The sequence below is a fragment of the Lolium rigidum genome, chromosome 5, assembly GCF_022539505.1.
Source record: "Lolium rigidum isolate FL_2022 chromosome 5, APGP_CSIRO_Lrig_0.1, whole genome shotgun sequence".
Lineage (NCBI taxonomy): Eukaryota > Viridiplantae > Streptophyta > Magnoliopsida > Poales > Poaceae > Lolium > Lolium rigidum.
In genome coordinates, this window is record NC_061512.1 from 125,786,623 (window position 1) to 125,851,784 (window position 65,162).

The 65,162-nt window shown below is 46.2% G+C and overlaps 4 protein-coding genes and 1 long non-coding RNA gene across 6 annotated transcripts; 3 read left to right on the plus strand and 2 right to left on the minus strand.

Annotated features, from left to right (window-relative positions):
- The first annotated feature begins 10,711 nt into the window (after positions 1-10,711).
- On the plus strand, positions 10,712-13,578 carry LOC124655391 (pentatricopeptide repeat-containing protein At1g52620-like). 2 transcript variants are annotated; one of them, XM_047194295.1, is made up of 3 exons: positions 10,712-12,342; positions 12,494-12,616; positions 12,874-13,578. In XM_047194295.1, the coding sequence occupies exons 1-2, from the start codon at positions 10,763-10,765 to the stop codon at positions 12,507-12,509; spliced, it is 1,596 nt and encodes a 531-aa protein (XP_047050251.1). In that variant the 5' UTR covers positions 10,712-10,762; the 3' UTR covers positions 12,510-12,616; positions 12,874-13,578. The 2 variants fall into 2 exon arrangements, with proteins under 2 accessions (XP_047050251.1, XP_047050250.1); XM_047194294.1 differs by having other exon boundaries at positions 10,712-12,616.
- Positions 13,579-13,818: 240 nt separating this feature from the next.
- LOC124651286 (cytochrome P450 94A2-like) lies at positions 13,819-15,330 on the minus strand. The gene has a single exon (XM_047190390.1). The coding sequence runs from the start codon at positions 15,154-15,156 to the stop codon at positions 13,819-13,821; it is 1,338 nt and encodes a 445-aa protein (XP_047046346.1). The 5' UTR covers positions 15,157-15,330.
- Positions 15,331-20,847: 5,517 nt separating this feature from the next.
- Positions 20,848-22,203, plus strand: LOC124654670 (tryptamine benzoyltransferase 1-like). The gene has a single exon (XM_047193665.1). The coding sequence runs from the start codon at positions 20,848-20,850 to the stop codon at positions 22,201-22,203; it is 1,356 nt and encodes a 451-aa protein (XP_047049621.1).
- A 4,710-nt stretch (positions 22,204-26,913) lies between these two features.
- Positions 26,914-28,360, minus strand: LOC124658192 (phosphoglycerate mutase-like protein 4). Its single transcript, XM_047196602.1, has 5 exons — positions 28,152-28,360; positions 27,956-28,066; positions 27,724-27,846; positions 27,368-27,443; positions 26,914-27,279 (listed from the first exon to the last, which is right to left on the minus strand). The coding sequence occupies exons 1-5, from the start codon at positions 28,314-28,316 to the stop codon at positions 27,059-27,061; spliced, it is 696 nt and encodes a 231-aa protein (XP_047052558.1). The 5' UTR covers positions 28,317-28,360; the 3' UTR covers positions 26,914-27,058.
- A 15,978-nt stretch (positions 28,361-44,338) lies between these two features.
- On the plus strand, positions 44,339-47,186 carry LOC124651391. The gene is made up of 3 exons (XR_006987390.1): positions 44,339-44,574; positions 45,337-45,435; positions 46,930-47,186. It is a non-coding gene; the product is annotated as an uncharacterized LOC124651391 (long non-coding RNA).
- The last annotated feature ends 17,976 nt before the right edge of the window (positions 47,187-65,162 follow it).

The window sequence follows — 65,162 nt, forward strand, 5'->3', positions numbered from 1 at the left end:
GGCGACGAGTGCCAATGGGTGCGGGTCGACTCGAGTCGATTCAGGTCTAGACCGTTTTAAAGAAGAGGCTAGAGGATAGTTTGTGATATTTATTTGAATTCTTCTACTTCCTCCGATTCATATTAGTGGACTTAATTTTATTTAAATTCTTATGTATCTAGTTTAAAAACTTAATTAGATACATATAAAAAAATCTAGATAAAGTTAAATTTGTTAATATGAACCGAAGGGAGTAGCGGTGTTTCAGTTTTGCATCTGCGAGTACAAAATTTTGACGACACATAGCAGAACTACTCTTATTTCTGCACGATTGGGAAACCTGAAAACTAAACAAGTCAATGAGCAAGAGTCCTCTATTTGAAAATTAAATGAACAAATGAACAAATGACAAGGAAATGTGAATCATATTGAACAACATCATAATCTTGATTTCTATGGCTTGAATAAGAAAAATAAAAAAATGAAGTAAAGAATGACAATTCTCATCATTGTTGAAAGTTCGGCCGGAAATGACATCTAGAAATATTGTCGTCATTGACCTTTTCACTTAACGTCGGTCGGCTGGGGGCTGCTGGGTGCTGTGTGTTGGACTCGTGCGGTCGCCGCTGGTGTGGCGCTTGCCTTCCGGCGCAAGAAGAAGGGGACGACGAGTGCCAATGGGTGTGGTCGAGTCGATTCAGGTGTGCCTGTCTGGGTCTGCACCGTTTTAAAGGTGAGGCGAGAGGATTGTTTCTAGTGATATTTATTTGAATTTTTCTAGCGATGTTTTTCTTATTTGAAAAACGCAGTACAAACATAGAGTCTCACGTACACGCGTATACACTCACTCCTATAAACGCACACACGTAAGTTCTACCCCTATGAGCACCTCCGAAAGACTGAGCTGGTGGATTGAATCTTGAAAATCATCACAGGCGTCTCGCTGTCGACGGAAACGTCGCCTCCCACTGAATGAATATTTCGCCTTTATGAGACACACAGATGTTAAACTGGGGTTTGAACTCTGGTGAGCTGGAGGTACAACCACCCTCCTAACCACCCAACCACAAGTTGGTTCTCTTTCTAGCGATGTTTTCGTTTTGTACTGTACTAGTTAGTGTGCACGTGCAACGCACGTCTCTACAATACAACACTGATCTTTTGAATCTCATCTTTTTTATATGATTTGTCTTCACTATAGTTATTTCATCTCTATCTTATTTTGAGAACAAAATGATAAATTTAGGCTTCCTAAGCATGCCCAAATTTTCTCAATAAATTAAATCTTCATTCCATGAATCGGCGTAACTCCAATACTCAAAATATATTAACAACCCTGAAAGAAACATGCACGTGCGCATATCTCTAACGGATAAAAGATGAGTCAAATCAATCACTATATACAATCTCATTCTAACATAGAAAATGTTTGGCATATTCAGAGCGAATAAGATTATTTTAAGATGAAAAAAGATCCCTTGAAAAGTTTCATATGAACAGCTCAAGGATTAAATCGCCTTCATGATAAAGGACTACCATAAGATCCATTATCCACGTTAGCACCAATACTTCATCAAACCGGGTCTCCAGTTCCTCAAAATAAATAAGGACATCACCATGTTAAAAAAAACTATTATACTACACAGTTCTATCTCCTCTAGTAATTATAAAAATTTAACTTCTTGCATTTTAAGAGCAGTAGATATTATATGATAATTCCATATTAAAGATCTCTCACCTTTGTACCATGATTGTAACCTTGCATGCGCCAGAAAAATCAAGAAGAACAATATCGGGACCATCACCTCTGTACTTCAGGTCTGCAGCTCTTCTTTTCACTTGAGATTGTTTTCATTGAAGAAGCAAGAAGACTACCAGAAGTGTCTAGTGAAAAACTGCTCCATATGTTCAGCCAATTGAAATACTACAATTATTCATGTCAATCCCAATCACTTGGGCTGAAAAGAAGATGTAGGGAATTCCCCAAATTCAAAACGGAGACACGAAAGTAAGATCAAAGAGAACAAGATATCAGTGTTCAGTGCTCACCCACGTCATAAGTACAGTGACACATGTGGTCCATAAATTGCATAACTAAGATCACTACTAAGTTAGCATCCCAATCTGATATCACAATAGAGCTTCAACGCTCTCCACAACCAAATGTTAGTTACCATATCATATACTACTATGAGCTTGGCTGAAGAAACTTATATATATATATATATATATATATATATATATATATATATATATATATATATATATATATATATATATATATATATATATATAGGAAGCTCAAATGGGGCACCTAGGAGCCTGGGCACCATGCATTGTGACCACACGATGGGTATCTAGATCTTAGAACCAGAACGGGTTGGTATTATCGGGTTTGACCCATTATGGTAGGTATATTTGGAAATGTTTGCATGCACGCTGCATGAGATTTGTTTAAAATCACTAAATATTGTGTTACCTTGTTAGGAGAGTTGTTGATAATTGCACGCATGAATTTCCTTGTATGCACCGTCCAAGATTACTGGGCTTTTATTAGTCAAAAAAGGTATGTACAATTTTCTGGGTGAGATTTAAGGTATATGGCGGGCCAGCCCCTATTTTATTTGAAAGATTGCATTGTCCTTTATTAGTTGGCTGTTAATTTGAGGAAAGTGCAGCCGGGGATCCTGGAATTTGGTGGCCCAGTGTTTCTACATTTGGAAGGGAGCCTTCGACCAAGATTAGTGGGCTTATATTTCTATGAAATAGGATAGTGCATATTTGGCAGGAAACTATTTAGAGTATATGACGGCCCAACATTTCTATAATTTGAAAATGTAATTAGGAAAAGTTGCACAAAGTATGTTTGTCACCATCAATAAAATCTTTTTTTTTTGGAATGTTTGATACTGGTCTATAATATTGAATGTCGTTTATTATCTATCTTTTATTGACTCGGCTTTATTATGAGACGTTATTCACTAATACAATTAGTGGTGCAGATTTTATTGAGTATTCAGACAACCAGGTATATTACCGGCTGATTCCATATGCATTTGTGTTACACATAAAAAGTGGCGACCAATGTGGACAATTGATTTGATTCGTAAGCTAAATAATTAATTTATATATATTAATGCATCGAGGTATCTAGGTATGTGTATAGATTACTGTACCAAGGTATCTAGGTATTGTACGAGGAGTATGACAGTTCTTGTAGGTATCTAGGCACCAATGTATTTTACGAGGATTATGAAAGTTCTTGTTAGCATCCAGTGATCGAGTGGTTTTTCAAGGAGTATGATAGCTCATGATGATATCGCGGGATATAGGGTCATGTTGGAAATACCGATACCTAGATTTTGAGCATTGCGAGTAACTCAGTTTGCATCATACCTCAGGCACTGGTATGTAGGTATCAAGTTAGTGTCCGAGGAGTATGCTAGTTCACACAGGTATCTAGGTATTGTACTAGGCATATTATTTATTTTTGCAGGTATCTAGGTATCGAGGTATTGTACAAGGAGTACGAAATTCTTGTAGGTATCGAGGTATTGTACTAGGAATACCAATATCGGTATCGAGGTATCTAGGTATTGTAGTAGAATATAAACGTTATTGTAGGTATCGAGGTTTCATACGAGGAGTATGAAAGTTCTTGTAGGTATCGAGTGACATCGCTATTCTCCAAGGAGTATAAGATCTCATGATTATGCAGCGTTGTATGGAGGGTATGTTGGAATACCGATACCTACATTTTGAGCATTGCGAGTCACTCAGGTGGTATCAAACCTAAGGTAGTAGTATCGACTATCGAAGTATTGTCCGAGTAGTACGATAGTTCATACTAGTATCAAGGCATATATGTATTGTACGAGAAGTGTGAAAATTCTTGAAGGCATCAATGTATGTACAATGGGTATGAGAGTTAGGTATCGAGTGATCAAGCTGTTGTTCGAGGAGTATGAGAGCTCACTATGATACCGCGGGGTATAAATGTATGTTGGTAATACCTATACCTACATTTTGAGCATTGCGAGTAATTCAGGTCGTATCATACCAGAGGCACCGGTTATCAAGGTATCGAGTTAGTGCCTGAGGCGTACGATAGTTCTTACCGGTATCTAGGTATCTAGGTATTGTACGAGGAATAAGAAAGTTCTTGTAGGTATCTAGGTATTGAGTTATTGTACGAGGATTATGAATGTTCTTGTAGGTATCTAGGTATTGAGGTACCTAGGTATCTAGGTATTTTACTAGGAATATGAAAATTCTTGTAGGTATCTAGGTATTGAGGTATTGTACGAGGATTATGAAAGTCCCTGTAGGTATCTAGGTATCAAGGTATTGTACGAGGAGTATCAAAGTCCGTGTAGGTATCTAGGTATTGTACTAGGAATATGAAAGTTCTTGTAGGTATCGAGGTATTATACGAGGAGTACAGAATTTCTTGTATGTATCGAGTGATCTTGGTGTTGTCCGAGAAGTATGAGAGCTCATGATGATGCACTAGTGTACGGAGGGTATGTTGGAAATTCCGATACCTACATTTTTAGCATTGCGAGTAACTCATGTCGTATCATACCCGAGGCATTGGTATCGGGTATTGAGGTATTGTCCGAGGAGTGCGATGGTTAATAACGGTATCGAGGTATATGTATTGTACAAGTAGTAATTGTAGGTATCGAGGCATTGTACGACGGGTATGAGAGTTCTTGTAGGTATCGAGTGATTGAGATGTTGTCCGAGGAGTATGAGAGCTCGCTATGATACGGCGGGGTATGAGGATACGTTGGAAATACTGATACCTACATTTTGAGCATTGCGAGTAACTCATGTACAATTATCGAGGTATATCCAAAGGAGTACGATGGTTTATGAGGATACCTTGGGGTACCATGGTACGTTAGAAACACCGATGGGTAATACAACCTCCGGCTCTAGAATACCAATACCAAGTACATACATCAATACCGGCAATAAAAGATATTGGGGGGAATCCCTTTCACTCCTGCAGTTTCTGTGTCGCTTACATATTGATGACCATGAAAAATGATTACAGGCACGAAGTATCGATCTTTTGTCCGAGGAGTATGAGAGCTTGTGATGATCCTATCTGGTTTGTGGGTATGTGTGATGTACCGATACCTACATTTTGAGTATCGTGAGTAACTCAGGTAATATCATATCCGAGGTGCCGGTATCGAGGTATTATCGAGGAGTACGATAGTTCATGAGGATAGCTTGGGGCACCATGGTATGTTGAGAAAAATGATACATGTATTAAATTATTAGGAGATTGATGGCATGGAACCTCTTATTATGAGCGTCGTGAGGAACTCAGGTCATATCGATATCGAGACATCGAGGTATTGTCCGACAAATATGAGATTTCTTGTACTTATTAAACTATTGTACTTATTAGAAGAAATCAAACTATTGTACTTATTACATAGACTTCTGCTTCTCGTAAATGACAACAGACACGTTGAATTTTTTTTATCTATTGTCTCATCAGTTATTTCATAAACTCGATCTAGTAGTGAAGCAGTATTCTCTTTGAAGCTAAGAATGTCCATCAGAATATATGTTCCAACCTCGTCATGGAAACCTGTTTGTTGAGAACGATAAATAAGTCAGAAAGAAGAGTATGTGTTTGTTTGAAAGGCTATATTTTGACAGTTTCAACATTCCATCGAAACTTATTTAACCGACTAGTTTTTTCTTGTTATTGCTGAATCCTTTCTCAATGCTTGAAACTGACATTGAAATAAGCATGCCACCTAGATACTAGGTGTGAATATTATGGACAAATGATTAACCTGGGAGGATGACCCATGTTCTCATCATCGCCATGGTATCCATGTTGAGCCATATTGATGCGAACACTCAAGCATGGAAATACCTAGCTTGTGTATAGTACGTAGGGTATGGAAAGCTCATCATAGACCCTGGAAGTTAAAACGAGCATACCTGCAAAAATACGTTAATATGTCCGCGAAAATTTCTTAGGTATATCATGGATATATAACTGGCACTGTAATCTAATATACTCGCTAGAAACCATTGCTCTCCATCAATCACCGTATCAGTAAACTACTTCAGTGGAAACTTAGAAAAAAATCCTTCACCGTGTAGATCTATCACGACAGAACAATACGAAAATCAACTTGAGAAAAAAAAAATAATGAACAGAGAGGTAAGTTGCTGAAAAAGAAGCTTTAAACACATGGGCAAAGAGAAGGGTATAAAATCATTCACGGTCTTATGTCTTCAAAGAAATTAAGAAAACTAGATATATATACCTTGCTGACTCGACTCGAATCAATCCAAATTGACAAGCATATGTCAAGATTTGTACATCCAAATAAAAAGGTTGATGGATCGATCAAAACACAAATAGCAAGTTTCAGTTTTCAGGTTTTTTCTTCTACAATGCATACCTCGCTCAGCTTGTATGGAGGAAAAATGTCTAGAACCGGACGTTCAGGTCAATTGCCAACTGCCAACAATGTAGAGCTACATCAGAGGTGGAAGCAATGTCAGTCGACCGTGCCGGCCGCGACGTCCGCAAGGCCGGCGGCGTACGTCTTCATCTGGACCTTTCTGAAAGCATGCAAAAGTGGAATCGTGAGAGACCAAATGAAAAGAGGCAGCCTGCTGGCTTGATTAGGAAACAATTGTACGTGTTGCCATATAGGTAAATTAGGAAACAGATCAAAAATTGTGCTATTTCTTCAAATAGAACATCTAACGGGTTTGACCCGAATTCTGTACTTGAAAACCCGAGTTTCTGTGTGCGTTTTCTGATACGATCAAACGGCTATTGAGCCTGGAGTCCATGCACCATGGTGCCCCTACTATTTTACCTATATATATATATATATATATATATTATTTTATACAAATCAAAGTATTAAATAGCTTATCCAAGAAAAGATTACCGAACTGACAATATGAACCTGACATTTCAACCAAAAGGTTGTGCAACTGATGAATCTTAAGTGCCCATTAATATGAGTGAGAAAGAGAATGATACTTATAAGCTAACGTGCCTCTGAACCTCATGGAATTATACAAGTGAACCAAGATAACTAATCATTTTAATTTGTATGTGGCCAAGTTAGTACAATATTTTTCTTGTGAAGAAACTAAATCAAAAGTCAGTAAATTGGTTTATTTTCTTTTCAAAACGAAAACTGCTAGCTCCTATTTATGACCATGATTTTTTTTTAGCCTATCTCGAGTTCAGTTCAAGGGATGTACAGACTATAGAGGATAAGTATGAATATGCAATAACCTGTGTGAAGAAAAATAAAATACATACATGATACATAAGCCAACAATGCAGACTGAAGTGGATGAATATTCGCCCAGTGCCAGAAAATGAGGAAAGTAGATCGATGTAGCATGTCAAGCAATTACCAATATCTCTGCATTCACTGAAATTTTAAGCACAGCCATAATTATGAATCGTGCTACCATCCATCCACAGCTAGAAACGAACAGCAAATACATAGGAAAAAAATATGAAGAGAGGCGGGCTAACATTGCTCCTCCAGGCTCGCGCTTTGCTTTGGGAGGCAACGGCTCCAGGGGCGGATGGAGCAAGCTCGGCGAGTGGTGCAGCGGCGGCATCCAGGCTGACACCTCCGCGCGAGGAAGTGGCGCCTGTGGCGGATCATGGCGGCATCTGGATTGAACTTTATGTGGTTAGTGCGGCGTTCCAATAAGGACTACTGCCAGACGACCTGGGGTGGAGAAGGAGAGCACGGCGGGGCGACGGGCCAGGCATTGTGGTCGGCGGCAAGCGAGGAGGAGGAGATTACGGGGGGAGTAGAAGAGGAAACCGTCCGCAGTAATTTTCCTTGGATCGATCGATATGTGCGTGAGATGCGGGCGTGATGGAAGATCACCTGATTTCGGGTGGGGAGAATAAAGAAGCGTGGACCGTGTGATGCACGCACATAGACGGCCTGGATTCAATTTTCCTACGACACTTCGTGTCTTTATAAGTAGTAGAGATGCGAGTACAAAATTTTGACGATACATAGCAGAACTACTCTTTTTTGAAAGGTAGCAAAACTACTCTTATTTCTGCACGATTGGAAACCTGAAAGCTAAAAGAGTCAATGAGCAAGAGTCCTCTACTTGAAAATTAAATGAAGAAACGAACAAATGACAAGGTAATGTGAATCGTATTTTTTTTAAAAGTTTCACCGCCTGACTTTTATTCAAATGACGACAAAATATCTGATTAAACATGCTCAATCAGAAATTCAGGGATAAGTTCAAAACTAATAACAGAAGACTCTAGCAAGAGAGCGGAGCAAGCACAAACATGTGTGCTTTATTAGCATCTCTCCGCACAAACTCGAACATAAGGCACTGAAAAGTGGAGATAGTAGCCTTCATCTCTCGCAGGATCGCTGCTGGGTTCGATCGCTGCCACTTCCCATCCTTCCAAGCATTGACAATCAGCTAAGAGTCTGTCTCAAGGATGACATGAGACCACCCCTTCGTCCAAGCCAGGAACACTGCATCACGACACGCCAACAACTCCACCATCCCAGGATCAACAATATACTCATACCGTCGACATTCTACAAGCACAAAAATTCCAGAGTGATCTCTCGCAATCACCCATGTACCCGCCATGTTGTCTACAACACTAGGAGCTCCATCAGAGTTCAGTTTGATCCACCCTTCTATCGGCCACTTCCACTTCGGTATCTCACCACCAACCTTAGCCCTCGGCGACGACAGAGGTACCTCAATGGATTTCACCAGTTCATCTACTTTCAGTTGATCTCATTGGCTTGTACTTTGTCTCCCCATGATTATAGTTGAACAACACCATAATCTTGATTTCTATGGCTTGAATAAGAAAAATAAAAAAATGAAGTAAAGAATGACAATTCTCGCCATTGTTGAAAGTTCGGCCGGAAATGACGTCTACAAATATTTTCGAGTTTAACCTTTTTGCTTAATGCCCTACGTCGGGTATTGCAATTGCACCGCTCCTGTGTCATAGAGGTTCCAAGATGATCTAGTTGGCGCTACGAACCGGTGACCCGCTAGCATGGACTAGTACAACGCCCTTGGTTGAGGTGTTGAGGTCATCGAAGTCGCGGATGTGCTTCCCATCCACCCACCCCTAGCCTTCCTCTTCTTCCACCAACCCTATTGCCCCCTTTTATTCGTTTCTCTCTTAAGTTTCCCCTAATGTCATTTTTTCGTGGTTTCTTACTCATCTCCAATCCTCCGGGTAATATCAGATCTGGCTCTTCTTCGGTTATGGTATTACCCATCTCAAGGTCAGGCGCCGGCGTCTTGTTTGCCAAACATGTGCCGGCATTTTAGATTAAGAGAATCGATACTCCTTGTAAGTAAGTACCTTGCTAGAAGCTACTACCTCCGATGCAAATAACCGAAATTTTATAACGTCAAACTATTTTAAGTTTGACTGAGTTTTTACAAATAAAAAAAAATCAAATCTAGACCAACAATTTAGATTTATTACCTTCATTATAAAAAATATTTTCGTAGAACCATATATATTTGATAATGTTAGATACCTAGATATTAGCATACTATAAACTCGATCAAACTTAGTACAAAAAATGATTTAGGTCAAACATAAAATATCAAGTATATCGAAAAAACTTCACTAATTTGAGACGAAAGAGTGGTACTGCCTCTCATCCAAATTAGTTATCCCAGGTATAATTTACCTAGATAGATTTAGGCAATATTTTTATTTTTTTACCTAAATTTGTGACAATGAAAATTAATTTGGATCGGATGTTTTCTTTCAAGAGCCATCACCGTGAAACTCAGCGGACGGCTGGATGCAGTCTGGAGGACATAGAACCGCGCCGTTCAACGGCCAGGATGCAGAACAAAGTAGCCGCTGGTCTCTGCTGTTCAAGGGTGGCCTCCTCGTCCATGCCGCGCCGCGCCGCCGCTTTGCTTGCCTCCTCCCTCCACCCTCCCACCGCACCGGCGGCCGCCGCGTCGGCGTTTCATGTCCAGGCTCCTGCCCCGCATCACCGCCCTTCCCAGCCGCCGCCGCAGCCACAGCCCGGTCTCCCCCGCCCTCGCGGCGTCGCTCGCGCAGCTCCTCGCCACCCGCTCCACCAATCCGGCCTGGGCCCGCTCCCTCGCCGCGCTCCTCCCGTCCCCGCTCTCCGACGGCCGTCTCGCCGACGCCGTCGAGTCCCTGCCCGACCCCGACCTCGCCCTCGCGCTCCTCTCGTGGTCGCGCTCCCACTCCCGCCACCGCCACAATGACGCCATCCCCGCCGCCACGCCCATCGCGCACTCCGCCCTCCTGCGCCTCCTCGCCCGGTCCGCACGCTTCGACGCCGTGGAAGCCACGCTCCAGGACATGTCCCACGCGGGCGTCGCGCCCACGCGCGCCTGCCTCGGCGCGCTCATGGCCGCCTACGCCGACGCCGGGATGGAAGCGAAGGCCGCCGAGACGTGCGAGCGCGTCAGAGCACAACACGGAACGCTCCCTGCGGCGGCCCACGTCAACCGCCTCCTCAGGCTCCTTGTGGAGAGGCGGCGGTGGAAGGACGCCCGCAAGCTGTATGACGAAATGCTTGCCGAGGAAGGCGGCGCGGATGATTACAGCACGTGCGTCATGGTCAGGGGCCTGTGCTTGGAAGGGCAGGTCGAGAAGGGGTTGAAGTTGATCGAGGCGAGGTGGGGGGCCGGGTGCGTGCCGCATACCGTGTTCTACAATGTCTTGATCGATGGGTATTGTCGGCGCGGGGACATGGGCAGGGCGCTGTTGCTCTTGGGTGAGATGGAGACCAAGGCGTTACTGCCAACCCTGGTAACGTATGGGACTCTTATGAGCTGGCTCGGGAGGAAGGGTGATCTGGAGAAGATTACTTGTTTGCTTTCGGAGATGCGAGAAAGAAGGTTGTCGCCCAATGTCCAGATTTATAACAGTGTCATCGATGCTTTATGCAAATGCCGGTCTGCGGCTCAGGCAATGGCGGTCTTGAAGCAGATGTTTGCGAGCGGCTGCGACCCAGATGTCGTCACTTTTAATACTTTGATATCTGGATTGTGCCGGGAGGGCCGTGTTCTAGAAGCTGAGCGTCTTCTGAGGGAGGCCATTAGGAGGGATGTAAACCCAAATCTAATTAGCTATACTTCACTGATTCATGGCTTCTGCACTAGAGGAGAAGTGATGGCTGCATCTAATTTGCTTGTGGAAATGATGGAAAGAGGGTATACTCCTGACGTGGTTACATTTGGTGCCCTGATTCATGGTCTTGTTGTTGCTGGGCAAGTCAGCGAGGCCTTGCTTGTTCGTGAGAAGATGACAGCGAGACAGCTTATTCCTGATGTTAACATATACAATGTATTGATTAGTGGCCTATGCAAGAAAAAGATGCTTCCTGCAGCTAGGAACCTTCTCGCGGAGATGCTCGAGCAAAATGTCCACCCTGATAAATTTGTCTACACCACATTGATCGATGGGTTCATTAGGAGTGAGAATCTTGGTGAGGCAAGGAAAATCTTCGAATTCATGGAACAAAAGGGTGTACACCCTGACGTTGTTGGCTATAATGCTATGATAAAAGGATACTGCCAGTTTGGAATGATGAATGAGGCTATTCTATGCATGAACAGCATGAGAAAGGTTGGGTGTATCCCAGATGAGTTTACATATACTACACTTATCACTGGCTATGGTAAACAAGGTAATATCATTGGAGCTCTAAGGTTATTGTGTGATATGATGAAACGAAGATGCCGACCAAATGTTGTTACCTACTCGTCACTAATAAATGGATACTGCAAGCTAGGTGATACATATGCTGCAGAAGGTCTGTTCGCAAGCATGCAATCTGATGGCCTGTTTCCAAATGTGATAACTTATACCATTCTAATTGGCAGCCTGTTTAAAAAGGATGAAGTGATCAAAGCTGATGTGTATTTCGAACACATGTTGCTTAATCGGTGTTCTCCTAGCGATATCACACTGCATTGCTTAGTTACTGGTCTCACTAACAGTATGGCTTGTATCATCAGTCCAAACTGCAGTAGTACAGTTAAGATGCATGACAAACATGCTCTTTTGGACATATTCAAGGGTTTGGTTAATGACAAATGGGGTCCAAGAAATTCAGCTTACAATTCTATTATCTTTAGCATGTGCAGACATAATATGCTTGGAAAGGCATTGGACATAATAGATAAGATGGCAAACAAAGGGTACTCACCAGACTCTGTCACTTTCATTTCACTTCTGTATGGCTTTTGTTCTGTTGGCAAATCAAAGGATTGGAGGAGCATCCTTCCGAATGAATTTCGGCGAGATCAACTTGAGATAGCCTCGAGGTACACAATACTATTTAACCAATATGTAGCAAAATCAGTTAGTTGTGAAGTCTCTAGTGCCCTGCAGTTATATCTCGAAGAATGTAGATCCTCATAACAATTGGAGCATAAGTTTGACTAAGGAAAACATTTCCTCGATTCTCAACCTCAGCAAATCGAGACAGTAAGATCAGGATGGTGTGTAATATATACCTACAGGACATTCCCACCAGCACTCAAAGTTGGTAATGCTATTAGCATAACTAGATCTTCCATGGAATTGGTCTCACTGAAGGTAATAATCTTGATATCATATTATTAATATATGAGTTTAGACATTGATTGAATCTCTTGTGAAAAGTTCTTTATGATTTGCTTATATTCCATGACTTTCTAAGAACAATATCAATTTGCTAAAAATGGATATGCATACTTTCTACTGCACTAATTATGTGCTTTACATGTTAGGAGAAGCATTTGTTCTGTTGCACTATACTTGTATAGCTATGCCTTCAGATTATGATCTTGGGATTGCCTTTTCGTTTTTGTCAGCTCGAGAAGATGCCGTTTTCACATTTGCGTCCAAAAGGGAAGTGGTCTTCAGTTAAGCAGGTGAATGAGCTGTGCATCCAGCTGTAGAGCTACGCTCAGGGTTATCAGAGCATAGTGTTCCTGATACTTACCAACATTGGGAGGAGCTTTATAGAACTGCTTTGGCTGTTGGAATTTGGTGTACACAAACACTCAACAGCGGTAAGAGTGTCCTGATTCCAGAAGTTGGCTGATCTTCCATGAGCCTACAGATTTGCGAGGAGGAATTCGGGATTTCTTGTGAGCAAAAGAAGGTTGACGGAAGCAATATCCGTCATTAGACCTGTACTAGCAAGGGACAGAAAACTAGGGCATCTACTTCAACTGAAAGTTGCATCCGCACTCTGGTTTGGTGAGGCCTGGTGCTCTTTCTCAGGACCGAGGACCAAAAAATTCCGAGTTTGATTCTAGTGGTAACTGAAAAAACTATGGAGTGATGAAATTCTGGGTCATGTAGGTACATCACTTCTAGGGTGTATATCACTTCAGCATACTGATGGCTGGAACAACAAAAGGTAACACAAGTTAATACAAACTGTTGGAATGTTGTATCATCACTAGCGAGTAGGGAGGAGCCCAGTATCTGAAAAGTATACTATAGAGCGATATCATCACTGCTGTACAGTATTCATCTGAAATTAATGAGAAAGAAAAAACCCTGCAGAATGTTAAACCCCTATTTCATTTCTGACAGAAGTCCTCTTTTCAGGTACGGTTAAACCCCAATTAAAAAGCGTTTCATCTTTGCTTTGCAAGTAGTACGGTTCAGTTGTATTTAATTGACCAGCTAGTATCAACAGAGCCAAACTGAATCACTTTTTATTCCAGATGCAAAAGGAACAACAGAATCAAATTTGAATTACAGACATTATTGTTAACCCACACTTCTGAACATTCAGCACACAACTACGCTTCCATCCTTCTCCTTATTTGCACAGGCAAACCACCCTTCATCTTCAGCGTCACGGAGAGCACGTGCTCCGGCACGCCGCCGGCAGGGTTCTTCTGGACGACGTCGACAGCGAATTCTTCAAGCACGCTGGCAACGATCGACTTCATCTGCACGTACGCCATCTCCTTGCCAAGACAAGTCCTTGGCCCGGCGTGGAACACCGTGTACCGGAACGGGCTCTCCGGCCGGAACGCGCCGTCGTCGCCCAGCCACCGCTCCGGCCTGAACTCCGCGCAGTCCTCGCCCCATATCGCCTCCAGCCGTCCCATTGCGTAGGCGCTGTACGTCACGGACCACCCCGCCCCGACGTGCGTGCCGTCCGGGAGCATGTCGTCTGCCGCACACGACTGCGAGTCTATCGGCACCAGCGGGTACAGCCGCATCGACTCCGTCAGCGCCGCGTGCAGGTAGTGCATCTCCCGGAGCGCGTCGAACCCGAACGGCTCGCCCGGGGCGGTGCCCACCGACGCCCGGACCGAGTGGACCTCCTCGGCGACGCGCGCCGCCACGTCCGGCCGGGAGGACACGAGCCAGAAGAACCACGTCAGCGCTGAGGATGTCGTCTCGCGCCCGGCGATCAGGAAGCTCAGCACCATGTCCCGGAGCGTCTCGTCGTCGCCGTGCTCCTCACTCGCCACGAACCTCGACAGCACGTCGTCTCTGTTTCTGTTTTCCTTCGCAGATGTCATTGCCTGGGAGCGGCGCGCGCGGACGATCTCCATGGCGAACCCGTGGACGTCCGCGATGGCCTTCTTCAGCCGGCGCTCCGTGCCGATGTTGAGCCACTTCTTGATCTTCCAGGAGGCCCCAACGGGGTCCAGGAACCTGCCAACGGCGAGCTCCTGCGCCTCGCCGAACGCGCGCATGAAGTCTGACTTCCCCTCCGCCGAGGCCCCACCGTCGGCGAGGCAGCACGGGTCATGACCGAACGAGACCATGCAGATGGTGTCGAACGCGAACCGCTCCAGCACGTCCTCCATGTCCAGCACCACGCCGCTGCCCGCCGCGCGTCGAAGCAGCGGGAGCAGCCTGTCCCGGACCTCGGACTGCACCGCGTCGACCACGAAGCCGCGCAGCGACCGCGTGCTGAACTCCGTGCTGGCATTCTTGCGCTGCCACAGCCACTGCTCGCCGTCGGAGTTGAAGAGGCCGTGGCCCAGGAAGTCCACCAGCATGGAGATGGACCGCTCGCCTTTGGGGTAGTTGGCGAAGTTGGCGCGGAGAATGTGCTCCACGTCGGCGGGGTTGCCGGTGATGATGCCGGTGTTCATCCCGGGGATCCAAAACCCCATCCTCAGCTCCGGGCTGCCGACGATGAGCTCGGTAGACCAGTCGAGGAAGCGGTCGCGGTTCTTGAGGAACGCCGGGAGGTAGCCGACCAGCGGGTGGGCTTTCACGCCATGGGTGGCCGGCTTCTTCTTTGCCAGATTTCTTGCAACGTGGTAGGAGATGCACAGTACGGGAGGAAGCAGGAGGAGGAAGGGGAGGAGCTGCGAACAAGAACAACAGTGGAGGTCCATTGATTTTTGACTTTGTATGCTCTCTTCTTACTGTATCGAACTGTGGATGTATGGATTGACTGTGCCTCCTGATTTATATACAAGCTGCATCCTAGAGGGAGCAAAGTCGCACTGTCCAACTCCAACCCAATCTAATCTGAAGTTGGATGATTAAATTATTTTGATGATGTTTCTGGCCATGTCCCCCACCATTACATGGCAAATTGGCGACTTGTGGTGTGCTTGTTGCCCAAGATAGAAGCTTTGCATTGCAGGTCAAGCAACTGGACAATGAAGATTCATGTACGGCAGTTGTACTTGTTTAATCTAGGTGGAATGTGAGAGGAAACGCGGCTTAGAAAACTTTTAGTCTTATAATCAGGCTAAGACAAATATCGTAAGACCAGAAGGTCTAGATAGATCAAGTTGAGTTCAAAACTTAGGTAATGAGGAAGATGTTTTTTTTTTTTTGGATGTGTCCCTTTTGAATAACATCTTCTTCGGTCCGAGTGTTCTTTTGCGGTCCGAATGTTTTTATTCGAGATGGTTTGGGTCCAGCTGGGAGAACATCGATTCTTACATGCACAGGATGTCCCGTGCATGGCCTATCTTCCACTTCTCCACACTTTATTAGATATACAAGGAAATATGCCCGTGCGTTGCTACTATGAACTTTAAGCTCAGGATTTCCATGTACCTCTTGTACAAACATCGCAAACTGTACCACAGGTCAGATTGATGAACAACGAAACCTAGCAAGAAAAGAAGCAGCTAGAAGGATCAATTGCACACACTTCATGGCGATGTCGACGGAGGCGTTGCTCCTATATGTTATGGTCATTTGCTCCAGCGCAGATATATAGAGAAATGTAAAGTAAATACACATGAAAAGTAAATAAAATATATTATCTAGTGAAATTATCAGTCGTAATAAGTTCAATAAATAATCCACAAAATCACATGATGGAGGAACTCAAATGGCATGCAAACATAGTAGAAAGTATGTTTCTCAGTATAATAAATATTAAAGTTTCCAAGTATCCGTGAGTTATTGAGACCATGGAGATACAAATATTATTACGAGTATAATTGTACTAAAATTATGAGTTTAGACATCAAATTTTTTTGCCGTGATTGATCATATTTGTCTGACTACTTTTAGTTGATACAGGGTAATACAATACAACGATGGAAAAAGATAACAGATATGCCAGTGGCCAACCCAGGAATGAACTGGAGGATGGGCACAGTGTAAAAGAAAAATTCCACTTGCTCATTAGTTAAAATTTACAAACTATAAATGTAAGTAGCTGATGAAATATTATGACATTATAGTCGAACAAATATTTTTTTAAATGGCAAGATATTTTATACAAAACTTTTATACTTGTATTAAACTATCCTAATCATATTATAGCAAAATTGAGTATAATTTTAGATTACTAGATTGCTTAACTAACAACATTGCACTATTTTCGGATATTAGTTCTCTTTTGTACAACTGTAATGAATACAATACATAGTTTTTTCTTCAAATTTAAATTTATTTTGCAATAAAGTTTTACTTAAAATATTTTTCACCTGTTACTAAAATTATTAAATTATATATATATACATATATATATGTTAATATCCACAATTACCATGATACAGATCTATAAATCGTACAATCAAATAAATATCTTAGTTGTGGTTCTGGTTTATTGTTAGGTACCTATACTTATAGATATTTCTAACCATTGGCAATTTTTTCTTGCAAGTTAGATTTCGTAGAAGTTCACAACATGTGCGTGGAGTGCACATCGTATTGGAACCGTATATACAATAATAATATATAGACATAAAATTACTTTGGATACAACTTGTTTTAAATGTGATTAGTGGTCATATGGTGTATGCAAGTGCTCCGGTTAGTTTTTCAGATAAACTTTTTTGTACAAAATTAAACATGAGAATCTATCACATGCAGTATAGATACAAGTATGTAATAACATGAATGAGTAAAATTGATTCCAGAAAAGGGACATAATATCACCATTCATCTCCATGGTCAATTATGCAATTACAACAATAATCCAAAACGAAAATCGACTTCTGCTTGAGCTGCTCGGGTCGCTGTTGTGCGCCCAACCTACCATGGCCCATCCGATCCATGGCCAACTTCCTTCCTTCTTGCATTGCGGTCGTGTTGTCACCGAGTGAAAGATCATGTGTTGTATCCTCGCATACATCACCCGCCGGCCACCGGAGTGGAGTTGTCTGCGCTCAATCACATTCCCGTCACAAGTAGGGGTGTAGAATGAACCTAGGACGAGCGGGAAAGTACAGGGGTCGCCCCAATGGAATGTACATAGGTCATTCTATGAGCTATTTGATCGGATCGATGCTGCCTAAGTGTTGATATGGTAGTCATTTTTTGAAAATTCAGGGTGGGCCATGTCCCACCCGGCCCACCCTCTAGGTCCGCCCATGAAATATGCTGCCTCGACTATCCGTTAATATACTATTATTTCAAACACCAAAATTGGTAGAGATGCATATTGTAGCATCAGTATAGCAAGGAATTTTATTTTTCCAAATCTAATGTAACTTCAACATGCCTACGGAAATAATTCGACATGTCCACAGAAATAAGCAAAAAAAAAAAAAAAATCATATCAATGGTATAGTGCAAGCCAACAGTGTACCTTAAGCTCAGTTTTAGGCTTTAGATTCCTGCCAGGTCATGTAAACCGCAGGGGAAGGCAATCTTGTTCACCGTAGAAACATGGTTGGCAGCTTTGGCAAGAGCAATTCCATCACACGCTAACAGGACCTCTACATGCTCAAGTCTCAACTATATCACCAAAAGGAATCTTCAAATTCAAAGCATGGGGACCAGGGGCGGGCCCAGGATTTCTAGTGTGTGTATTCAAAATTTTAAAGGGAATTTTTTTTTTTAAAGTTCCTCGTTTCAACTTGATGAAGGGCATGCATTGTTTCTCGACTTTTCTTAAGTCTGTTTCATGTCCAATGAAGCAACTCGATCCTCAACGCTTGATTAATCTCCCCATTGGTGGCAAAGGAACATGCGTAGCTATCAAAGTTTTGACCGGAGCACCTCTCAAATATTGCTCTTTCCACCCATAATAATAGTGTTCACTGACATATATCAGAACAACAGTCAACTTGGTTCCATACTTCTCTCTCATGGAGGAGGTGCAGCTCCCTTGTTGGGTTTCTTGGAAACAGATTCTCGCATCTGGAGCTCGTGCATATGGCGGATTGGGAACTCTTCCCGCAGCTGAAGCGGAGAGGCCACGCACGGCCACAACTTCCCAAACCTCACGAAGTAGTCAAGAGGCACCTCCCACCCTTACCTTGTGCACTTGGAGGTGCTAGATGTCAGGAGGTCCGGATCATGTACGGGGCGGCGAACGCCGGCACGGGAACGACGGAGAATCTTGGACAGGGGAAACAGATCTTGAGATCGGGTATGGCAGACTGGCAGAGCTCGCGGTCGGACAAGCTTTGGTTAACGCGGCTGCAGCTTCGCTAGCACTTGGTCGGCGGAACCTCCAACGCGAAGCGCTACCATGGGAGGCGGACCGGGGAGTCATTTTCGCCGGCTGCGTCGCCGCGGGATGGCCGAAAGGAGGCCAGCGGTGCCAAATCTGTTTTTTTTTTTTTTTTTTTTTTTTTTTGATATGGGTGCCAAATCTGTTGGTTTGTGGCGCCGTTCGTTCGGCCAGGGTGGGAGAAGAAAAATAAACCAACCGGTACCGTGGTATGTCCGCGTATTATGGATTCTGGTGGAGGGCAAAACGGTCTAAAAACTGTTGGATGAAAATTTTGGTAAAATCTTAGCTCCTTTATTATTATTATTATATATATGTAATTATGTATAGGTATGACTAGCAAATTAGCCCGTGGGTTGCTACTGGTTGATTGACACCTTTCATCTCAAAATCCCTAAATTGACCGGTTTCTGCTGTCAAAATTGACCGGTTTCTGCTGTCAAAATCATATGTTACCCAATTCTATACAGAAGCATGTGTACTGAGTAGGTTACTGTGAAATTTTATTCTATGTGTTGTGTGATTACTTCCTTTAACCTGTTAGGTTATTTAGCCTACCTCTATGAAAACAATTTTTTTTTAAAATTCACATGCGCATTCTAGATGTTTGTTTGCTCATGAATATATATGTTCACTACAGCTTTATCAATACTAAAATAAAATAATAAATAAAAATCAACTCGTAGCAAATTTCATAGTATGATAAATATATGCTATCCAAATATTTGCGTGCATTAGATGTTTTTTACATATAGGACCATATGAAGCCCCAAAGGAAGGAGTGGTATATGGATAATGCGATGACTCATGTGAGGCTCTCGCGATCTAGGTCTTCCTTGCCTCCTGCTGGCGCCGCCGCCGATCTGCCCCATCTCTGTGGCCTTCGGGCCATGGGGGTGCGGCGGATCGCGGCCCTCGTCGGCGGGAGGGCTTCACCCCCTGTTTTGTGGGTTCCGTTCTCCGTTTGTAGGGGCGGTGCTCAGGTGGTGGTGGCGCCGCCTCGTGCAATAAGGTCTCCCCGGCTTCAACCCCATCTCGGCGGCAACGTCGAGAGGCTTCTGGGAGTGGTGTCGTCTTCGAGGTTTTCGCCTGGCTGTGGGGATCTTCGGATCGTCAAGGAGCTTCAGCGGCAGTTCATACTTCTTCTTCGTCTTCGGAACGGATGTGGTCTTCTTGACCCGTTCGGCGACTTCTCATCCACAACCAACAACGTCAAGCCGACTCAGGGAGGAGCGGCAGCGGCGACACGCCGTCGACACGGTCTGGAGGTTGAAGATCCTCTCAAGGATCACGTTGTAATTTTTTTTTTTTGGAATGCTTTGTACTGTTCGCTGTTTTTTTTAATGTCAGTGTTCTATTCGCAAAAAAAAAAGGATAATGCGATGACTCTTGCTCCACAAATTGGGCCAAAAAAAAAATGCACGAAATGAACTCTGTAGCTCGTGATTTTAGGGAGGCGCGCTAGTCAGCCCAAGTAGGGTTTGCTCGGTAACCATACGCAAGGGGCCATGCCACAATCGGCCCAGTGCCCTATCGGCTCTCCCCCGGCCAGCCATTGTCGTCGTCGTTTCGCTACGGCGATCTCCTCAAGTCCTGATGATGGCCGCAACTTTGACCTCTGATATGATCTTGCTACTACCCAGTACCTGAAGTCCTCCCGGTGGCCGCAACTCAGTGGTTTGTCCCCCGTGCAGCTGCGACTCGTCCAGCTCAACACCACACCACACCATTTCTTCCGGTGACGAGCGCATGTATCCTGCGACGTCCACGAACGCAAAACGTGCGTTTAGAAGTGAGATGAGATGCCCTTACGGTGTGCAGTGCTATATATACGTATGCTCTCGCCACCCTATGCAACACACAAGCTCGAGTGTTGTTCACTGCTTGTGTCTTACGTGCTTCCCCTACTTAGCTACGCATGGAGATCATGGACGTGCAGGTGCAGAGGACGCTCGTCATGCCGCCGCCGGCCGCGCCGTCGGCCGAGGTGCCGCTCACCGTGTTCGACCTCGCAGCGCCGACCTACCACGTCACGGTCCTCTTCGCCTTCTCGCCGCCCAACCCGACCAACCAGGCGCTCCTCGACGCCCTCGCCGCCACGCTCCCGCGCTTCCCGCTTCTCACCGCCGCGCGCCTCGACCGTGGCGGCCCGGGCGCGGCCCGTCCGTGCCACGTCACCGGGGAAGGCGGCACGGGCGCGCTCGTCGTCGAGGCTACCGTGCCGTCCTCCGCGCTCTCCGAACACCTCCCGCTCGCGCCGTCCCCGGGCCTCGCGCGGCTCCACCCCAAGGTCGCCAGAGGCGCCGCGCGCCACGTGCTCATGCTCCAGATCAACCGCTTCGCGTGCGGCGGGATCGTGCTCGCCTCGTCCGCGCACCACCAGGCCGCCGACGGCCACTCCATGACCACGTTCCTCCACGCCTGGGCCGACGCCGTCCGCGGCCTCGACGTCGGCCGCGCCCCCGTGCCGTACGGACCCACCGCGCTCGTGCCGCGCCGCCCCCCGCGCTGCGAGTTCGAGCACCGTGCCGCCGAGTTCCTGCCACTGTCATCGTCGCACGCGGCGGCCCGCGAGGACAAGCCGCCATCCGAGGCTGATGATCATCACGTAGACCACTCCGAGATATCCAACACGCTGCTGCACTACACGAGCGAGTTCGTGGCCGAGCTCAAGCGCCGCGCGCACGGCAGGTACACCACCTTCGAGACCGTGTCGGCGCACGTCTGGCGAAAGATCACGATCGCGCGCGGGCTAGGCGTCGCCGACGACGGCGCGACGCGCACGTCGATACGCGTCGCGGTGAACGGCCGCGGGCGGCTGGCCGGGACGGGCGCCCTGCCGGCCGAGGGGTTCTTCGGGAACGTCGTCCTCACGGCGACCTCCGGGGCGCGAGCGGCGGACCTGGCCAGCGGCACCCTCGCCGACGCCGCGGCGCTGGTCCGCGCGGGGATCCGCGCCGTCGACGGGCGGTACTTCCAGTCGTTCCTGGACTTCGGGGCGCTGCACGGCGGCGGCGACGAGGAGCTGGAGCCGGCGTGCGCGGACGAGGCGGGCATGCTGTCGCCGGACGTGGAGGCCGACAGCTGGCTGCACCTGGACCTGCACCGCTTGGACTTCGGGTGCGGCGGCCGGCTCGTCGGGTTCCTGCCGGGGAAGGTGCCGCAGGACGGGGTGGTGGTGCTCATGCCCAGCCTGCGCAAAGGGAGCGGCGTGGACGTGTTCGTCGCGCTTTGGAAGAAACATGCCAGCGAGCTCAGCGCGATTGCTTACACTATGGATTAAACATTGAGCAAGCTAGCCATAAAGAGAAACAATGTTGTACTACTAGTAGAAAGTAGTTACTGCATCGATAATTCGAATTATGAATAAATGCTTTAATTCACTTGGCCAGGTGATAGGAAGAAGTGATCATAGCAGTTGATCGGCTGTGTTCTTATATATTTAACCCTAAATTCTAAACCCTAGCCCAAGGTTATTTTCTAAAAGAGAAATGATAACTTTGAGTCAGATTCAATAGAATTGGATCTATTCAAATAGCAAAAAATAGGATTCTTGATCTCTCTCAATCTCTCTTTCAATTCAATTCGATGATCAAAAGAGGTGTTTTCATAGTCATCTTCTAATGCTTTTGATTTCATTTTTCTATGATATGTCTTTCTATATGAAAATCTGTTATTTACAATGTACGATGATCCATGTTAAGCATCCATGGCTGAATGGTTAAAGCACCCAACTCATAATCGGTAAGTTTGAGGGTTCAATTCCTGTTGGATGCATGGGAACGGGAACGTTCCATAAGTCTATTGGAACTGGTTATCTATCCATGAAATCCCATCCATCATCCACAGATAACAAATTGATATGGTATATTCATACCATAACACAAGAAAAATAAGAACTCGAATAATAAAGGGGGGGGGGGGGACCACATAAACTTTTTGCAGGTTGTGTATCTAAGTTCTTCTTTTGTGTTTCTAGGATACTGTGGTAAGCTAACTTCATAACATGTAGTGGAAAGTAACCATAAAATGGAAAACAATAATAATTAGTAAAGGATAAAATAAACAAAAATTGGTTAGGAAGGCATGATTATCGTAAATTCACGGTTCACATCTAGCATCAGCCCTCACACTAGAAGCTGAAAGGAAATATGTTTATATAAAGACTCAAAGAAAATATGGGTTTTAGACAATTCTTAGGTTGTAGATCTCCAACGTAGAATTACAAAGCAAAAAAAAAAAAGTTGAAACTCAACCCGTAGCCAAGTGTGCACTACCAATTATGTTTCGGATCTTATGGAGTCTGAAAGTTTGTGATTTTGCACTCCTGTATTTGGAGTGACAATATTTCAGTCTATTTAGAAATAGTTATTTCTCAACTTACATTAGTAATCTTCTCATCCCATTATACATGCTTGAATCACAATAGACATACTAGTTACTAGATGACCCTCGCTCCGAAGCAACTAAGAAATACTCCTCCATTCCATAATTATTGTCGTAATTTTGGATCAAATTTTAACTAAACTCACGACAATAATTTTCGAACGGGGAGACTAGTATTTTTTAGCAGAAAACCCATAGCTCCACCATTCATTTAAAATTAATAAAAATAAACATGTTATAGATATTTGCACAAGCAAACCCAAGAGATTAAAATAAAAACCACCTTATTGAAAGAAGAAAAAGAACACTAGCTGAATGCCTCCTTAGTCAAGACACCAGCCGACACCTCGACCCAATTGATGTACACATAACGCATATGTCACAACAAAACTACAAAAGGAATAACAGATTCAGCTTCTACATGATTCAAAATTAAGACTTCTTAATATCTCTGATCAACCATATAATTGTAGCGTATACCGTACGCAGATACAAAATAGGACTCGTCGCCAACATGCTTCAGATTTTATTGGAAGTGTGAAGGCTCCATGTCTTCAGTGCCCGTTGAAGGGCTTGCACCACTGTGCAGTGGTGGAACCAGCCTGACTAGATAGACCAGGCAAACTACAAAGGATCTTGGCTGATGGTTTTTGCCCTATGATTTTTTTGATAACTGTTCTATAGTTTCCGATACTGCCATTGTGCACCAATCAGTTTGCCTTGCTTGGCTGTCTTAAGATGTGCTGTTAGTACGCCTGTATTGCTTGATTCCTTTTGCTCTTTTGTTGATACCTTTGTGTGCCCTCAGTTTCTATGTATGCAAAAATTGCTACAATTAGCATTAATCTTTCTGTAAGAAATGTCTATATTAATTAATTTTGACAAACAGAATTGTAAACATCATGTTTATCTCACTTATGAAACTCACAAACAAATGCTTAAAGATCCTTTTCTTTTTACCAAAATTTGACTACGATAGGTCCAAATGTTTCATGGGAAAGAATATTAAACCTTCTTAAAAGCATTGGCTTCAGTCCTGGTGCTGCATCAAATACCTCACTGTCTTTGCTCCTCGTGTCTACCATAACCTCTCTATCTGATTCAGCCTTCTTGCAAGCTCCGTGGCGCAACTGTATGAAACGCTAACGAGTTAAAAAGGATATATATGGAACATCATCGGAAACAATTAATGAAGAGTGTACTTACACTTTTTGTATCTTTTCTTGCGAGTTCAGCTTCAATTTTCTTCGTTTGCTCAGCAAGAGTACACAAGTACTCCTTGCTTATGCAACGAACACGCATACTGATGAGATAGGCATAATCGACGACATCAGGATTGCTCACCATATCTATGTCCATACTTATCATCTGCCCTTCCTTTGGGAGGCGATCAAATCCCTTGGCTATAATGGCTTGTAGCAGCTCTTCCAAGTCCCTCATAACGATTATTTTTATTTCACCGCTGATAAGACAGGAAATGAACCTAGCCTTGTTCTTGAGCTCCTTCAGCTCATCTTCAATATTTTGCTGCATTGTATCCTGCACAAGCAAGAATGGGTTAATAATCGTGTTTCCCAAATGTAGAAGAACACAGTAAAATCAATAAATAAACACATGTACCTTAATGGAGTACCTTCTTTTTTTCGATAGAAAACAATCTTCAGTTTGTGTAGCCAAGACAGGATTTGTTTCAACCCTTGGAAACCGGATCCCAGTCAACTGGATCGAAATCGCCAAAGATGCAATTCGGGGTACAATTTGGTCAACGCGGCACACTCGGAAACTATCAAGAACTAAGGTACAAATCTAGGGCACGAGCAATTTTTGTTCCCCGCCTCGGGGCGTTGCAGTGGTCGCTGTTACTCTGCTGTTTGTAGAAGAAGAAGAGTAGCTGTGACCCGATCTAGCGACGACGGATGGAGCAAGAGAGGTAGATGATCGGACCTACGCGTCGACCGTCGAGGGGGTTGCTACTCCCAGAAGAATAGAGGCCGCGGCGGTCGGTGGTTTGGCGGAGGGCTCAGGGCTGACAGGCATATGTATAGCAGCGTGGATGTAGTTTCGAATTGGAGTCCGGGTAGGACTAGTACAAGGGGGATTGCAGAAAATTCACTTTGGCTTGCGTGACTTATTAAACTAGGAATCTTTTAGGCTCAATCTTTCTATATTTTGACAACCAATATCACATATACTTAAAGTAGCCAATAGCTCTCTACATGGTACTATACATGTTGGGATATACCAACTAGGTGTACGGTTCTAATTCGCGGTAAGTCCGGATGATCCAAAGATGGTGGTGAGGTATACAACCCACCAGCTGTCCAGATTCCGGAGGTAGGATCCGGTTGGAGACGAAGCTGCTGGATTCGGTCCAAAGTCAAAGGAGATCGGATCCGTGACGCGCAAGATAAGGAATTTTGTACGTAGTCTAGACTTAGTCGTATCCAGCTAGATCTCTATCCCTATAACCCTAGATTTGGAGCTTTTATAAGCCGCATCCTGGAAGCCCTAGCGGCAAGACACAAGTCATTGTAATCTCACACCCGTTGCCTTATAGTGAATTATAGCAGCACGTAAGATCTCGCTGCCGTTGCGAGGTCTAAAGCTGGGTAACTTGTGTGACCCCGTCCTGGTAACTCCTCGCCCCATGGCTCCCCCTCTGTCTCCCCTCCATGAGGCTCCCCTCATCGGAGACTCGTCGAACACGCAACGACGATTGACGCCTACCGTGGGGCCAGCAGCGTCGGGAGGCCGGATCCGAGAGGGATCCGCCTTCGGAGGCATTGGCGACACTGTCGCCATCGGGCGCGTCCTCTACATCGGGAACATCCCCATTGTCCCCAACGACTAGTGCTGCGTTCCGGTCAGGGAGAATGTAGTCCACTGCTGTTGTACCCGTCGGTGAAATTCACATCTTCATCGGCGAAACTAGGAACTCAGCCAGGTTTGCCGGAAAAAACCCCGCACGAACCACCATTGAGCAGGACACGATTGTGGAAGATCGATCTGGGCAGACTCCGCCATTGGCCAGATCCGCCGCATATATAGAATTTTCAAAGTCCACCTAAGCCACCCCCTCGGTGAACATGACGGTGGAAGACCGATGCAGATCCGTCAGGCTCTCGCCCATGTTTGTGAAGTAAAGGTGTCACTTCGTCTACAACGTGGAAACCACGTCCGGAAAACCACTCCCGAGGGGACCGTAGGATCCGACGAACTCATCATAGCCGAAGAGACAAAAGAATCTATCCTGGACGCTTTCGAGTTGGGCCTTGATGACTTTTCTCCGATGAACTGGGAGGAATACGAGGCAGCTTTGAAAGAGTACGATGAAGTGATGGCGGCATTGGATCAACCTCCGGCTACCCAACAGGTTTTCGCACATTACAGCTCCCTCCTGTTGAAGATAGGACCCAATGAAATCATCACAGTTAAAGGAAGCTTCTCCCGGTCCGACAAGTGCGACCCAGAATTCAACAAACTCTCTGAATCTTTCGGGAAGGCAGCCGGACTCCACCGATCGCAATGTATAGCCAGTGGCTGGTCGACCCTTGCCAAATCAAACTTTCGACTCTACCAATGACACGCGAGAAGTTCAAGTTCACTCCAGCGACCCAAAGAAATTTCGTGTAAACCTGTGCAATTCCAAAACAACAACGCAATAATATTGGCCGGTCTAATCAGCTTCGTGTAAAGCTGTGAACTGGCGAATGCATCTGCGAAATGGAAACGCCAGCAGCAGCACATCGCGGTCAGGCAGACGCGCCATCGCCGCCGAACGCGTCCTCCAGAAACCCGCCTTGGCCGAGATGGGCGACGTCGCCGGCCTTCTCAAGGATCCATTCGCCGCCGCCGATACGGAACAGGCAGATCGAAGTGTTGAAAAGCTTCCCGCGCACCGGGCTTGTTGGGTCGGCGTGCAAGCAGAGCTCCTCAGTGCTCGCGCCATGGGTGACCACGATCACACGCTCCCCTGTCAACGCAGCATGTCACATATGTAAGGATTCTCAATCGACGATGGACTAGTCACAGATTGTCAGGGGCGAGAATTGCATGCTTACCCTTGTGTTTCTCAGCGACAGTGTTCAGGTACGAGACACACCGCTGCGACAGCTGATCAAGGCTCTCCCCACCACCCTACAGAAATTGGGGAATGCTTGATCACAAAATTTTCGACGCAATGCAAGATAAATTTTCTCGTGAAGTTGGTTTATCTGTTGGAATCATATGGTTGGAATGCTGGAATTTCACAAATTAATATTGCTCTACTTGTGTTGGAATTGACAAAGGTTTGACATGTCCGTTTCAAATTATAAGATGCTTTAGATATTTCAATGTGAACTACGTACAAATTGAAAAGAGAGTAAACATACACGGTGAGTAGAACATGCTTTTCGACAGAAGTATGGAAGCTTACGGGGATTTCTTGGTTCCTTCCATTCCAAGAGAAGATCTCAGGGTTCCTTCTGACGGCGTCGTCGAATACCAGGCCGTGGAGATCTCCCATGTGCCTCTCCCTCAGCGCCGGATCAAACACCAGCTGAAATCAAACGAACGGATCAAGAAATACATCCATAAAATCAGCAACCGATAGATTAACTACTAGCTAGCTCAGACTGAGATGGACCGAGTGTGTCGTGCATACACACATTGGATACGCCGCAGGCTGTGGCTATGATCTGAGCGGTCTCGGAGGCGCGCCTGAGATCGGAGGAGTACACGGCGGCTGGCTTGGCTTCCCTCGACAGCCGACGCGCGACCTTCCATCAAGTTCAAATTCAGACAAGACCTTAGATAAATTCTTTTGCTATGTTCCTGCATCATGATTCGAGGAACCGTGCGTACCACTCGAGCTTGGCTTCTGCCGATCTCGTTGAGCTCCGGATCCATTTGCCCCTGGATAATATGAGAGGCGTTCCATGAAGTCTCGCCGTGCCGCACCACCACCACCTCCGCCAACTGCTTGACGCCGATCGATGCGGGACGAGACGTCGCTGCTCGATCGGCCATGGTGGTGTGTGGCTGGCGTCTACTACCTGCTACAGACAAGCGAGCATAAGATATCTCCGGTGTTAATTACTACTCCTACTACTTGCTGGTATATGCAGCTTCCACGAAAGAAACCACTGCGTTTATCTTATCATTACTTTGACTGTAAACCTGGCCGGCATCTTGTGCTCTTATTTTAATAAAAGCAACGGAAGCTGACAAGAGCAACAACTAATCGCTTCTCAGTCAGTCAGTTTATCTACGAAGAAGATGCTCTCCCTGAGAAAATGTGGGAGGACACCAACAATCAGCAAGGGACGACAATGGATAAGCACAAAAACGCTTTAATTTACGACGACGCGCCAAGAAGATAATACAAAAAATGCAGGTCTAAATCACGGGATACATGCATTAAAGCGATTTTTTTTTGAAACCTAGATACTACGGAACCCGGTTAAACTTACCCAGCACTAAGTTACCTAGTTGACCCGACCTCTAAGTTACAGAAATTATTGTTATTGCGTGGATGAGTTTCCTTCATACTATTCATCTGAAACTTGTCATATTTGTCCAAAATATATACTTTTTTGAATTCAGGTATAAAAAATGGCATGAGTATACATACGTGCATCTTCTACATGCAAAAATTTAATTTGGAATTTTTAAAGGTCCAAAAATACGTATTTCTGACCACACCGTGAAACGGATTCCGGAGTACCCGGGTTACATCACGTATTTCTAATACATGCACCACACGAACTAGACCAAGAAGGGCATGAGAAATTAAAGCTCTTCTCCCGCACGAGATGTTCCGCACAGGCTTGCATCAAGATTTGAAACACCTCTCTCTTCAACTTACACTACAGGAATAGCGTAAGGCGCCGACGGTCTGCTGATACGCCGACGGCCAAAAGCCGGTGCTGTCAGCGTATGGCTCGGCCATGCCAGCCCGCCAAGAAGAGAGCTGTCGGCGTAGCGATGCCCTCGGCGTAGGAAACGCTATGCCGGCAGCTACCCTCGGCGTCCTCCGGGCCATCGGCATAGGCCTGGACACGCGCCCCTCCAAAGCCAGGCCATGACGGCGTTGTCACAGTGTTAGAGCTACGAGGAGGGCTTTTTTCCCCCTCCATGCACCCTCCCCGTGGGATCGCCTTTTTAAGTTTCAACTGAATGTCAAAAAATAAAAATAAAATTGTTTGAGATTCATGTATGTTACGCAACCTACTATTAGGGAAAATTAGCAACTTTGAATTTCGACTTTTTCTGCATTTTTTTATTTCTAGGTAAAATGGCATTAACTTTTGCATACGATATCGGAAAAAAATTATAATATATCAAAATAACCATGGGAAAAAGTTACAATTGAATTCACCAAGATTTACCCGGTTGGCATTATTTTAGATTATCAAAATTCCAAATGGAAATATGAAAGCAGGAAAATTTTAGTTTTTTCCAGAAATTTAGAAATTTTATTTTTTTAAAATAAATTAATAATTGCATCCTCTGCATAAATATTATTATTACTTAACTATTAATGTTTATTTAAATAATTATTTAAAGTTCAAAATAATAAATAGTTGTGATATCACGGTCTAAGTGTTAATTTGGAAAGGGAACCACGTATGAGTAGCATGCAAGAATATTATTGTTTAACCTGCCACCACGTACCTTCAACTCTCCTCTTAATTAACACATGCCTTTTCAATGAATTCTAAATTTTATATGTATTCTATCTTTTAAACTAAATGTCAGATTTATATTCCAAATACATTTTTGTGTTCCAAATGAGGAGGGCTTAAAAAAAGACCAATTATGAGGAGGGCTCAAAATAAGCTTTATTTCATAAAGTTCTATCAAGTTTCACCAAGTTTCATGGAGTTTCATGAACCTCGAAATATAAAATTTATCAAAATATAATTAACAAAATTAGATGTATATAAGTTTCCACAAACACAAAAAATATTCAAAACCTGCATAATGAAATGTAATGAAACATCATGATCGACTTTGACACCCAATGAAACTAATTTAAACATGATGGTGCACAACAAATCTCTTCGCTGGGAACACAATGAATTCTAATTCAGTTATCATTTATTTACCAACTAAGATTAATGAAGTTCGAAACACAATGAAAAATTGTTTCAAAAAATATTTTCACTAGACTTCATTAAGTTTTTCATGAAGTTTCAAAAGTTGATTTTAAAATAGTCAAAATATGTCCAATATTGGTATTGTTTTGAAGCTCACTTCACTAGGAACCCAAATATTCAAATGGTGTTCCAATTGAAATTCTGGTTTAAAAGCTATAGAAATTTTACATTTTAGAACTAGTACTAATGAAAGAGAAAGAAGCTAAAAGATTCTCCGCAAAAAAATAGTAAATAGAGACAGTATGGGACATGCAAAAAGTGCAATAGAGAGATTAGGCCCTGCACGAGAGGTCTCGTGCATGGAACAAATGCCACTCTCTCATGTATACTCCCTCAGTCCGCAAATAAGGGTACGCGTTAAGACATGTCTTAAGTTAAACCTTGTTAACTTTGATTAACTCACTAGGAAAAGTTTCGTCATTTATGACACAAAATTAACATCGGTTGAATAATATAGTAACTTGATGTCACATAAGTTGCTATTTTTTCGTAAAAAGTTCGGTTAATTTAGAAAATATTTAACTTCAAAAAAGTAAAAAAAAAACATACTTATTCGCGGGCGGAGGAAGTACTCTCGTTCATCGGTTAAAGACCCATGGCCGCGAATGCATCGCCCACAGTGTTGTTTCTGTCGAGGTGCATGATGCCACCGACCTTCACGAGGACCCATTGCCTAGTGATACCCGGTATTTGGAAGACGTTGAGTTTTTTTTTGAACAAGGTAGGGTCCAAAGACCCTAGAAGCTGCTGCTAGTATTAAACAGGCGGTGGGTACAATTTGCAGAAAAACCTCTACAGATCAGGGGATTTCTGGATAAGGACCAAACAATTACAGGAAGGACCCTCAAAAGAAATTGGAAAACGCGATCAGGTCCTTGCTCTGCACCGCAGAAGAGAATCGCCGTAGAGTCGCTCCACCAGCGAGCGAACACCGGCGCCGGGGACGAACCGCTTGGTCCGGCGTCGTGGTGGAAGAAGAAGCTCTTCCCCTTGGACTTCTTGGTCCTTGGGAAGTCAGATCTCCAGGAGAAGGGCCGCCAATCGGCCATATGATGCAGGGGCAGGGCAACGCCGACATATGTCCCCCGCAGAAGAGCTTCCCTGGACGAACACTGCAAGAACAACAGCAACGGCGAAGAAGACGCAGCTCCAAAGCACCTCTTGGGCAGCATCTGGCTCCGACAGGCGATAGGCGGCGAATCGGCTGCTTCTCCATCCTTGCCACCATGGCAGGTCAGGGAGAAGCCGAGCCGATGGCTGGCCACCACCACTCGAATCCAGTGCAGATAGGACCTCCTGGATGATGCAGAAGAACTGGCGGCGGCGTGTGTGCGTTCCTCCTCGCCTCCACGGCCGGCCAGGAGCTTGTCGCCGACTCCTTTCACCGACGAGCGCATGCTTTCCCCCTCGCCGCCAAGGCCGGCCAGGAAAGTATGACGCCCGCAGCTTCCGCGCTTCATCAGGTGGTGCTCCGCCGCTTCTTTATTGAAGGAAGCGCCAGCCCCTTCCATCCCTCTCCCCTCCGGCCACCGGAGAAGAAGAAGAAGGAGATATGACCCTATAGCAGCCAAGATTCAGGGGCCAGATCTCGACTTCCGCCTCCACTACTAGGCATAGAGCCCCCTACCGGCAAGCTGGCGTAAACCCTAGCTAACATATCTACCCCGGCGCCTCTCCTCCGCTTATCTCCACCGGCGACGCCGGCGAGATGAGCTTTGGATCGGCCCGGCACCGACGAAAAGACCCTCAGGTATTGTAGACGAGTGTTGACTGCCAAAACCCACCGGCGGGCAGCGGCCTTGTCAACACTGTAGAGCCGGGGGGAGCCTAGAGCTGCGGCTGGCTGAGACCCCTCCGAGCGACGGCCCGCAATGCTCTTCTGGTCACACGCGGCGTTGCGAAGTGCAAGGGCGTGCCACCTGACCTATACCCGGTCGGGAAGGTGATGAGATTGCCTCGCTTAGTTTCCTGCGGGGCATACATGTAAACGTTAAATACGAGCCTCGATCGGCTCTCGGGTTATCTCGTGAATCGGCTCAAAGAGCCGATCCACCCATGATCCGTACGGGGTGTACGAATACTTGGTGGTCCTGCTTGATCAAGATGAAGCTAATGAGATCTACGACGATTTAGGGTTTTCACCACATAATCGGATCATCCTACTCCAGGTTGGGCCGGATGGCCACGCACGGTGCTCGTAAGCCGATCCTAAACAAGGCCAAAAAACCAACATGAAGTTGATCCTAGGAACATCCCGTTTAGGACTTGCGAACGCCACCCTACGTGCCACAGGATCCTCCCCCTTTGTAAGGCCAAACTATTGCGGATATTAAACTAATCCTTGTAGAACAAGGAGCAATCGTAACGGATCGGATCTACTAAATAATGATCAAGCGGGGTGCCGCCCCCACACCTGAGATAGGCGTGAGGACGGCTAGATATGCAAGGGTTGCACTACGTAAGCATGCTTAAACGAAGAACAATGCTAACCCTAACACATCTAATGATAACTACGTTGCTCGCCATCAAAAGCGCTTCGATACGAGCAACGCATGAACAACGTGGGGCTTGTGCTGCCTAGATCGCAAGATGCGATCTAGGCAGCATGTCGCTTACCCGATAGAAACCCTCGAGACGAAGGAGTTGGCGATGCGCCGAGATTGGTTTGTTTTTGGGGTTGAACGTGAGTTGTTGTTTATTCCATAAACCCTAGGTACATATTTATAGTCCAGGGGACTTTCTAATGTGGGCGTGCACTAAACCGTGCACGACTAAGATTCTATCTCTAAACTCAACATAGGTCTAAAATGTTACAGATACACGGGCACTTAAACCCAACAGGCCGATTCATATAATTCTCCACGTATATTTCCTTAAGCCCATCTTGACTGCGGCCCACCTCTGACTCGGTCAAATCTTGGTGATAACACATGCCCCCCTGGTTTTGGAATTGGTAATTCCAAAATCACTCTGCTTTCCTTCGTCGGGTCATGTCGTGGCAGAACCGTCGCAGTATCCGTTATCATGATGACTTGCCTTCTCAACTTCTCCGCGTGATTTGGCAGTCTTTTCTCTTTCTTTCAAACACCACTTCCTCGGAAACTGCTGTGGCATTGAATTTTCACCATCCCCCTTTATTTAACCGCTACGAACAGTTCTGCCCCGCATCCTCACATTAGCAGCCCAAAAACCCTCCTGCACCATCATGTCTTCTTCCTCCTCAGCCCCATCGGACTCCTCCGGCCAGGTCCTCCATGTCCCGCGAACCGACGCCGGAGCACAACCCGGCGGCAGCCCATGCGGCCAATACCCGCCGCGCCATTGCGGCCGGGGAGGAGTCGGATCATGACTTCTCCATCCGGTCCGAGGACGACCGGTCCTCGACGGACGGGGAGAGCGACCTCCGTTTCCTCGCCGACGGGGAATCGGAGGAGGAGAGCGATGACGATCGCTTCTCCTGGGACGACTTCACCTCCTCCGAGGGGTTGATGGAGGAAGAAGAGGAGGAGGAGGACGACGACGATGACGACTCCCTCGAAGGCTACCCACCAGCGAAGCGCCTTCGCATGTGGTGGGACGACGACAGCAGCGACGACGAGGATGGGGATGAGGCCCCCATGGAGGGCTACGGGAGTAGCGACGAAGAGCCCATCGGCAGCAGTGCCGATGAGAGCTCGGAGGATGATGATGAGGACAATGACGGCCCGTAGATAGGACCTCCGTCATAGGGTCGGTAGTGGTAGATGGGGCAATGTATCCCCTCGTATTTCCTTTTGAGAGCAATTCAGTTCTTTATGTAAGAAATCCCGCTTATCAATGAAGAATTGTTCCCCACTTTGATTTTGCCGATTTCTTCGAGTTTGATTGAGCCGATTTGCCTCTCCTACCGACCTTGCCGATTTGCCCACTTTGCCAATGTGTGATGAGCCGATAACAACGCACCGGCCCTTCAACGAGCAATCTACCGGGCTCGTTGCCCCCGAGTCTCGGCCGATGTAAAACGAGAGACGAGGAATACGCGCATGAACTGTGTAGACCTGGGCCTGATTGTGTGCGGGGAAATTCCTTATGTAGCGTCAGCCGATTCGAACACAAATCGGCCTCTCTGAGCGGAAAGCCTTCAAGGTGAGCTGCCCCCCGAGTCCTTACTCGAGGCGAGAATGTGCCACAGCCGATCCTCTTTCTTCCTCTGACAGCCGATAATCTTCCGTTCCAGCTGTACTAACCCCACAGATTGGATAATCCTCGCACAACCAGAGTCGATGGCTACGCATCGGCTGTTTCTTGATTCTTGACATGCTGCTCCTGACATTGTCCTTGAAGAAATTTCCCTTGAGTCGATGGCCCTGCATCGGCTTTCATGTCCTTAAGTCGATGCCTGCTGCATCGGCTGTGTTCGAAAACTTTCGAATTTTCATTTTTTTTGTTTTTTTTTTTTACGGCCGACCTGGGCATCGGCCCCCATATTCCAATAACCATCAACAAAAGATGAGATGCTTCTGTTGTATACCCTCATATTTCCATATACTCAGGTGCCCCCCGAGCCGATTCTGTCAAGAAAATTGATGGTATCGGCTCCGTTGGAAAATATGTTGAACCCGAGCAGAGAGGTAGGTGAGGATAATTTTGGCCGATTGCTGGAATCGGCCTCCACGTTGCTTGTTCGTTGAAGGTTTTGTAAGTTCCCTTCGTAAATTTTTGGGGCCGATCACAAGGATCAGCCTCTCCTGGTTTGCCCATTGGTTTGATCTTGCTACTTGGTCGGTGCTGGATGAAACCAACCCAACCTCTGACTTGATGCGCCTGCTGTCGTCCACCTTGTGTGCTCCGTAGAGTCGTGGAGCGCTACGCTCCGTCGGCAAGACGAGTACCATGTTTGTGCCAGCCGATGTCTCATCATCGGCTTTCCTCTGTTTAGGGCGCCACTCCATTTTCCGTGGACGACCCTCTTCATCCGGGGTTCGCTGAACCTTTGCGACCGGATCGGGTCGTGCCTTTCTTAGCGTATGCGGGTACAACCTTTCGGCTTCCTCCGGAGCCGCGCAATCGCTGAACCCTGCGCTTCGGGAACGGCTGAGTCCGTCGGGGCACCACCTTGGCCGGTGGTACTGTCTTCTTCCACTTCTCCCTCGTCTTCCGAATCTTCAAGATCTGCCCAACGAGGTGACTCGGCGCATTTGCTTTGTGGTGGGAGAGGCCCTAAGCGCTCGAACACGGACACGTTGGCTGCCTCCTTCTTTTCTCGATTGCATTCTGGGCAATTGCCGATTGTGGGCAATCGGCTCATTCCTGAATCCCAGCAGTGTCTGAAGAAGGGGCAGTCCCAATGCCTGGCGTTGTCGTCTCGCTCCCTTGATGCTTCCGTGGCATAGCGCTCATGTTCCTCCTCATCGTGATCCTGCCGACGATATCTTCTGGCTTCTCTAGCCAAACGATCGCCAACCAGTACGCCATGAAGGTCGACACCCAACCCTTCCCCGCCGTTAACCGGGCGTGCCAGAATGTGTTGACTGCCAAAACCCACCGGCGGGCAGCGGCCTTGTCAACACTGTAGAGCCGGGGGGAGCCTAGAGCTGCGGCTGGCTGAGACCCCTCCGAGCGACGGCCCGCAATGCTCTTCCGGTCACACGCGGCGTTGCGAAGTGCAAGGGCGTGCCACCCGACCTATACCCGGTCGGGAAGGTGATGAGATTGCCTCGCTTAGTTTCTCGCGGGGCATACATGTAAACGTTAAATACGAGCCTCGATCGGCTCTCGGGTTATCCTCGTGAATCGGCTCAAAGAGCCGATCCACCCATGATCCGTACGGGGTGTACGAATACTTGGTGGTCCTGCTTGATCAAGATGAAGCTAATGAGATCTACGACGATTTAGGGTTTTCACCACATAATCGGATCATCCTACTCCGAGGTTGGGCCGGATGGCCACGCACGGTGCTCGTAAGCCGATCCTAAACAAGGCCAAAAAACCAACATGAAGTTGATCCTAGGAACATCCCGTTTAGGACTTGCGAACGCCACCCTACGTGCCACAGGATCCTCCCCCTTTGTAAGGCCAAACTATTGCGAGATATTAAACTAATCCTTGTAGAACAAGGAGCAATCGTAACGGATCGGATCTACTAAATAATGATCAAGCGGGGTGCCGCCCCCACACCTGAGATAGGCGTGAGGACGGCTAGATATGCAAGGGTTGCACTACGTAAGCATGCTTAAACGAAGAACAATGCTAACCCTAACACATCTAATGATAACTACGTTGCTCGCCATCAAAAGCGCTTCGATACGAGCAACGCATGAACAACGTGGGGCTTGTCTTGCCTAGATCGCAAGATGCGATCTAGGCAGCATGTCGCTACCCGATAGAAACCCTCGAGACGAAGGAGTTGGCGATGCGCCGAGATTGGTTTGTTTTTGGGGTTGAACGTGAGTTGTTGTTTATTCCATAAACCCTAGGTACATATTTATAGTCCAGGGGACTTTCTAATGTGGGCGTGCACTAAACCGTGCACGACTAAGATTCTATCTCTAAACTCAACATAGGTCTAAAATGTTACAGATACACGGGCACTTAAACCCAACAGGCCGATTCATATAATTCTCCACGTATATTTCCTTAAGCCCATCTTGACTGCGGCCCACCTCTGACTCGGTCAAATCTTGGTGATAACAACGAGTGAGAGGGGGAAGGGGGAAATGAGCCGCGATTGGAAGACGTTGAGTGAGGTGTTGGTGATGTTCCAACGAACCAGCTGTCAGCAAGATTAATGTTTGGTGGGTCCCAGTGAAAACTTTACCTTAGTCAATACCAATATTTGTGAATCTTGCGCAAGTAAGATTTGCTAGTACCTTTTAGATTTTATTTTATAATTATCGAAGATATGCTTGTATCTCTATCATGTATTGTTTATGTTACTATAAATGTATGTGGTATTGATTGTTAAAAAATTAAAATAATTCTGGGCATATATGTTGAAAGAAATGGAAGGTCAGGATAGAGATGTACCTGGCGGTAGCTTACTCAAACGTTACTCCTCCCACTCCTTCCAAGCCTGCCGCCTTTGTCTCCGATTCCGTCGCCATTACCCCCGTCGATCTGTTGCTCCTTCGCCATTTTCAGCCTCCCTCCTCCGACCAGGGAGCTATGGCAGCCGGTGGCAGCTGCTCCGTGCGCCCGACCACGCCAGCGAGCGGCTGTCTGAAATGATCCCAGCAGGAATCACCGCTCCCCTAATTTCTTCTTCTCCGCGCACAAGCCATCTTCCGCGAGCGCCCTTCTTCCTCGCTGGCGCGATCTACTCCGGGCAAAGGCAAGTGCATCGGCTGCTGGGGCGCCCAAAATCTCTTCTAAATTACTGCTCCCTCCGATCCATATTACTTTCTACTATAATGATTAATGAATGCATCTACAATTAAAATGTGTCTAGATACATCTATATTAGTGTCAAGTAATATGAATCAGAGGGAATGTTATTTTTCACCGCCGATTGGTTCTGTGCGGTTGGGGATATTTGTTCTATGTTTTGTACAGTATATTTTAGTTCACTGGGATTATGGGAAGGACGCTAGTTCTTTGTTTTAGTCCACGAAGTTCTTGAGCTTTGCCTTTCTTTTAGTGTTGAAGTCCTTTATTAGAGCATCTCTACACCCTAAACCTCATACCTCAAATACAGGTATGGAGGCCACCCCAAAGCAGATTTACGGGCTGAAAAACAATCGCACATACCAGCTGATTTAAAACAAATATTCGTGCCAGATTGTTCAGTACATTTTACAGAGAAAGGAGATGAACAACGGAGCCTAATGCTCCGCTTTCTATGTTAATGGCGCCGCCGCGGCCGCTGACTACAAAATATAGCTCACCGGAGTCGGAGATCTTTGTGCCGCGACGGCGGAGCAAGCTGCAGCTCACTTAGAGTCATCGAGTCCTGCGCCGCCTGCTCGCGGAACCATTCCGCCTTGTAGTCGGCAGCTGATCGGTAGAGCGCGAGGTCGAGCCGCGGGAGCTCGGTGGCTGCAGATCCCGGTAGAACCGCGATTCACGCCGCTCGAATGCGTGCGGCGGCTTGCAGCCCTGCCGGAGGTAGCGGTAGGAGCCGCGAATGCGCGCGGCGTCGGAGGCCTGACGTTGCCACTCGAGCTCCTCAGAGACAGACAGCTCGTGGGCGCAGGAGGAAGGGGATCCGACACCGCCCACTCTCCCTCCTCTGCGGCCTCCTTGACCTCCGCCGGACACCATGTCGTTGCCGCGCGCGGGAGGAAGGGGATCTGCCCGATTGCTGGCCGGAGTCTGGTCTACAAGCGGCGGATTTCTCGTCGGCGGGAGTGGAAGCGGCGGCGAGGCGGATGGGGTTTGACTCGCATCGGGGTCTCCGAACAGGATATATAGCGGTCGAGAGTAGTTTTGGGTTGCGCCCTGGAAAACAAATCCAGGCCAGACCTGGCCTGTCCTAAACAACAGCGAAAACCCACATATCAGCGAAAACCCACATATCGGTCCAAATTGCTATATGGAGGCTGATATGCGGTGTCTGCTAGAGATGCTCTTACTGTTATTCCTGGCAACCGTGTTTTTTTTTTCAAAAAATACTGAAGGCATGAAGCTCTGCTTTAAATTAATAAAGCCGTGCGGCCAATAGATACAAGAAAGTTGAAACAGCTTAACACAACATCCAACTTGAACACACAAAGATAAACCAGAAACGTAGCTTGAGCCGGCGATGTCCTCCTCGCAAGGGCGCCAAGACAGAAGCAGTAGCAGCACCAGGTAAGCATTGGCATTGAGGGCAGCACACATTGATCACCAACGATGTCAACGAAGGAACATCTCCCTCCATCGCAGAAGAGAGTAGGAGATGTTCACCCTAGAACAAGGAGAGATACATTCTAGGAAACTAACCGGGCAGACCACACAGACCACCTCGCCGCGTGCAACGAACAACTTCAAAAAGGACACCCAGAAGACGGGAAAACTTGGGAGCAGCCAAAGAACTTGAAGACGCAGCGGAACTGAGCATCAACCATGCTGCCAACAGAACCTCACCAACCATAGTATCACTCGCCGCTACACCACCGGTCCCAAGACGGCGCCTCCAAGGAGGGAACGACGCCCATGCGTCGTCGCCATCCAATCCAACGGCTTTTGGGCTTTCAGACAGGACGGGGGTAGGAGGTGAGGGGATGGAACCTCAGTGGCGCCTCACCAGGTCACGTCGCCCCAAAGGGGTGTTCGCCACTGTGGTCAAAGACCGAGGATTTCTCTCGGCCCCAGCACGCCACACCCGCTCCCCAGTCATCAAACACCGGCACGAAGCCGACATCCAAGATCTGCGGGGAGGGAGGAGGGAGAGAGGCTAGAGGGAAAGTGAAGATCTAACCTTCAGGCTCCGGCGCGAGCAGACGAAGCCGCCCACCCTTGAGCCGCACCTGTCGTCGCCCTGCCGCCTGCATGGACCAGGGCGCCGGTCACCAGCATCCACAAACGCAGCCGACCGCCCGAACAGCGTCGTCTCACCATTCGAGGCCGCCACCTCGATTCCGAAGCCCCCACTGTGGAAGCCGCCGGACAGATCACCCTCGCCTAAGGCCCAGCCAGGGGCTGGCCAGCGGAGGAAGGGGAGCCCGTCAAGCAGCCACCATGGTCATGGCGAACCCGGCGCGGAGATCCTCCACCTAGACACCGTGCGGGGGGCCAAGGGCTCAGATCCCCGCCGCCCCCTTCACTGGTGTCGCGGGCTTAGCCCGGCAACGTCTGGGCGACGAGGAGGGGAAAGGGGAGGCAGTGTTGCGCGGCTGGGGTTTCACCTCCTCGGTCGCCTGGAGGGGGTGACCCGAGGAGAGCGAAGCGGTAACTTGCTCCGCCGCAACCATGTTGTAGTTGGCCGGACCTAGCATCCCTACAGCCATGGCGCAAAACTTGAGATTTGTGATTTTCTTTTCCATCGCAATTTCATCTAAAATTTGGCAGCTTTACCTTGTTTGCCCGAGCTTCCGAAAGTTTCTGGTCTGCCAATAGGGCGGAATAAATGAGCTCGCAGAGCTCCGCTGTTCCCGTGGCAATGGAGGCGGAGCAGTATTAGCGAACATTTTCTTAGAGAAAATTTCATTACTGAAACCGTAAGCTACAATGTCTCAGGTAAACACAACACTCCATGTTCCACTAAAAAGGAAAAAAAGAAAGTAGTTTCCCAGGCAGAAAGATAGCTATCCCAGCACTTTCACTGATATGCTTTGCTGTCCCGTCTCCCTCAGCTTTCCATCCGGCGATTCTTCAGAGTTCCAAACGAGGTATCCATGGCGCCCAGCTCCTCCTTGCATTAGCCTGTCGCCACCCGCTCCATCAACCTAGCGCACCAGACGAGCTTGTCCTTTGTTTCACATGATTAGCGAACATGCTGTGCTGCAGGCTGCTCGAGGCTGGAGATCGGTCAGTTGACCCAGTCCGGGCCGATCAACCGGCTGTTCACCCTACGGTTCCTCCTAGGCCTCAGCTCTAGGAGAGGCTGAACCTCGCGGCCCATGCTGGTGCCCGACGCATCCGCTGTGATCGGGGTGCCGCCCGGCACAGCTGTCATGATCAGGGTTCCCAACCCAGTAGAGGTAGCTGTGCTCGGGGTAACGATTGTCGCTGTAGTCGTGGTACTGGCTGCAGTACCCGGGGTCAGGGTCGGGGTCAGGGTCGGGGTCGGGGTCGGGGTACTGACATCCAGCACACCCAGCACTGCCAATACCTTGGACATCTTGAACTTCAACCTGAGATTGGGCCTCAGTGAGGGGACCCAGATGATCAAGATTACGATCCACATCCATGTTTCCGAACACAGCATGCGGATCAGCTTGCACAGTCCATGGTTCGAAGGAGTTGAGGATGAGCCAGTCGGTGGCGTGGTACCTTGGCAGCGTTGGAGAGCACTAGCAAGCGCCCGGTGTAGCCAAGCGAACGACCTTCGCCAAAGGCCCACTCCGATCGAGGCGATCATGAATCCTACGAGCAGCTTCACTGGAATGGTGACGATGGAGATCACCGGGACGGCCACAATCAACGTGAGCGCGCCCCCCAGGATTGGGGACGCAATCTCCACTCCGAGGAGCTCCTCGTTCGTCCCACCTGTCATGCCCACCTCAAAATCGTGTTGGGTGCTGTCGTCCTGCAAGTGATCCGGTCCAGCAAAGACTTGGGGCGACCCGAGCTTCGATAAGATACTTTGCACGAGACCTTGCGGCGTTCCAGAGATGGACCACGCAACATGGAATGCGATGCCGAGCAGAACCGCCAGTACCAGAACAATGATATCTATCGTCGATATCCTCCAATAGCCCCTGGCAGCGAAGGCGCCCGTGAGGCTGATCAAGTCAAGGATCACGCACGCTCGCATGGCGTGCCACCGTGCCCCTCTAGCCGCCGGGAGCTTCCTGTTGGCCAGCATCGCAATGATGGATAGGGACGTGATCGATGAAGACGGTTGCATTGCAGTATGAGAATGCCAGGCACCGGTAGTTGACGAGGTTGTCGGGCGGGGGACTCGTGCTGGCATGGTAAGCGAGGATTGCTGCAAGAATTGCAATCAGAAGCAGAAGATTGCGCCAGTGCTCCAGTTTTAGTTCCATGGCTACAGAGCTCTCATCCATCTCCTCCTCTTCATCATCCCTTTCCTCCTTCTCCTCCACGTGCTCATCAGTCCACAAGCCAAACAACTTCTGCGCAACCTGGATGATGACCTCGATGGACAGCCAAACAATAAACATGGAGCTGCTCCCGGTGACATAGGCTTCAATCAGGCGAAACTGGTCCAGGGTCACGTCGACATAGGCCACAAGCAGGTAAACCAGGTCCATGGTGACGGTGACCTGCAACTCGCGGTAGCACTTCATTCCATGGTTGCTGAACACACTGCTCATGAGAAGGTTCAGGATGATAGAAAACGAGGTGCAGAAGGCTAGGGCGTTGCAATCGAAGAACACGGGGTATCTCTTGTTGTGGTTGCGGAGGATCCGGTATTCGCCTGGTGGGTTCATTCCAGGTTCATACGTGACACTCGCCACAAGAGTGCAAAGAAGAAGCATATGCATTCTTGATTTTTTCAGGATCTGATAGGCATCGCCACTGCCTGAACTTTGGTCTGTAATATGTGGAAGTTTGTTGGAACTGTTGTATGAAGTCGTTGCCATGTTGGCTTCACCTATAAAGCCAGGCTTAGACCTTCGCTTTAAATCGCGACGGTCCTGCCTGGCCAGTAGGGCCAGTACTTTTTCTTGATCCTGGTGAATTTTCTCCCTCAGTTCCAGGAGGCGCTTCTTGTGCTCCGAGGTAAGCAACCTTAGGCTCCTTTGCGGTGATTCTTGTACGCTGCTGAGCGAAATCTCCACTTGCGGTGATTCTTGCACGCTGCTGAGCGAAATCTCCACAGCCACAGGCTTGCACAAGCGCTCTAGCATCTGAATAGCAATGTAAAGCACCACGGCCGATGCCAGCGCGACCACACAGATAGAGGTGATGAAGCTCAAGCTGCTCATGGCGGCCATACAGATAGATGTGATGAAGCTCAAGCTGCTCACGGCGACCACACAGATAAAGATGATGAAGCTCACTGCGACCATACAGATAGAGGAGATGAAGCTTAAGTTGCCCACCGCGACATAGGAGCCAATCAGACAGAGCAGGCCCAGGGCCAGGACGACCCGCAGCGCATACAACCTGATTCGTTGGTTGCTGCTGACTGGGTTCTTCGCGAGGATGAGGAGAAGAACCACGGCCAGAGACGCGACAAAGGCTGCGGCGTTGCAGTAGAAGAACACCAGGTATCTCTGGGGATACGTGGTGTGGGGCAAAGTGTCGCCGCCAATGCGAGCGCCCCCGTCGGACCAGAGCCTACCTGGCGGGGTCAGCCCCACCGAGATGGTGACGCTGGCCGTGAGGGTGCCCAGGAGCAGCACAACCTGGCGCCCGGGAGCCCAGGGTGGAACGGCTGGCGCCAGGGCTCCCAACTCGCGGTCGACGCCAACGGCCGTCGCCATGCGCTTATGAGTTGCTGTGTTGGTGTGCTACACTACACGAGTGACACTTCAGGCAGGTTTTAAAGAGTGTTCTGGATTTCCCGGCGTGGCTCTCGCCTGCCAGTTTCCAAGAAGATATCAGGCGGGAAGTCTATTTGTCTTGACTGCGAAAGGCTGAGATTGCCAAGGCTTTTCTTGTGCTTGATGTTGACCTCATTTGTCTCCGGCTGGCAGTGGGCGACAGCAATGTATCACTTTGTCTTAAAATAAATAAAGTTGAGACACTAATTTATGGATGCAGGGAGTACATTTGCAGATATTTCTTGGAGAAGGTTGAGGATATGATTGCTCAACTCGCAAAAAGAGAGAAGATATGATCGCTCATGTACTCTCTACTACTACTTAAAAAGAACGAACGTGTTCCCCCTTCTCCCCCAGTTTGGTCGTCCACCTCCCCTCCCTTCGTCGCCCACCCGCCTGGGCCAGGCCCGACCTGATTTTCTACGCTAAAACAAAACTTTTCGTCGTCAGCCTGATACGTCATCCATCATCCCGCCCCTCCCTTCCTTGGCAGTTGCTTTCCCCGCCGGAAATCAAGCAACAAATTGAGCCATCGGGATGCTCCACCCGATCGATCTGCACAACCACCCCCTCCTTTTCCTCTCCCCACACCTCCGCCGACCGCCGCCGTGGCATTCGACTTCTGCTCCTCGGTCCCCTCCCTCACGTACCTCATCTCTGCCGACATGGAGCCGCTGGGCGGAATCACGGAGTCCTGGCCCGCCTCCATGACCTCGACGTTGCCTACATCTTTGTCCTTCTCCGCGTCTCGGAGGCCTGCTCTGTCTAGGCGCAGAAGGCTCTCGACCTCCACCCTTGTCGTCGGCATGGAGCACGGGCAGCCTATGAGGCGGCGCCCGAACCCGCCCCAGGCTCAGATCGACCAACAGACCGAGGCCTGAACATCCACCTCGCTCACCAGTGCTCATTTTCAGCATCGCATCCATCTCCATTTGGATGAGTGCTCCAGGCGAGTCGTCCTGCTGCAGGCCAGATCGGGACCCCTTGCATCACCTCGCCCCATTGGTCGACACTGCGCCAAGGGAACATGATGGGAGGGTGATGTCTTCTGAGGTATGTAGCATCCCTCTCCCTGTGATCGATTCTATGAAGCTACAAGTCTTAGAAAAATAGTTGGATTGGAGAGCAATTGTGGTTTGTTTAGAGAAATCTGAATCTGAATAAGTGAAAGCAAACGTCCAGTCTGTTCTTGTCGTTTAACTGTACCTCTTTGCTTTTGATACGAGCCTCACTGTGTCCCATAGGTATGAGCCGCTCTCCTTTGTCACCCACAAATCTTGGGTAATCAAGATCTGACTCATCCAATGTAAACAAAATCTTGATTGGTTCGTGGCGGTTGGTTCTTATTAGGACGACAGTAGCGTCGTCTCTAGATTTGAAATATGGTTGCTGCCGATTGATTGCCTGAAAATTGGATACCTGAGACTGATGGAGCTCTGTTTAGCTTACTACCGGTCCTATATAAGTCGTCTACCTTAATTTTTTTTTCACTTTCTGCAGTTGTACGAATCCGTGCTCCAGTCATTGTTGTATAAGAAGAGGATGATTTCCTCCGACCTCAAGGGCGTGGACCTGGAATCAATTTGCTTAAACGGGTAGATCCTTGCACATATGGTTAGTGAAGTTAGATGTTATGTGCGGTCTAGCGATTTTAACGGTTCACTGCTTTTTGCACAGATGGATATTTTTTTTAGTTCAAGCATGGGGTAGTTACTACATGATGGTTACTGAATTTGACGATGGTTTAGCCTACAGTCTTTGAGCACTGGTGATATTCCAAAATTCTTCTTAGTTTAAGCTGCTTCTTGTGTGCAGGTTTACATCCTTGGTCATCTTATCTGAAGCTAATGTTGTTGTTTTGCGTAATCTGCTCATGCAAGAATCAAGCACTTCTACAAAAAGGAGGCACAGCAGGTATTTAAACTTAGAACGAGTATTTCTTTTCAGTCTTAAATAGCTTGTGTTCTGAAACATTTTGTTAGCTACTGCCTGTGGAGGTCATGGCACCTATTCGATAAAATGTCATTGACAAGGACATAAGTTCACTCCAGCGCGCCCGATAAAATCATTTTGTATGTTAGACGGTTCGCTTATACGTTGGATTTTAGTTTTTTTTAATCTTTGTGATGGTACACCGTGGGGCGGTGGTACAGTGGGTGCATTTGTTCTTCGCCCTCCTGCTATTTTGTTCTGTGCACCGGGAATAAAATATCTGTGCATTTGTTTGACTATTTTGTGATAATGCTAGGTGGTGGGATAATTTTTTAAAAGAACTTTTTTGTGATTTGAAGTTCAGAGTGAGATATATGTAAAGTTTAAAGAGGTAGAGTGGTGAAGTTCTAACAGAAACTATCCTCTGTTCATAAACATATGTCTCGGCAAAAAAGTATAAGTTCTTATTCATCCACTGCTCTGCTCCTGCCTCCCCAACAACTCACATGGTCCCTTTTTCATTCTATATGTCAGATGTAAATCCTCTTTTCAGGCATGTAAATCCTCTTTTTCATTCTATATGTTTCCCTAATTTATCTTGACTCTCAATCTACCCAGCATATGCATTCATACAAAGTCACCACCAATTACATTAGATGGGATATTAATTATACTACTCTTCTCAAAACTGTGATCTTATAGAAAGTCCCCAGAAAATCTATATATACTAAATAATTATTTAGACACCACAAAGAGTTCTGGCGAATTCGGCGGAACGAGATTCCAACGAAGTAGTCATAACAACAAAACAGCGGCGAACACATGGCAAGACGGTGGGGTTCCGGCGAGGTCGGTGGAACAACGACAGAGTTTTGGCGAGAAGGCGTTGGTCGTATTGCATGATTTCCCTGCGATTTTGATCCATATTTGCATGTTAGTTATATTGGAGACAGTTGAGCCCTATGGATTTGCGACTTTTTTTTGTTGTGGTTTGTACTGAAACTGTCATGAATGAGTTAGGCTGGGGTGTTGCTGACACGTGGGCATTTTCCTTGCACATATTATGTGGGATTTAGCTGTACATAATGGCCAAGATGGTCTCATGACCTGCAGCTCAATTCTGATGTTGTTCCACGTTGACAAGGTATAGGAAATATGGAGGAACATGCCCAATGGTCTTTATTTCTTGATGATACACAACATATAAATATATCTTTGATATTTTCGATATGCATATTGCAGTACAAAGCTACAACCCTTAGAAAAATAATTGGGCCAGAAAGCAACTGTGTATTTTTTTGGATAAATATGAATAAGTGAAAGAAAAAGTTCAATCATTTCTTCCGTTTACATAATTGTTTTTGATACCGCTAATTTTACTCGAGTTTCTTGAAATATATATACGTATAGGTGAAATTAACTAATAGCATCTCTGTATCATCTCATGCACTAATTTATCATTTCATTCTTCGGAAGGTGTTTTCCCGATTTGCAGAACCTCTGGCTTCCAAGTTAACTGATCAGCTTCATAGAGACAAGCAATAAAAGGATCGTCTAGCTGGAGATACTGTAAATCCTGCTGCTACATAATTACAAATTGTATCCGTGCATGACTTGTATCCATGGAAATTTCTGGAGGGCATCTCTTACACGATACATATATTTCACGACATAGTTTCTTATGGTGCAACACGCCTGAAAACAGATGAAATGGATTACACCTTTGATAACTATCATTCCAGATGTATGATTAGAGGTATCATACTTGGTATGGCATTTGCTCGTGGATATATGTACCTTGAATTTACTCATGGATATGTCAGTTCTTTAATGTCTGTAAAATTTGTGAACCATGCGCTGAATAAATTTTTAACCATAGTGCACTTTGTAGGTGTGGTACTTTAGGAAAAATTATGTTCATATTCTTTGAACTTGGTTACTGCAGTTCCAAGGTAGAAACAACATTTCTAGGATCTCTAGATTCCAAGGTGGAGGATCTTAGAAAACCCAAATTATAGGTGCTTAACTGATGGTGGAATAATGAAAACCCTGGACCATAAAGCAACAAAGAAGTGAGGGCCTTTCTAGGCCTAGAGTGCAGAAAATCATGGCATGTTTGGATATCTAGGCCTAGAGTGCAGAAAACATGGTATGTATTTCGTTAAATCTGCCTATCACCTATTAGATTGCAGGCGAGAATGATGAGCTTTATAAAAACAACATTGCAACGCACGAACATGGTGATATATTCATTAATGTCCCAGATAAATTTTATGTGCCAGCAATGTGGAAGTTCACTTCATATCCTTTTTACACATGCAGGAGCTTCTAAGGAAAAATATCACTCTTATTTAAAAAGGCATAAAAACTGCCTCCTCAATTGTATTTATAGATGAGATAGGCGCATGTGCATCCAAGAGGTAGGCTTTGCAATGAGAAATGAATTCCACCAGAATATCTGACTGGATGGTGCTGACTTGGACTTATATTTTCGAAGGAAGAAGCAGGGCTATCTTGTTGCTCGTGATACCTGTCATTTCTATAATGCCTATGACATTCTGTGGTAACGTCATTATGTTACTTTTGTTATTGATTTCTTAGTGTAATGTAGCTATAAATCTCTATCAAAATGCAAGGACTTGTTTCTGACTAATTTACATTGCAGGTACGGGAGTTCACGGAAGCATAATTCCAATAAGGAGGGAGCTAAAGAAGATGAAGACCCCAATCCATGATGTGAGCATAGGAAATTTAGCAGCCATTTGTCAGCACAAATATCAAAGCTAGAGAGTATAAGTGGTGTTTGAAGTGGTACACAAAATGGCATTATATTGTCGTAACCAAGATCATCGTGTATTTGAGTATTCTAAGATACCCTTTAGAAGTTTACATGTCTTTCTTATAATATTACAAAGAGTAACATTAGTCCGATTGACGCATGGAAGGTAAATTTAATTCTTGCTTGCATCCTCATAATAAATACTCCAGCTCTTGTGAGGATACATTCACCGCCTAGAAAAATTATCATCCGCACCACCGGCTTGCCGACGGAATTTTTTACCCTAGCCATTATTGAAGATTTGCTAAGCCCATTTTGTATGCTTGACATAGAAGTCTATGATCTAGGGTTGTCTGCCGATATTCATGAATATCAAAGTGTTCTTGGGACTAATTAGAAATGAAGTATTCATTTAGTTATACCTATGTTTGCAGCACCTGGTTTTGTGAGACAATAATACATCTAAAAGAAGAGGTTGTTGAGTTGAGAGTTATGTCGGCCCAGAACACAGGTGTGGGACTTACCGCAAAATAGTAACAAGAATACCTATAACTTAGCAACTATGATGTCTTGTTATTGCGTTCGGTATTATCATGATGTAGTACATTATGCTATTCTTGATTTTGTTTTGAATTTTTATAGTGGGTTATGAATTATATATGTGCACTGAGAAATGAAATTTGAGGACATGTGGATTTTCATATGGACCTCAGTTTGTAGATTTGAGATTGGATTTCTTTTACATTGCCTACTCCAGGAAGTAGTAGGTGTTTGAAGTGTTGTGGCTGCCTTAAAAAAATCCACTGTATTTGTACGATTGTGTAGTTGAGCATGTGACAAAAAGTGTTTTGTACACAGATTTTGGACTAAGCAAACACACAATTTTGTCAATCACATAAGTGTAAAACCCTCAATTGCGTGACATAGATTTTTTCCTTTTGATCTTGCTCAATTGTATATAGTTAGAGATATCAATTTGCAAAAAGAAATAAGCAAATGTGTCTTGTTCCGATTTGCCTACGAGGCTTTAAAAAATATGCGAACAAGATCTGGTGTTTTATTGCACACATATTTAACTTCTTGCATGTGATCTGATAGGTATTTTTCTGTTCTCAAATGTACTATGTGATTTTATTTATAGAAACCAAACTACCATATTCTTGTGTAATTGTTTTAGAGGGGAGAAAATGAAACTTGATCCACATAAGAACATCGAAGTCAAGAGAAACAATGCAGAAAGAGAGAAGGATGATAGTGATCGTAGCCAGGAAGAAAATCAAATGTTCAGCATGATATACTTGAAAATCAAGTTTCATTGAGATCACTCTTAATGTGTGTGTTTGCCATATATAGCAAAAAATTTATTGTTTTTTAGATAATTTTTGATAACCCATGACAATGCATGCGCATTTAACTATTTGAATACAACCACTGCTTTTCCAACTCCATGCCAAACCGTACAGCACAACCTGAAGAAACACTTTTCAGAATCCATGGTTAAGTTTTGTAACTTTTTTAGAATTGTTTACCAGTGCGTTGGAATTTATATAAAATATAAAGGTCACGAAAACATTTTATTATTGATTATTATATAGTGCATATATACATAACATGTTGGGGTATTGTCTTTTCTTTCACTTTGCGAAGTGGTGCTGATGTTGAAATGATGTTTCTTAAGATATCTTTTCGTGTTGAAATGGTGATTAATAAGATATCTTTTGCTCCACATACCATGGGAAAATTTATGTACATTATGATATAACTGATTTGTTTTAAATTTCTTAGTGAGTTGTAAATTATATATGTTCACTGAGAAATAAAATTTGAATACCCGTGGCAACGCACGGGCATTCTTACTAGTACTACAGGAGAAGAAAATGGACTCGGGTAACAAATCTGAAAGCACACAACATTTGTATTTTGCAGGGCACTACAGTCTACGGTGCAGAAATGGCTAATAAAATGGCCATGTTTGAACTGCCCAATGTATTGACAACAGGAAAAGTTTCTTTTGGCAGATACCCTATAGCCGCTGAATGCATGCTCCTAGCACGTACCGTTCTCATCGAGGTGGCCTGCCTCACCGAACCTCGTGAGGATCCACTGCCCGGTGACACCGGAGACCTGGAAGATGATCAGTGAGGTGCTGATGATTTTCCGGTGAACCGAGCAGCCGTGAGAGACCAAGATCACCCCCTCCCCTGCCAACAACCAACTCTTCGTCAGGGTTCAGAATTTTTGATGACCCAGTTACAGACAAGACCGTACATTTCACCTCTTCAACTGGTTTCTTTTTTGTCTCGTCTTTATAATTTTTCATTAGGTACTGCAGCTTAAATATTTTCTAGATTTGTTGACACTCATGGCTATTGCTTTTCACTCGAAGAGATGATCTCTGGGTACTTTGTCTTGCCTAATATTATGTGTTGGCTAACTACCAGTGGGTCACCAATATAATTTTATACAATTTCTGACAACAGAGTCATGTCATAGTGTGAATCCTGATGACTCCTTCTAGATAACTGAATCAGAAATTCAGAATGATGTACTTTTGGTACGTCGCAAGCTTCAGCTATGGTTTTTGCGGTCTCGGCAGCACGCTTTAGGTCCGAGGAGTACACATCAGCAGGCTTGGTTTCTACCGAAAGACGACGGGCCACCTAATGATCCAATTCGCATCAGATTCAGAAAAATTAAGAGAATGTGTATAGTGCTATAGCAATGGAACTCCTGGTATGTGTTCACGATTTAAGCATGGAAAATATGAGCAAATGAAGTATGCAATATTAATACCACGACAGCTTACTGTCTGCCGATCTCATTCAGTTCCGAAAATCCATTTGTCCCCGTTGCCCAAGAAAATGCTCTTTCAATCGGAGAACTATTATTTCCCCCAGATAATTAGGACTGTTCCATCGCAAAAAAGGGACTGTTCATAGTTACATACTACATGAATGGCATCAATGCCCAAATAACAGATGCTTGAGCTCCCAAATCTGAATGTACAACTAAGAGATATTTATTCTGAGCTTAATCTGATAGATCCTAGGAACAACTAGAGTAGATCCTATGCGGGTACGATACTATTTCTGTGCATATAGCTTTGTATCTGAGAGAGAACGAGAGGGAGTGGGAGGCGTACCTTCTCCTTCGAGAAGGAACCGGGTGGGGTCGACATGGTGGCGACGGAGACGGTGCGGGTGAGCGGTGGCGGCGGTGGCAGAGCTTCCCGTCGGCACAACGCTAACCCTAATCGGTGGGTGTGTCGGTGGGGCGTGTGGCACAGCGGAACCTCGTACTGCGAGCCGCTGTCCCCCACCTGTCTTTATTGCGCCGGCGATAGGGGCCCACCAACTATAATGGGTTGGGCGCCCCCGACCAGGGCGCAGGTCAAAGGGGCTCGGTGGGCCGTTGGGCCCACTCGGGAGAGAGATCAATATAACATTCTCCCCCTTGATCTTAACTTTACTTTTAACTTTATACTTTCACTTTATTCGTTTCACTTTGGATCAGTTCATAGGGCATGTTTCATCGTCATAACTCTATTGCCGATAGAATCAGACAGCCACAATACACTTCTCTGGTTTGAAACAAATTCTTTTACTTTTGGATCTCTTATGATCCAGGATAGGTAAGACTTTCACTTAAATCCATGTCGTCTACGTGTTCCTTGAATACACTGTGTGGTAAGCCTTTCGTTAGTGGATCCGTAAGCATATTTTTTATCCTTATATGCTCGAGACTTATAGTTTGATCCTGAACCTTGTGTTTCACAATATAATACTTAACCTCAATCGATTTCGTAGCTGTACTCGACTTGTTGTTGTGACATAAAATACTGCGGACTGATTGTCGCAATACATCTTTAGTGGTTTATCAATACAATCTACCACTTTCAAGTTGCGTATAAATGTCGGTAACCATAATGCCTGTCACGTGGCTTCATAACATGCTATAAATTCTGCATACATCGTGGATGATGTAACTATTGTCTGTTTGGAGCTTCTCCACGAAATAGCTCCCCCTGCGAGAGTGAATACATATCCAGATGTAGATTTTCTATCATCTTTATCTCCCGCAAAATCTGCATCTGAATACCCTCTTATTTCTAGGGAATCGGATCTTCTGTATGTTAGCTGTAGTTCTTTGCGCCTTTCACATAACGCAATGCTTTCTTTACCATTTTCCAGTGTTCAAAACCTGGATTTTCTTGATATCTACCAAGTACTCCGGTGATAAAAGCTAAGTCAGGGTGTGTGCACACTTTTGGATACTGTAGGCTTCGAATGGCCGAAGCATATAGAATCGCTTTCATTTGATCGAGCTTGTATTGATTCCGGGGACTTCGAAATTTCCTAAAACTGTCACCCTTGACTATCGGGGCAGGTGTGGCATTGCTCTTATGCATATTATACTTAGTTAGAGTCTTTTCTAAATAAGCCTATTGCGATAGTCCTAATACTCCATTTTCCTATATCGAATTTCTATGCCCAGAACATATGATGCTTCACCAAGATCTTTCATATCAAAATTTGAGGACAAGAATATCTTTGTCTCTTGCAATAGACTAACATCGTTGCTGGCAAGCAGAATATCATCCACATACAAGGTTAGGAAAATATATTTCCCACTTTTAAACTTTGCATAAACGTAGTTGTCCTCAATATTTTCTTTAAATCCGAATCTCTTAATTGTCTCATTAAACTTTAGATACCACTGTCTGAAGGCTTGCTTTAATCCATAAATTGATTTCTTTAGGCGACATCCCATTTCTTCCTTGCCTTCCATGATAAAACCTTTGGGTTGTTTCATGTAGACATTTTCTTCTAAATCCCCGTTTAGAAGTCGTCTTTACATCCATTTGATGCAACTCTAAATCAAAATGTGCAACTAGTTCCATTATGATTCTGAAGGAATCCTTACATGAGACTGGAGAAAATGTCTCATTGTAATATATTCTTTCTCTTTGTGTAAATACTTTTGCCACAAGTCTTGCTTTGTACTTTTCAACATTCCCATTGGAGTCATATTTTATTTTGTAGACCCACCTACAGCTCACTGTTTTGGCTCCTTTAGGAATATTTTCTAACTCCCAAACATTGTTGGCACTCATCGATCTCATTTCATCTTCCATGGCCTTCACCCACTTTGATAAATTTGGGCTTCTCATGGCTTCTTCATATGAAGTGGGATCACCTTCCATATGAACTGTTTCCGTGTTCTAAACTTTGTAATCAGTTGAAATGGGTGATTTCTAGCTTTTGTAGACCTTCTAGGGGCCTCATTCTCTAGAGCATTCTGTTCCTCAACTTTGGCTCATCTTCTGGAGGTGGCTGTTGTTGCTCAACAAATGGTTCCCTTTCATGCTCAACAAATGGTTCATTCGGCTCCTGATGGACAAGTTTCAAATTTTCACTCATCGTTGTCATGGGTGGAGTCACAACATGCGCTTGCACCACAATCACAGGGATTATCAGTGCATGTGCACATGGTAGCACAAAACATGGCTCCTGAGTCATCGGATTAGGTGCATGCACCCTGTTCTCCTCAAGATCAATTTTTCGTGCTACCATGCCCCCCCCCCCCCTCATCATTTCGTCCTCTAAGAAGATAGAATGTCTCGTTTCCACAAACTTTGTGTATTTATATGGACAGTAGAAATGATAACCTTTTGACTTTTTAGGATTGCCAATAAAATGACAGCTGACTATTTTGGTATCTACAGGGCTCCCCCACACTTTTAGGTGGTTTAGAGAAGGGCTCAGCAGGGCTCCCCCACACTTTCAGGTGGTTTAGAGAAGGCACTCTCCCTGTCCATAGCTCATACTGTGTTTTGGGCACCGATTTTCTTGGTACTCTGTTTAGAATGTGAATTGCGGTTTTTAACGTGTAACATCCCAACCTTGTTTATCTAATTAAATGAGTGTTCATGTGCATCTCATGCATGTAGTTTGGGTTTGAACAAAATTTGCATCTCCATTTTCAATTATGCAAATCCCTCTAATTCAATCTTATTCAAAATCTCTCAAGTTTTCAAAATGGACAACATGGCATTGTTCATTAAACCAGTCCATGTGTGTTTATTACTTCCCTGGAAAATTTGAGTTTCAAACTTCATTCAAAAACAGATTTGAAAATTGGTTTTGAAAAGAGAAACAAAAATCAGAAAAAGAAAAGGAAAAATAAATAAGGGGAGAAACCCTCTCTCTCTCCCTGGGCCGCAGCCCACTTCCCTCCCCCTCTCTTTTCTCCCTGGCATGGCCCAATTCGGCCCAGCCGAAACCCACCTCAGCCCATATTTTTCCCCAGGGGGGTTTTCGCAAAATGTTCGTCTTCCCCGCGCACCGAAGCAGCTCGGTGGCCTGGCGCCGGCCACCCGATGCTCCGGCCGGCTAGGATGCGCCCCGCCGCCCCCTGGCGGCTATAAGTAGCCCCGCCGCCGCGCCTCCGAACCCTAGCCCCCATTTCTCCCCTTCCCGGCGCTCTCCCGCGGCGAATCACACGAAACCCTAGCCTACTGCCGGCCCTGCCCCGCCCGATTCCGGCGCCGGTGAGGCCCGACGGCCGTCGCCGACCACGCCAAGACGCTCACGGTGAGCCGCTGCATCTCCCCATGGCCCCGCCTCGCCCTCTGGCCCTCCCTATCGCCGCCCCCACGTGCACCTGCCCCGGCCTCCGCCTCTCCTCGACGCCGGCCGCGCTCCGGCGACCAATCCGAGGCGGCGCCGCCACCTTTCGGCTCGCCTCGTCGAGCTGCCCATTTCCCCCACCCGCGCGCCTCCGATTGCGTCCCGAATCGGGGAATTGCAACCCGGCCGAGCTCTCAGAGAGCAATGGCGCCGCTGACGTCAGCATGACGTCAGCGTGACGTCATTAATCCATTTTCTCTATTTTCTGTAATTAATTTCTGTAATTTCTGTAAATAGAAAAATAATGACATGTGGGTCACCTGGTCAGAATTTTATTAATTTAGGAAATGTTTAGAAAATAATAAAATTATGACATGTGGGTCCAACTTTATTATTATTTATATAATTTTCTGAAATTGATTTAAAATGAATTAAACTTGGGAAATTCATAAATAATTCATTTTAAATCAGAAAAATATAAAATTATATATCAAAATGATCAGAAAAACAAATCCTAGTTGTTTATCCATGTTTCATACATCTTTGAACCAATTAAATATGAGCCTTAGTAGAAACCCTAATTTGACCCCTCTCATATGTCGGGGTTCGAAGCCGAACCCCTTTAATTTCCATCGATGCACCTAGGGTTACCCAAACCCCTTTAATATGACATATCATCATGTTGTATGTGCATTGCATTGTACCTTGTCTTGATTGTGCTCTTCCTTTCCGGTGTTTGGTTCTTCATCGATAGGGACCGAACGCGAGCTCGAGATCAACGCCACCGAAGAGCAACGTCGGAACAACGAGGGACAAGGCAAGCCCTAACCTGGTTCATATATGGTTTCGAAATGCTTTACTTCTGGTTCTTACATATTGCATCCGCTTCAAATATGTTTTATCGGCGGTTGTAGATATCCTATGTGTGCATAATTCTATCCTTGTAACCCGGAGTTACCGATCCACCGCTCCCAACAAAACTAGGTCCGAGCTTGTTCGCATCGCTAGAGCCGTATATGTGTTATGCTTAGCCATGCTTAGCTGTTGAAGTCTGATCCATCCGGTTGATGAATCAGAGCTACGAATGAACCTAGTTTGACAGGATGACGTGGTAAGATCAGTGCTGTTGTTAATAAACATGTTTAAAGGCTTAGATGGGCCGCCACATGGGGATGTGGTGATTTGACTCGTTCTCGCCGATACTAGGACCTGAGTTCTCGCCTTCGGAACCAAGAGCGAGCGTACAGCCACACGGGGCCCATGGGAACCCCTTGGCCCGAACTTACCTAGCTTACCCATGAGTCAATTAGTTTGCGAGTTCCATTTGCCATACGCATGGGGGAAAGGTGGAAAAGGTTTTCAAAGTGCATCATACAGGGCGTGGCTAGGGTGAAGGATGCTGAAGGCATTGAACTGGATCCCCTGCGCATAATGACCGGGACCGCCTCGGAGAGTGGCTACCTACGATGACGGAGTTCCCAGCTTAGTTTGACTCATGGAATAGGCGAAGTAAGGGAAAGGTTTTGGTCGACCACCCTCTCGCCAGCACACCAAGGAAGTGTGTTAATCTATAGTGGCATTAAGAGTCGGTCGGCGCGTGTGGGTAAAGTTGTACACCCCCGCAGGGTAAATCTTTTCGAAAAGCCGTGTCCACGGTTATGGACGACTTGGTGATGGATTCTGTGATCATAGACAACTTGAACCTAATCGTAAAACTTGATGTTAATGTGTGAATAAGGATCCCTTCTCAGGGTGTCGAGGGGTGATCCTAGGTGATAGGTTCAGGTAATGATGAAGATTCGGTGGATTCAACATGATGATCTTAGAGCTAGAGTTGATATCGCTCTCTTACCTCTTTTTAAAATGGTCTGATTAGACGAGCTTATGCTCCCTCCTGTTTACAAAGAAAAACTGGCTTTCCGCAAAATAAGCTCCACATAAAGCCTCGCATAACCGCTTTGCTAACAGGTTGTACTAAGTCTTGCTGAGTCCCTGTACTCAGCCTTGCATGCTTTGTTTCAGACGAAGTCCTTCCAACAGATGGTGGCTTCTACCTTGACGTCAACAAGTAGTTTGGAGTTCCTCAGGCGGCAGCCTGAGACTTATGGGCTGGGACGTCGCCTTATGTTATGGCCTCTTAGGCCCTTTGCAGTCTTGTTATCTAGATAACATAATTTGCTTTCCGTTGCTTGTTGAATTGTGGTCGGTGACCTCTGCGTGTAATAAATTTGGATCTTAACTCGCTAAGAGTTGTAATATATTTGCTTTCGGTCGTAGAGTCACCGTTGTGTTACCGATTCTCACCCCGTAGGCCCTAGAGATCTAGGTTAGGCTTATGCCAGATGTGATATCTGGGTTTGTCTAGCCCCGACCTCCGGGGTGCCGACAGGTTTTGGTATCAGAGCAGGACTGCCTATAGGAAACCCTTTCGACTGGTCGATGTTGAGTCTAGTAGTTGTGAAAACTATTTGAAACCTAAAAGTATTTGTAAAAGCATCTGAATAGGATTCTTTTTACTCCTTATCTGGGTCATTCTAATGCTGAGTCACTTACCTTGTTTTGATTGAAAAAGGTTTTACCTCTACCCTGTTGTTTCCAAAATTATAGGATCTACGGGTTTGGGTTGTTTTCTCTAAAAGTACTCCGTACTTGGTTGCTTAACTCAGTGTTCCTAAAGTTACATCAGTTGATCGGAATCTTGCTCCTTTCATTCGATGAATGTTATCATTCCGTTGAATTCTTTCTAAGGAATCTGTTTCTCATGATCTTTGTCTTTCTCTTCGGGATGGCTGGTCGTGGTCGTGGTCGTAACCGACGTGGACAAAACAATGCTGAACAGGAACTGCCGCCACCTCCCACAATGGCGCAGGTTCTTAACAACATTGAGACCAACCGCCTGAGGAATGAACAACTCCTGGAGCGTGTAGCTCAAAACACGAACGTCGTCCCGACAACCGTGTCACACTTGGGGACTTCATCCGTGCACTACCTCCTCGTCTTCACCCACCCCAAGGAGCCTCTTGATGCCGATGATTGGCTTCGCACCATCGAGCGCAAGTTCAACGCTCTTCATGTTCCACCAGGTGAACGCGTGAACTTCGCCACCTACCAGCTTAGAAGGTGCAGCCGGTTCTTGGTGGGAAGGTTTTCTCGGCTCTTCAAGCGCCAGGACATGATGTTACCCGGGAGGAGTTTGTCACAGCCTTTCCGTGCAGCCTATATCCCCAAGACTGTCATGGACATCAAAAGGAGGGAATTCCTGGATTTCAGTCAAGGGAAGCTGGATGTGGAGACATATGGACGTGAGTTCACTCAGCTGTCTCGCTATGCACCACGTGATGTGGTTGATGATGCTGACAAGCAAGATCCGTTCCGAAAGGGACTTAACCCCGAGCTTCGCTATGAGATGCTTCCTTTCACCTTCGAGTCATTCCAAGACCCGCATAACCGTGCTCTTCCGATGGAGAACGGAAGAAAGGAAATGGAAAAATCCAAGAAGCGTGAAGAAGGTGATTCTCGTGCGTCTTCCTCTCACAACAAGAAGCGCCGAGTCCGGATCCCTTACAATGCCGTACCTCGTGCTCCCTATGCACCAAGGTCTTCTGGCAATAACTCAAAGCCACCCTCTGGTGGTTCAAGCTATCGCCCTGCCATGGGTACTGTGCCTAGTGGTGCTTGCTACTCTTGTGGTCAGCCTGGCCACTACTCAAAGGAGTGCCCTCGTAAGTCTCGTCGGTCGCGGATATTCTCAGCCCAAGAAGGATGACAAATATCCCGCCTCCGGTCGTGCTCGTCCGACCCATGTCTCTGCCGATGAGGTCGAAGAGGATCCAAGCGTCCTAATGGGTACGCTCTATATAAACTCAATCCTAGCTACAGTTCTGTTTGATTCCGGAGCATCGCATACATTCATATCTCAAGAGTTTGCAAGAAAGCATGATATACCCTTCGAGACAATGCCCTCCCTCTAGAGATCACAACTCCTGGTTCTCATTGGCAAACTATCTGGATTACCCCTGAGGTTATAATCAGTATAGGGCCAGTGTGGTTCCCCACCTCTCTCATTGCCCTCAAGTCAACTGACATTGATGTCATCTTGGGCATGGATTGGCTAGTAAAGCATAAGGCTGTCATTGATTGCTCAGCTAGGTCTATTGTACTGACCAATCTTTCTGGCAAAAGTGTTCTGTACTGGGCTTCATCCGCAATATCTCCATCGGCAAGGTTTACCCCCGAAGCCGAGTTGTATGCCATTGAAGCCCTACCTAAACCAGAAATCTCTCGATGTCCGGGTGGTCCGTGACTTTCCGCATGTCTTCCCCGAAGAGTTACTCGGCATGCCACCCGATCGAAGTGTGGACTTTGTCATTGAGTTGGTTCCCGGAATCGCTCCTGTTTCCCGGAGACCATATCGTATGCCTCCGGAAGAGTTGGTTGAACCGAAGAAGCAGCTTAGAGGAGTTAGAAGAGAAGAACTTCATACAACCCAAGCACTTCCTCCTGGGGTTGCCCTGCCCTCTTTGTCAAGAAGAGAGATACCAATATTCCGCGGCTGGTTGTTGATTACCGTCCGCTCAATGCAGTGACAATCAAGAACAAATACCCTCTTCCTATAATTAATGATCTTTTTGATCAGTTGTCCGGTGCCACAGTCTTCTCAAAGATGGATTTGAGATCGTGGTACCATCAGATCAAAATCCGCAAGGAGGACATTCCAAAAACAGCGTTCACAACTCGTTATGGTCTTTACGAGTACACCGTCATGTCCTTTGGCCTTACAAATGCTCCTGCCACTTTTATGCGGCTCATGAACTCTGTTTTCATGGAGTATCTTGACAAGTTCGTCGTGGTCTACATCGACGATATTTTGATCTACTCCAAAACCGAGGATGAACATGATGAACATCTTCGTCTGGTGCTAACCAAACTTCGTGAACACCGTCTCTACGCCAAGTTTTCTAAATGTGAGTTCTGGTTAAAAGAGCTCATATTCCTAGGTCATGTTATCTCTGAAAAAGGTGTTGCAGTTATTCCAGATAAAGTTCAAGCCGTTCTTGACTGGAAGACACCTAAGTCAGCTAAGGAGATTCGAAGTTTTCTCGGTCTGGCGGGTTATTACCGCCGATTCATTGAAAATTTCTCCAAGATTGCCAAGCCAATGACCGATCTTCTCAAGAAAGACAAGAAGTTCGAATGGTCGAAAAGGCTGAAGAAAGTTTCCGAGTTTTGAAAACCAAGCCGACTCATCGCTCTCGTGCTCGTCCTTCCGGACACAAGCAAAGACTTCGTTGTCTATTGCGATGCCTCTCTCCAAGGGCTCGGATGTGTGTTGATGCAAGATGGCCATGTGGTGGCCTATGCCTCTCGGCAGCTGAAACCACATGAGCTAAATTATCCTACTCATGATCTCGAGCTTGCGTACTGTGATCCATGCTCTTAAGCAATGGCGACCTTACCTTTATGGTAATCGTTGCGAGTTGTACTCGGATCATCAAAGTCTGAAGTATCTTTTCACCCAACCGGATCTGAATAACGACATGAGAAGATGGTTGGAAGTCATAAAAGATTATGACTTGGGTCTCAACTATAAACCCGGCAAAGCCAATGTCGTTGCTCGATGCGCTAAGTCGGAAGTCCTATTGCAACAATCTGATGGTTAAGCAAGCGCAACCTTCTCTCTATGAGGAACTTGCAAAACTCAACCTTGAGATTGTTCCTAGTGGATTCCTTGCTAATCTAGAGGTGAAGCCCTCTCTTGAAGACCAGATCAATAAGGCTCAGAAGCAAGATTCGGCATTACCGAGATCAAGAAGAACATTGCTAGCGGAGTTGCTAAATGTTTCTCCATCGATGATCAAGGTACCGTTTATTTCGGTAAGCGTCTAGTCGTGCCGGATAAATCGGATCTCAAAGAGCTAATCCTTAAAGAAGCTCATGAATCACCCCTCTCCATCCATCCTGGTAGTACTAAGATGTATCGAGATCTCCGCCAAAGATTCTGGTGGTCCGGGATGAAGCAAGAGATCGCTAAGTTTGTTGCTGAATGCGACATTTGTCGTCGCGTGAAAGCTGAACATCAAAGACCTGCTGGCACTCTCCAACCTCTATCAATTCCAGAGTGGAAATGGGATGAAATTGGCATGGATTTCATTACCGGTCTCCCCAAGACCAAAAATGGAAGAGATGCTATATGGGTAGTCATTGACCGTCTATCCAAGGTTGCTCACTTCCTTCCTATCCGAGAAGACATAAAAGCTAGTCAACTAGCAGATCTGTATATCTCACGGATAGTCACTCTTCATGGTGTTCCTAAGAAGATCATCTCTGATCGTGGAAGTCTGTTTACCTCAAAGTTCCGGTCTAGCTTTCAACAAGCTATGGGAACTCGTCTTTCCTTCAAGACATGACCTATCATCCTCAAACCGGTGGTCAAACCGAAAGAGTGAATCAAATTCTCGAAGACATGCTCAGGGCATGTGTTATATCCTTCGGTAAAGATTGGGAAAAGTGCCTTCCATTTGCCGAGTTCACCTATAACAACAGCTTCCAATCTAGCCTGGGCATGGCACCTTTTGAAGCTTTGTATGGCAGAAGGTGTAGAACTCCTTTGAACTGGTCCGAAACTGGAGAAAGAAAATTCTTTGGACCAGATATAATCAATGAAGCAGAAGATCAAGTTCGCATCATTCGCGAGCGTCTGAAAACTGCTCAGTCACGTCAAAAGAGCTACTATGATCGCCATCATCAAGAAGTGAAGTATGAAATTGGTGATCAAGCTTATCTTCGAGTCACTCCTCTCAAGGGTGTCCGTCGCTTCGTATCAAAGGAAAACTAGCACCTCGCTATGTTGGTCCTTTCCGCATCCTTGCCAAGCGTGGTAATGTTTCCTACAAGTTGGAGTTACCTTCCAATTTTCCTGAAGTTCATGATGTCTTCCATGTGTCCCAACTCAAGCGTTGCTTCAAAGATCCTATCCGTGGTGTTGATCACGAGACTCTTGACCTTCAAGAAGATCTAACTTATCGAGAACATCCTGTTCGTATCCTTGATGAAGCCGAGCGTAAAACTCGACGTCAGAGCATCAAGTTCCTGAAACTTCAGTGGTCCAATCATTCCGAGCAAGATGCAACCTGGGAACGAGAAGATTGTTTACGATCTGAGTACCCTTCCTTCTTTTCTAAAATCTAGGAATCTCGAGGACGAGATTCTTGTAAGGGGGTAGAGTTGTAACATCCCAACCTTGTTTATCTAAATAATGAGTGTTCATGTGCATCTCATGCATATAGTTTGCATTTGAGTAAAATTTGCATCACCATTTTCAATTATGCAAATCCTCTCTAATTCAATCTTATTCAAAATCTCTCAAGTTTTCAAAATGAGACAACATGGCATTGTTGTTATTCAACTAAGTCCATGTGTGTTTATTACTTCTCTGGAAAATTTGAGTTTCAAACTAAATTCAAAAACAGATTTGAAAATTGAATTTTGAAAAGAGAAACAAAAATCGAAAAAGAAAAGGAAAATAAATAAGAGAGAAACCCTCTCTTCTCTCTCCGGGCGCAGCCCATCTCCCTCTCTCTCTCTTTTCTCCCCGGCGCATGGCCCAAGTCGGCCCAGCCGACAACCCACCACCAGCCCAACCTACCCCGCGGGGGTTTTCGCAAAATGTCCGTCGTCTTCCCCGCGACGCCGAAGCAGCTCGCGTGGCGCCGCGCCGACCGCCCGATGGCCCGCCGGCCCAGGATGCGCCCCGCCGCCCCCGGCGAGCTATAAGTACCTCCTGCCGCCGCCGCCCGGAACCCTAGCCCCCATTTCTCCCCTTCCCGCGCGCTCTCCCGCGCCCCATCAGCACCTAACCCTAGCCTACCGCCGGCCGGCCGCCGCCGACTCGCCGCCGGTGAGCCCCTCCGGCCGCCGCCGACCACGCCATCGACGCTCGCGGTGAGCCGCCGCACCTCCCCGTGCCCTCGCCCTCGCTCCTCTCTCGCCCTCCTAGCGCCGCCCGCCACGCGCACCTCGCCCGGCCGCCGCTCGACCTCGCCGCCGGCCGTGCTCCGGCGACCAATCAGCGGCGGCGCCGCCTCCTTCAGTTCCGCCGCGTCGCCCCGCTCATTTCCCTCACGCGCGCGCTCGATTGCGGCCCGAACCGGCCGATTGCAGCCCGGCCGAGCTCCTCGTGAGCTCATGGCCATGCCGACGTCGCATGACGTCGCGTGACGCCATTAATTGCATTTTCTATTTTCCGTAATTCAATTTCTGTAATTTCGTAAATAGAAAATATTATGACATGTGGGTCCCTCTGGTCAGAATTTTATTAATTTCATAAATATTTTAGAAAAGAATAAAATTATGACATGTGGGTCCAACTTTATTATTATTTATATAATTTTCTGAAATTGATTTAAAATGAATTAAACTTGGGAAATTCATAAATAATTCATTTTAAATCAGAAAAATATAAAATTATATATCAAAATGATCAGAAAAACAAATCCTAGTTGTTTATCCATGTTTCATACATCTTTGAACCAATTAAATATGAGCCTTAGTAGAAACCCTAATTTGACCCCTCTCATATGCTCGGGTTCGAAGCCGAACCCCTTTAATTTCCATCGATGCACCTAGGGTTACCCAAACCCCTTTAATATGACATATCATCATGTTGTATGTGCATTGCATTGTACCTTGTCTTGATTGTGCTCTTCCTTTCCGGTGTTTGGTTCTTCATCGATAGGGACCGAACGCGAGCTCGAGATCAACGCCACCGAAGAGCAGCGTCGAACAACGAGGGACAAGGCAAGCCCTAACCTGGTTCATATATGGTTTCGAAATGCTTTACTTCGGTTCTTACATATTGCATCCGCTTCAAATATGTTTTATCGGCAGTTGTAGATATCCTATGTGTGCATAATTCCATCCTTGTAACCCAGAGTTACTGATCCACCGCTCCCAGCAAAACTAGGTCTGAGCTTGTTCGCATCGCTAGAGCCGTATATGTGTTATGCTTAGCCATGCTTAGCTGTTGAAGTCTGATCCATCCGGTTGATGAATCGTAGCTACGAATGAACCTAGTTTGACAGATGACGTGGTAAGATCGGTGTTGTTGTTAATAAACATGCTTAAAGGCTTGGATGGGCCGCCACATGGGGATGTGGTGATTTGACTCATTCTCGCCGATACTAGGACCCGAGTTCTCGCCTTCGGAACCAAGACTGAGCGTACAGCCACACGGGGCCCATGGGAACCCCTTGGCCCGAACTTACCTAGCTTACCCATGAGTCAATTAGTTTGCGAGTTCCATTTGCCATACGCATGGGGGAAAGGTGGAAAAGGTTTTCAAAGTGCATCATACAGGGCGTGGCTAGGGTGAAGGATGCCGAAGGCATTGAACTCGGATCCCCGCGCATAATGACCGGGACCGCCTCGGAGAGTGGCTACCTACGATGACGGAGCTCCTCGCTTAGTTTGACTCATGGAATAGGCGAAGTAAGGGAAAGGTTTTGGTCGACCACTCCTCTGCCAAAGACACCAAGGAAGTGTGTTAATCTATAGTGGCATTAAGAGTCTGGTCGGCGCGTGTGGGTAAAGTTGTACACCCCCGCAGGGTAAATCTTTTCGAAAAGCCGTGTCCACGGTTATGGACGACTTGGTGATGGATTCCGTGATCATAGACAACTTGAACCTAATCGTAAAACTTGATGTTAATGTGTGAATAAGGATCCCTTCTCAGGGTGTCGAGGGGTGATCCTAGGTGATAGGTTCAGGTAATGATGAAGATTCGGTGGATTCAACATGATGATCTTAGAGCTAGAGTTGATATCGCTCTCTTACCTCTTTTTAAAATGGTCTGATTAGACGAGCTTCTGCTCCCTCCTGTTTACAAAGGAAAACTGGCTTTCCGCAAAATAAGCTCCACATAAAGCCTCGCATACCCGCTTTGCTAACAGGTTGTACTAAGTCTTGCTGAGTCCCTGTACTCAGCCTTGCATGCTTTGTTTCGTACGAAGTCCTTCCAACACGATGGTGGCTTCTACCTTGACGTCGACGAGTAGTTTGGAGTTCCTCGTGCGGCAGCCCGAGACTTATGGGCTGGGACGTCGCCTTATGTTATGGCCTCTTAGGCCCTTTGCAGTCTTGTTATCTAGATAACATAATTTGCTTTCCGTTGCTTGTTGAATTGTGGCCGTTGACCTCTGCGTGTAATAAATTTGGATCTTAACTCTGCTAAGAGTTGTAATATATTTGCTTTCGGCCGTAGAGTCACCGTTGTGTTACCGATTCTCACCCCGTAGGCCCTAGAG

Excerpts from the sequence above, each read along its gene's own strand:
- LOC124655391 (XM_047194294.1), top strand. The coding sequence starts at position 10,763 with ATGGGCAGGGCGCTGTTGCTCTTGGGTGAGATGGAGACCAAGGCGTTA.
- LOC124651286 (XM_047190390.1), bottom strand. The coding sequence starts at position 15,156 with ATGGGGTTTTGGATCCCCGGGATGAACACCGGCATCATCACCGGCAAC.
- LOC124654670 (XM_047193665.1), top strand. The coding sequence starts at position 20,848 with ATGGACGTGCAGGTGCAGAGGACGCTCGTCATGCCGCCGCCGGCCGCG.
- LOC124658192 (XM_047196602.1), bottom strand. The coding sequence starts at position 28,316 with ATGGCCGATCGAGCAGCGACGTCTCGTCCCGCATCGATCGGCGTCAAG. Across the intron at positions 27,847-27,955 it reads CAGCCTGCGGCGTATCCAAT|CTGGTGTTTGATCCGGCGCT; the intron begins GTGTGTATGCAC and ends GTTTGATTTCAG. Across the intron at positions 27,444-27,723 it reads GAAGGAACCAAGAAATCCCC|GGTGGTGGGGAGAGCCTTGA; the intron begins GTAAGCTTCCAT and ends CAATTTCTGTAG.